The 72089-nt window shown below is 38.5% G+C and overlaps 1 protein-coding gene and 1 non-coding gene across 3 annotated transcripts in view; one reads left to right on the forward strand and one right to left on the reverse strand.

The window, feature by feature from the left end:
- Positions 1–8391, forward strand: part of GRB14 (growth factor receptor bound protein 14) — a 115414-nt gene extending 107023 nt beyond the window's left edge. For both annotated transcript variants that reach the window (XM_035007878.1, XM_035007879.1), the window contains 5 exons: positions 3924–4040; positions 4131–4203; positions 4351–4438; positions 6595–6688; positions 8158–8391. In XM_035007878.1, the coding sequence (XP_034863769.1) occupies positions 3924–4040; positions 4131–4203; positions 4351–4438; positions 6595–6688; positions 8158–8304 (519 nt within the window). In that variant the 3' untranslated portion in view covers positions 8305–8391. The remainder of the gene's footprint in view (positions 1–3923; positions 4041–4130; positions 4204–4350; positions 4439–6594; positions 6689–8157) is intronic.
- A 40442-nt stretch (positions 8392–48833) lies between these two features.
- Positions 48834–48962, reverse strand: LOC118012761. The gene has a single exon (XR_004679822.1). It is a non-coding gene; the product is annotated as a small nucleolar RNA SNORA25 (small nucleolar RNA).
- Between the last annotated feature and the right edge of the window lie 23127 nt (positions 48963–72089).

Genomic DNA, 72089 nt, shown 5'->3' on the forward strand with positions numbered 1-72089 from the left:
CATGTATATAAAGAATAATGGATTTTATTATCTTAATCCTTTTCTAAATCCTTCTAAATTTCTTTTAGAGTCTAAAGTTATTAGGATGAGCATGTTAATAGCAGCCATACGTTTGGAGGCAGTTGCCTAGTGTCCTCTTAATCATAGGGAAAAGATGTCATAAACAAAGTACTGTATAGTCTCATTGCTGTCGTTAGCATATAAGCTTGGTATTAGTCTTGCCACTTTCCACTGAAAGTGGCCCTATTGTTGATCACTATGTACATGGCAGTTTGGTTAGTGTGACTTTGCTTGTTCAGCACCATGGATAGGGAAAGACGCTTCTTGAGTGAATCTGGTTGGCAATTTAGGGATTTTGTAGGGGGCCTGTGTAGTAGGACCTGGCTGTCCTGTATGGCAGTTGTCAAGATCAAACAGAATGGCTCTGGAGAATTATATCGCCACTCTTCTTAACTTACATGAAGGAAACTGAGATATTTGGGGAGGTATTTATGTTTACTTTGATGTCTATACAGAGTCCCACCTTTCTCGGTTATCACAGAAGAACCAGTGACCTATATAATGGATGCCAGTGTTCCTCACCTGAGTCGGCTGGTTTTCTTCCAGACACTGTCTCCAGTGAGAATCCTAGAAAACTCAGTATACTTCAGTTATATATTTTTAAAGGAACAATATTCTTAATTTCTCCAGGGATACATTTTGAGAAGGGAAATAAGAAAAAGACATGTCTTCCACCACTATATACAGCACATCATGGCCACCCCTATCTGCCTTTGAAATGAGAATCATCAGCAGATATTTCAGGAAGCCAAATATGTGGTCCTTTTCAGCACAAAGGAGCATGTGTTAGTATGGCCTTTATTGGAGAGAGGGGATGGGGAAAACTAGTCTACTCAAGTCCTTATTACTCCTCACTCTTGACCCTGAGCTAGACGTTGAAAACTGCACTTTCTTCCTTGTACCTCCCCCTCTGTGGTACATAAAAGAACCTGGAAAGAGTCTATCTGTCACTGCTTTTACCATAAGCTGCCCATGTGACCTTGGTTTAGTCACTGGTATCCTGCAGTGTGAAACAAGGGGGACAGTTGCATAAGTTCGGGGATCGATTACATCTCTTATGTCTCTGACACCATATGAAGCAGAGAGAATGATATCAGGAACTCCTGTGCCCTCTTGCTAAGGACCGTGCTGCAGGTTTATCTACATCTTTCAAATGGGGTGACAGAGAGTGTTGGCTGCTCGTCGCCACCAACCTACACTACCTGAAAAACATTTCGTGTCCAAAGCTCGCTAGGAGTGACTGGATCTGATCTCAGAGTGTGGCCTGGAGAATCCAGGGTGCACCCAGGCCCCTTCTTTCTTGAAAAAAGAGGGATGTCATTAAAATCATGGACCCTTTTCCAGGGCTTGCCCTGTTCATTCCACCAGAAGAAAGAGCTAGAAAAAGGGACCAATATTTGAGAAATACACTGATTCTGAATGTTATCAACATTGCTTTCTTATGTGAAAGAAATTGAGCTGAAAATGACCTTTTGAGTTCAAGTCAGATTCCACTTCACTTCTATTTCTTTGTCCACCAAAGGTAAACTATTAATTTTTCATCCACCACCTGCTATTCAGTAGGAGCCATTTGCTATATTCCTGTGTTTTCCCTGGTGTAGTTAATGTAGCAAATGAAAATATTTATTTGTATTGTAGACTCCCTACTAATGTCAAGTAATTATGGAACATGGGACCTCGTTTTACGTTCTATCCTGTTGTGTAGTAGGCAAACAAAAACAACCAGTTATGTTAATTTTTCTTTCCTAACAGTATTTTTATGTTATCAGGACCTTGTGATTACGATGCCCATCTTGGCATGTGAAGTAGAGATCTTATAAGGACAAAGCTATCATTATGATTGAGATTAGTTACTCTGTGGTTTGGACAGGTGAAGGCTTTTCATTAGTGTCCACAAAGCAGCAGTGTTTCTGACTAGTCTCCAGCCCCGCACAGAAGATCACGTGGGGAGAAGGGCAAACGAAGGTGTGACAGTAGATAGAGATTACAAGGACAGCATCTTTCTGGAAAGAGCAGCTGTCTGTTACAAAGGCTCCTGTAACAAATGAAAGATTGCCTGCCGGATCTCTGGAAATACAGATGAACCCTAATAAGACTGTGGGCCACTACAGCAGGGTTTAAAGAGGAGATAGCAAATGCTAATGACATAGGATGTATGATGCAGTGATAAGTGAGCCCCCCAATTTTTTTGCGTGGACGAGGTGTTCTTTTAAGCATACATTTGACTAGTCTTTTAGACTAAGCTAGGAAGGTCTGAATCCATGTGGAGAGATATGAAATGGTCTTAAGCCACGAATCTCCAGAGGCACACCAGCTCTTCCTTTACCATTAGAACTCCATTCTTGGTTTCGCTCCTCTATTAATGAGTGGGGAGTAAGTGTTAAACATCGTCCATTGCTGGTTTTGAATGTTTTTTTCCTTTGGGGGAGTGTTACTTCTTTTTTTTTTTTTTTAAAGATTTTTTATTTATTGAGAGAGAATGAGAGAGAGCACATGAGAGGGGGGAGGGTCAGAGGGAGAAGCAGACTCCCTGTTGAGCAGGGAGCCTGATGTGGGACTCGATCCCGGGACTTCAGGATCATGACCTGAGCCGAAGGCAGTCGCTTAACCAACTGAGGCACCCAGGCGCCCGGGGAGTGTTACTTCTTACGAACTGACTGAGACTCTTGACTGGAGATTTGATAATTGTCTTTTTTTTTTTTTTTTAGGATGCATGACTGGGAATGGCACTCTTTTAAAAAGGTGGTTGCAAAGTAGAGCCCTAAACAATCAAAAAGTAAAACTGAAGTCCAGGTTTGGACATATTCCCCTTCAGAGAATATGAAGACAAAAAGTAATGCCAAAGGAAGACTGTATTATTTGTTTAAATTAGGTTTGCTTGGCAATGTCTTCCTTCTATATCAGTTCTTTTTTTTGTCGGTCAGATTTATTTTTGCAGCTCTCAGTTTTCCATGTGCATCCTCACCAGATGAAAATATATTCATATAAGTAAATCATAGAAATTTTAATATTATGGAATTAGTAGAGTCATTATTTCACTAAATTTTCTTTTCTTCTTTTAAAGATGTATTTATTTATTTGAGAGAGAGAGGATGCTTGCACGTGTGCATGGGCATGAGCTGGGGGAGGGGGGAGAATCCTCAGGCAGACTCCCCACTGAGTGTGGAGCCCATCATGGGGCCCCATCCCAGGACCCTGAGATCATGACCTGAGCCAAAATCAAGAGTCAGAGCTCAATGGACTGAGCCAGCCAGGCACCGCTAAATTTTATTTTCTAAGTAAGATGAACATTGATGTGATACAGTTTTAAAATACGTATTGTAGTTTGTTCCATTATAAAATATGAGTACTCTTTCTTTCTCAAGAAGTGATGTAAGTCAATCTAAGTTACAGCTTTTGTCTATTTTGAATCTTATAAAAGAGCTGCTTTGTCAGTAGATAGGGTTGACATTTAAATGATAATGGGTGAATCTCAAATCATAATAGAGATTAGTTCAGAAGTGGTGGGTCTTTTAGCCACAGGAAGAGTTACTCCTTTCTAAATTGATGTTTTCCCATTTTACCAGAGAATATGAAGAGATAGGGTTCTTTTAAGAGAAAGACATGCTAACTCTGAAAGCTTTTAATCTCTTTACTCAACCACTTAAATCAGTGACCTTAACAAATAATTGTGTAACTTATTTAACCAAAATATTTCATAGCACCCTTTTTATCTTAAATATGCACTTGTGACTTTTTAAATTTCCTGCCAGCCACCTTTGGAATCACATTCTAGAGTGGAAATGTATTGCCAGCAAAACATTAAGAGAGAACATTCAGAGATATTTTCATGGTAAAAAACATGTGTGTTTTTTTCCCCCCAGAGAAGTATATCAGAGAATTCTCTCGTAGCAATGGACTTCTCAGGACAGAAAAGCAGAGTTATAGAAAATCCCACGGAAGCTCTTTCAGTCGCTGTTGAAGAAGGACTCGCTTGGAGGGTACAAATAGCTTCACATTCTTCACAGTATTTATGATTTGAGTTTGTCTCACCCCAAAAGTTGAAATTTGTTTCCCCTTTCTTTGCACAGAAAAAAGGATGTTTACGCCTGGCCACCCACGGTAGCCCAACTGCCTCTTCCCAGAGCTCGGCCACAAACATGGGTATGTTTGCGCCTATTCACGGGGACTGCATGTCTGGATGGATGGGCACTTGGGTGAGGTGACTGGGTAGCTCTGGTAGAAAGTATATGTGATTAAATTGGGAGGATTTCAAACAAAGCTCTGTATTCCTCCATTTTATTTCTTCAGCCATCCACCGGTCCCAGCCATGGTTTCACCACAAAATTTCTAGAGATGAAGCTCAGCGATTGATTATTCAGCAAGGACTTGTGGATGGGTAAGTTTGATTTTGAATGGTCGGGATTTTGATTTCTCTTAGAATTGGTATTTACTTAATACACATAGTTTTTACTTCAGCCTATCGTAAAACAGAAGTGACTTTGTTCTAGAGGTTACCATCATATCCTAGCCATATCTATATAATGCCTGTTACATCGTGTGTGCTTAGCACTGGTGCATAAACGAACAGATAACTGAATAGGATGCTCTGCTGTTAACTAATGATTACTAATATTACCCATTCTGTGCCTACTAGTATCTCAGTTAACACTGAACTTGTTTTGAGGTGTCAACAACATATGATTCCAGAGTAAGGTTTGTGTCATGACATAATCTTACATGTTCTATATAGTTTTAAGTTTGATGCAGAGTGTATTCAGTTAAAACACTCTTTCTTTTATATTTTGACTGGTTGTTTTATTTTTTTTCTCTCTGTTTACGTTCCTATTTTCTCTAAATTTTCACAGCTTAAAATAGTGTAAATCTATGAAAAGAGTACTTCTCGAGTGTTTCTCATGTCATCTTTTAGTGGGGTACCACGGGAGATACAAGAGAAATGTGAATTGTATTACAAAATATTTACAATCTGAAGAGTTTTCTTTTTCTCAAATGACTCGGTAGTTCAAATACTTCCTGGAATACTGGCTAAATTCCCTTTTCAAATGCACTGCAAATCAAGGAGGTTGTATTGAGGTTTGGATGAGAAATAAAACCAGCATCAATTTAAACAAGTGGTGATGGGGTCTTTTATCTTCAAGGGTTGGCTTAAGATGATGACAAGATTTCAAGGTGATTTAATACTGACATTTGGATAAAAATGCATCTTCACATGGACGATTATTAATAGCAAGTCAGCATTTCACTAGACTCTAAATAAGAGATTTTAATATACTTCTCTATGTGGAGCACAGTCTCTTTAGATGTAAATTTCAACAATCAGCAGAATTACAATCTGATGAGACCAAGAAGAGAAATAAATCATGAAGAATCATTAAAATGTTTTAGAGGATTATAATTTCCCTATTTTCAGAGCCTAGTTTTTATAAGTTGAATGAAATAATTGCAAAAAGAAGGATAATATCTTTATTTTTAAAAATTTTTAATAAAAAATTGGGGTGGGGCTTGGTGCAGAATCCTTTGGAAAGATGCGATGATGCCAGGCAGTCCACTAGATGGTAGTGGTGATCCGCTTGGGAATGGAGAAAGAATTACAGCTTGCTTTATGAGTGAACCTCCCTTTTGTCCCATCTCCCAGTGATGTAATGTAGGAATCTCACACAGTACAAATGAAATGGATAATCTCATCCGACATCTGTGATGGCTCAAATTCCATGCCCAGGCACAGTGAGATTAGTATTGGAGTCACCAGAGGGGATTGTTTGCACAATCTGTTTGCCAACAATTAACACGAAGCTGGTTTTGCACTGTATTGCCAGTAAACGAGAATCCATGCCTGGCAGCGTTTTTCTCTTAGGCCATTAGGCCATGTCTTAGATTTTGCAAGCCTGACATTATAGAGGCTTTTCTGCTGCATTCTTCAAGATTAAAATATATGTTGTTTGGGTGTTTCTTTTACTTAAAGCATTGTACTCAAACATTTAATAGATGATTCCGGATTGATTTTTTAGAATATATTCATTTCTCACTTTCCGATGTATATGTAACATAGGAACCCGAGTCGGAAAATAAAGGGAGATCAGTGTTGAAGAGGGGTTTAAAATGATTTCGTTCTAAATAATTTTCTCTTTTCAGGGACTAACATAACCCAGAAGTTAAAGTAATAATATGCTAATGCCCCATTCTCTGCACACACGTGTTACATGTGAATACCCAATTCTCCAATGGTAAAAGAACATAACACTAATTATTGATGTCAGCACAGCACTATATTGCTTATTGTGAGTGAACAATCTGACAAACAGGTTGTGTATTTATCCTATTAAAGTGAAATTAGCATTGATGACAGTTTTCTAGTATAAGATTATGTTATACCATATTGTTTACCATGTTGGATAATCCCATCATTGAATACACAGTAAAGGAAAACTCTTGGCTACATTTATAAATATATCTCCTGGATTTGTTACATGCTATATTTTTATGAAATACATAAGTAAATATAGAAACATATTGAAATTCCTTCTCTCTCTTTAGAGTTTTCTTGGTACGGGATAGTCAGAGTAACCCCAAAACTTTCGTACTGTCAATGAGTCATGGACAAAAAATAAAGCATTTTCAAATTATACCAGTAAGTAATTTGTAATTTCACATTCGTATATTAGAGATGATCTTAATGCATAAGCTTTTGGAAACTTTGGTTTTCTTTGGATCTTTTATTAAATATAACTGGGGAGCTTGTGCTTTGACTAGACTTAAGTTTGGCAGAAATGGTTTTATGAGCCTGAATTAATATAAGAAATACAGGAATTGTAAAAATTAAATTTCCCTTTTTCCATGAAATATGATTTACCAATATTGTATAGACCCCATGCCACCTATTGTTAAAAGGCCACTAAAGATTCTTTCTGAATTCTACTGGAGGTTCTTTAAAAACCATTATTTTCAAACCCTTCCTCCTTTCTTATCTCAAACATGTTTTTTTGTTTTCTTTTTTTTAAAGATTTTATTTATTTGACAGAGAGAGATACAGCGAGAGAGGGAACACAAGCAGAGGGAGTGGGAGAGGGAGAAGCAGGCTTCCCGCCGAGGAGGGAGCCCGATGCGGGGCTCGATCCCAGGACCCTGGGACCATGACCTGAGCCGAAGGCAGACGCTTAACGACTGAGCCACCCAGGCGCCCTGTTTTTTTGTTTTCTTAGTTTTGTTTTTAATCATTATGGATAGATACCCAGGTGCTGCAGAACCGGAAAACATTTAAACTATTCTGAGCACTTTTCAAAAATTTCTGTAATTCTGTTTCTGGGTGGCACAACTTGGCTTTGGGATTTTTGTTGCTTCTGCTGATGCTCTGTGTGTGTGTGTGTGTGCACGTGTGTATGCATGTGATCTGTGTATCAGAACCAGGTAGTGTGGCATAGAGATTCCGTCTACTTTCAGGGAAGTTTTACATAAGATTGCTACCTTGCTAGTGTTTCCTTTTGAATGGCCTCTTTTTGGAATTATCCAAAGCCCATATGAAGTATCTTACCAACTCCACTGAGTATGTAAATAATGTCCCTGGATGAGTATGAGTTGTTTAATGTCACAAGACCTCACTGCCAGAAAAAAAAAAAGAAGAAGAAGCTGTCATCCCCTTAACATGTTTGATTGCTTCAGAATCAATTTACGGGTAGAAGTTATGTGAATATTTGTTTCTAATATACTAATTGAGGCTGTTAAATAGACAACTTTCAGATACGGAAATTAATTTCTGTGGGACCATTAAAATCTTTTGTTTACTTTTACACTGAATAGTGCAGATTTCTCACTGTTGATTCACAATAGTCATATTATTCTAACTACAGAACGTTGGGAGAATTTGAGGTATAGAAAGTAGAGCCCCCTGTGGATCCTAGGGTCAACTGATATTTCTTCTGTATACAAGTGAAGTTACAGAAAAAAAGTGAACACATCATAAGGTTTTTTTTTTTTTTTTTCACTATCTTTAGTTTCATCCACTTGTCCATTTTAGTGTATGAAGACACGGTATGTGATAGAGAATGATTGTCCTTGTGGGTTTTTGTCCTTCTTACCAGTTTGTTGTTTTCCTTCCAATAGGTGGAAGACGATGGTGAACTGTTCCACACCCTGGATGATGGCCACACGAGATTTACAGATCTAATCCAGCTGGTGGAGTTCTATCAACTCAATAAGGGCGTTCTTCCTTGCAAGTTGAAACATTATTGTGCTAGGATTGCTCTTTAGCCAAACCAGAAGTGACTTATTAAACTGTTGAAGAAAAAGGACTCACTACCAAAAAAAAAAAAAGAAAGAAAGAAAAGAAAAGAAAAAGAAAGACCATAAACAAGGGAGAAAACGTTGCCATGGTGAAAAGAATCTATTTCACCTACAAGTTACAAAAAATAGCTTGTGCATTGCAGATAAGCAAAGATTTGGATTGACATTACATTCATCATCTAAAATTCATTAGTTAAAATTAAACCTCAGAAAAAATGATTTGGTGTGTTCTTGTGTGATTTTACATAACTATAGTATTTTCGTTAAATATGCATATAAAACATCTTTCTGTCCTCATTTACTAGAGTAGCATTTGAATTCTCAAACACAAAATATGAAAAAAAACTTGAAGGTTCTGGATGAATTATTTGCAGACTGAATTTCAATTACACTACTTTTTTTGTAACTTAAGAAGAATGATAAAATCTCAAGCTCTCAATTGAAAAAGCTACCCACAACTTGTTAATAAAACTAAAAAGTATTTTGAATTATATATTTTCTGAGTTTATTGTAACCTTAAAATCAAATCATATTTCTAAGTATCAGCTTAAAATTATTTTGAAATATGTTGGGTTTTTTTCAGGATGAGTTTTATTAGGTTGTTAAATTATTAACTATACTCTAATATTTACACTGTTACCTATTAGTGGCACATTATTGATTGCATTTTATTTCATTCTTTTAAAGATTAACCGGAACCATCTTTTCAAAGAAAATGATCAAGATATAGAAGGGCTTTATATAATTTGCACATGGCTTCTTGTGGCCTGTAATCTATGACAGTTGTCACCTTAATATTTCGCATTTGCCCCCTGTTGTAACTTTCAGAAAGCTCTTTAGATCCTTTCACTACTCAATCATGAACCTGATCAAAATTGGTGAGATTAAAGATTCAACATTTATAAAGTTCCTAGTACGCAAATTTGTGCTATTCTCTTTGCCTAACCCCTTTTCAGTTTCTTACCTGGGCAACATCAATATGGAAACCAAAGGTTTTAAAAACTCAAAACACTCACCTCCCTTATCACCTCTCTGAGACCATCTGGGAAGTTTTTGTTGGGATTCTGTGACTCTTTTCTTCCCCCCTACTTTTTGTGGGATGGCTATTCACAGTTTAAGAAAAGAAAAACATCAAATTAAAATCATTTGAAATATGCCCATCTCTTCTAATTGATCCTCTAACAACACTGTGGGAAAGTTAGGAAGATTTTTTATTAAAACATTTCAAAAATGCATATTTTGGTTTTACATAAAGGTTATACAGTTTTGGCAACAAAGCATCTGAAAACATTCATGAAGTGCTACTAAACCAATCATTACTGAAGAAAATATTGGTGGAATATAAAAAAATACTCAGTTTACTTTCAGCCAAGGCAAACCTAATTCTTAAAACACTGAAACTTAGTACATGAACCGGATGTTATAAAATATCCATCTGGTGTCCACAAGGGCTCAGAAGACACACAGGACCTCCATCCACATGGGAGGGCGAGAGGTAAACACACTGGCCCTTTCAACCTTTCAGAATAGCCCTGAGTATTTCTGACTTATTTCCAATTTATAAAAATAGTTCGTGTTTTGAATTGAAATGCATTTTCTCATTGTGCACCCAGTTTAAACTGACACTTTCAGGAATGTCATATTTTAAATACTAGACTCGTAAATGGACCAATCTGTGCTTGTCTTTGTTATTTGTGTCTCTGACTTCATTCACAATCTAAATTTATTATTTTGGAGCCCAGATGTTGTATGTAATTGCTTACTTTAATCTTAAAGCATGAGTCAAGCAAAATTACTGAGGAAAGGTAGACATTATCCTTCACGATTCCTTCTGATAAATAGGATTTTGAATGTGTATGTTTGCGTGTACCCGTGTGTAAATCTGATATGAAATTAAACCTGAAAATATCAGACACATTCAGCATTAGTACAGTATTAAAATGGATTTCCAAGAAAAATGTGAATTATCTTTGGATTATTTTTCATTTGATTTAGCCAAGTTCTACTATCTTACACCATTTCGGATAAGGATTAAGACATATCAGCTCGTATTTTCTTCTGTTTTCTTTTCATATATTGGAATTAGTATGCTCCACTCTCCTAGAAGGAAACTCTGCAGACTGTCTGGTCTGTGTTGTTTTTAATTTCCTTATGTGGAAGAATTAAGTAATTATTTTGAAAACCTTCAGGAAACCCAGTCACACAAGATAAAATTTTTAGGAGTGTTTCAATTCAGAATAACTACTGTGTCACATGTGTAATGGTGTAATCTCTGACTGATCGGAGCCCATGAGATGGGGATTTTTGTGCTAACTTTGTCTTAGGGTGGTCAACATCAGTTAACCAGTGTCTCACGTGGTCTCTAGCTTCCCATCACCAGCAACGCCAACTCTTCGTGGGAGTTGTATTATGATAATGGTGTTAGACTGTTCCGTGGATTATGACTTCTCTGAAAAGGAAAGTTTGTCCTTGCTGGTGGTTACAGCTTGGTGCTTTAATCCCTGGCTGCTCTGTTTGGAAAGCTGTCTTCTCTCTTGCCAGGCATGGTTAAGCTTTCCTGTGCCTTCTATCTGTCTCGCAGCCCAGTGAAATTTCTGGACCCCCTTCACAGAATGTCTTTTAACGCATAAAATAAGTAGAATTGCGAAGCAAATTAATGATAGAAGCATAACTACAATGTTACCTGTACCCCAGCTGGAAACGCTGCTGTGCGGTGACCGGCCGTGTCTCCCGGCTCTGTAAGGCCTCCAGTCTTCTGTCTTGTGTCCTCTAGAGAACACAGTGGGTGATCCTCAGTCAGTGTTACCCACACGAGTGGGGCACAGGATAGTTTGCTTGAGGTGCAGGGTTCTTGTAACACCGAACATTCAGCCAGATGGTCATCCCTGCCTCTCGTGGGAAGGACCACCTCCTACCGGCCCTGGCTGCCACATTTTTGCTATCTGGGATGATGCTTGCAACCCAGGCACTTTCGCGTTGTCTCTAATTGCATACACCACAGGCCACAAATTATAGATGTGAACCAGAGAAGAGCCAGACTTTTGGGTGAGCACGTAACTGTCCTCACCCAGTTCATTGCAGAGATGCCCCAACTTGAGAAAGGTATCCAAGTGAATTTCTTTTTTTTTTTTTTTAAGATTTTATTTATTCATAAGAGACAGAGAGAGAGAGGCAGAGGGAGAAGCAGGCTCCCTGCTGAGCAGGGAGCCCAATGCAGGACTCGATCCCAGGACCCTGGGATCATGACCTGAGCCGAAGGCAGACGCTTAACCATCTGAGCCACCCAGGCACCCTCCAAGTGAATTTCTAACCAGCCTTTCTGTGGTTGGGAGGCCAGGTGGCGAACCCTTTGCTGTGTCAGTTTCCTCTGTAATTATAAAAAATTCACCACTTCTTAATTCAACCCCACCTAATACATGAGGTAATAGAAACTAGAGTTTAGATCATAGCCATGAAGTCCTACTTTTTGGATTTGAACTCCAGCCCAGTACATAGTAGCTACGTAGCCTTGGTCAAATCCACTTCTTCATTTCCGTAGAGGGGATCACCATTATCATTGCCATCACTTCTTACGTTATATCATTCATGTAAAGTGCATAGCTGTCTTATTCTGTCTAGAATCTTAATTGATCTATTTTTTATCACATGAGTGACTGTACATTTAGGTACTCCGCCTTCCTGGAATATTGTCCTTTCCACTCCTGGGTGTCTTCACTCTGCCACCACTCGTTTGTCCCTCCTGCCACGAATATTACTGTGCACAGTATATATCTTGACTCTGCCCTGGCTTTAGTCCTTGTGAGACTGCGCTACTGGAAGCAGCCATGGTTACAGTATTGGGGGGGATGCCCAGCCCATTCATAGGGACCTGTGGACAACTGTCCCCACCTGCACCAGAACTTATGGACTCCCGTGCTTTCCTCCACTTGGCTGATTGAAAACAGAAAGTGAGATTTGGGGGTTCTTACACTTTCCATCTCTTTCCCACCAAATAACAGGGATTGATAAGATGGGAAATAGAGAAGATTGAAAACCCTCTTTAGAGACCCTGCCCGGACAATGCAGGAAATGGGCTAATGCACAGCTGAGCAGAGGAGGATGAAAAGACTCCTAGGTGATTGGTGCATCCCTGAGAAATTAATAAAGTTTCACTGAATGAATGTGTCCCTACTTGTACACCCGTGGATTCTGCAGCCCTCAGCAGCTCTTGTCATGTTAGCCATCTGATTAGGAGCTGAAAACGGTGTTCTTACCTTGTGTGCTCGTCAAGTTCATTTCAGCATGTATTGAGTGCCTATTACATGAAAGGCACTTTTGAGATGCAAAATTGAATAGACTATAGGTATACAAGTATCAGTCGTAGAAGCCAGGCTGGGTAAGTGTTATACTGTTAGTACAATGGGAGAGAGACACTAGTTAAACTCGCTGAAAAATGGGATGGGTGCGGTGGGGCCTGGGGCTTGTAGGAGTTAACATTTGCAAACCTGTGAGCAAGAACTGTGCGGGACCAGCAAAGGGGGAATGGCAACGCCAGGCAGCTTGACAAGGGCACAGACTGAATTTAAGAGTTTTTTTTCAAGATTTTAAGTAATTTCTACACCCAGTGTGGGGCTTGAACTCACAACCCTGAGATCAAGAGTCACCTGCTCTACCAACTGAACCCAACTGGGTACTCCTGAATTTAAAAGTTTTTTAGCTGGGGTACCCAGGTGGCTCAGTTGGTTAAGCGGCTGCCTTCATATCAAGTCATGATCTCAGGGTCCTGGTATTGAGCCCTGTGTAGGGCTCCCAGCTCAGTGCTCTCCTCCCCTGCCCCTCTCCCCACTCACACACACACACTCTCTCTCTCTCTCATAAATAAAAAATTTAAAAATCTTTTTTAAAAAAGTTACAATTTCAACAGATGTCATTGGAATTCTTAGAGAAAGACTTATTTTATTTGGATCATCTTTTTATAGGAAGGTGAGGCCTAAAGACTCCATGCTGAAAGAAATAGGTAAGTGCCAAGAACTCCATTTGGCATAGGAAGTTCAGAATTTAGGCATGAAAGCTGGGAGAGGAGGCAGTGAGAGAATGAATCAAGGGACTAACGAGACAGTGGGAGGCTGGAAGCTGAGGAGAAAAACAGCCATTGAAAATTCCAGAGACCAGGTGGTAAAAAGACACCCAAGAACGTAAATACTGAGTACATATTTTTTAGGATTTTGCTCTGTGTTTCTACAGTTTTACCACTTTCATCTTCCCAAACCTGACGTGAAGTTTCCGTACATAAACATGTTTTGGAAGAGTGCTGTGGAAAGTCCAAAGGAAGGACCGTGCTCCACACCAGGGTTCAGGTGGCATGTGAAGGTGGGCTACCACTAAAATCTCAGCAGAAACAGGAAAGTCAAACGATAGGACCACATGATGGAAACTTTGAGTTGGGCATTGGCCTTTTGAGTGGATGTAGTTTGTTTTGCAAAAACCAAAAGGCAGGCTGCCCTCAGCCAACAAATAATTTGCACTTTTTATCATCTTTTTTTTTAAGTCACCTTTTGGTTGCTTTAGCATGAACCCTAACTCTCTGGCCTCATCCTTCTTGCATGTCACCATTTCTTCACTTGCTATTACTCAAAATCACTGACCTCCCTCTACCTCACTGAAACAGTAAGGCCACTTAAAAGGGAACTTTTCAGGCCTTTCTTACTTGCTCTTTCACCAACATTGGTGCTGTTAACCACTCTCTCCTCGAATCACTCCCTTCTTTTGGTTTCCACGTGAACACAATCCTTATATTCTTCCTATCCTTCTGGGTACCTCTTTTTGGTCTTCTTTACAACTCATTTTCCTTTTTGTTCACCCCTTAAATGTTGCTATGCTTAGCTAGGTCCTAGGCTTAATTTCCCTCCATTCTTATTTTACCCCATCCCTGTAGGCTCTTTCCTTTAATGTCATGGCTTCACATACTGTCTTAGTGGTTTTAAAACCTGTGCCTCCTTTCTGAACTTTAGATCCATATATTCAGTTACTCCTTCAACATCTCCATTTATATATCTTATAGTTACATCAAATTCCACATTTCCATGGATCTCTTTATCTTCCCCTCTAAGACCTGGTCCCTACTAGAACTTCACTGTTCAGTAAACATGGCACCACCATTCAATTTTCCAAAACAGTAACCTGGAAGGGGTTGAGAGACTGTCACCTTCTACATCCAAAGAACACGAAGTGTTGTAAATGTCACTTGGATCTATGTGCTTCTCTCGACTCCCAGTGCCATTACACAAATTGAGGCCACTTTCTGTCCTAGACTACCACAACAGGCTCTTGAATTGCCTTTCTTTCCCTGATCTTTCTCCACACCTATTCTCCTTCCCCGAGTTCCTTCTACACTCTACAGTCAGGGTTATCTCTCAAAATTACTGGTCATAACACTCTACTACTTAAAAGCTTCAATGGCTTCCTCTTGCCCTTGGATAAAGCATCCAAACATGGCTATCAGGCTTTTTTTTTTTTTTTTGCCTTTGCATTTCTAGCATAATCTTTGGCCACACTGCCTTGCATCCTGTTTTCCAACCAGTCTATCCCCTGGAATAAACTCTATTTTGAAATGTTCTCTTTAGCGTTGGGCTTTTGTAAATCGTGTTCCCTTTATCTTGGACAAGTTCTTGTATCCTTCTCTCCAATTCAGATAACCATTTTCCCCTTTTAGAGCTCATGTAACAATACCACTTTCTTTAGGACAGTTTTCTTGACTATGGATTAGGTTAGATTACCCAACAGTATATTCCTTCAACTTTTCTGTTAAAATACTCATCAGTCTCTGTTGAATTATTCATTTTTTTCCCTATCAAGTGTAAGTTCCTGGCAAGAAAGGACTCTCTTGCTTTTGGTTGTAGCCTCAGAACTTAGCAAAGTGTCTAAGACTAATATTAAGTGCTCAGCAGAGATTTGTTGAATGAATCAGTACAATGATGAAGGGGAATTGAATGTGATGTCAATTTTGGAACTCTTAAATCCAGAGTTGCTGTGACACATTGTGAGGAAATGATTCTGGGCCTTTGGAGATATATATATATAATCTAACTTTGTCTGGAAGTATAAACCTACAAGAATAGCAGGAACACTTAGGAAATGGTGAGGTGTTAGTTACTACAACAGATATTAAAACAAAGTGATTAAAATAATTTTTAAATAGATGGATGTGATCATTGTGTAATTGAGCTAATTCATTTTGTTTTTGTTGTTGAGAAGAAGAAAGCTGCTACTTTTCCTATTATTAGTTCAGGAAGCAGAGACCAGCATTGTGAGTATACACGTTTGAGCCTACTCTTACACACTCTATCCTACACTTCTGGGGGAAAAAAAGGTGCTAACATTTTGACTATTGAAAGATAGTAAAGCTAGATTATCCAAAGAGGAGAAAAGGAATTTCTACCTTGCAAGAAGTAGAAATGGCCTAACCAAAGGAGAGAGAGATATAGGGTAGCCTAAACTGAGAAAGGGATGATTGGAGTTTTCCTCAAGGAGCAGAGATGTGTGTTCCTCTTACGGCTCTATGGATGGGTGGGTGAGTGGAGGATGCCTCGGACACTAGACTCTTAAGTATTTTATCTCTGACAGCAGAGACGAGGGTTTCTATGGCAGAACCTGTATTTGGAAATAGAATTCCCGGAGCCCCAAGAGGCCTTCTGATGGCAGAAGATCCATTTGACAGCAACATTTTTAACTAAAGGATCAAATGGCACTAATCACCAGAGAAAGATCAAGACATGGCCCTCATTGCTTGGAACCATGCCGTGGGTTTCTATAAAGATGAAGTTTGTTGCACTCAAATATCATTGAGAAACTCCGTATTTCTTTAAAATGAAAAAAGGAGAGAGAAGCCAGAAAAAGAATCAAGAATATGCATGGAATTAGAAATTAATGAAGGAACAGTTGATTTTTTTAGGTTTAATGGGACAACTAGCATTTTATAGCTCTCTACTTCACTCTTTATGCCATAATAAATTTTAGATAGTTCAAAAACCTAAACATAAAATATGAAATCATAAAGAACTGGAAAAATTATGAGGGAATATTTTTGTAAAATTATGGTCGTATTTAATCATATTAATGCCAGAAATAAAAGAAGCACTGACATATACAAAATTAAAATCTATATAAAAGAAAAGGATACCACCATAAATAAGGCTTAGTACCAAAAAAAAATTGGGTAAAACATTGATAACATTGTTAACAAGAAATAAGATTATTATTTCTAGTATATAAAATGTCTTTATATATCAATAAACAAGATATGCATTCCAATGGGAAAAAAGCAAAGAAATGAACAGGTAATTTAAAAAATCGATAGCCAACAAACATATAAAAAGACGTTCAGCCTCATTAGCATTCAGCAACTAAAATTTAAATTTTGATCAGTTATTTCTTTTCCTAATATATTGGTATCAAATACTGTCAAGGATGTGGGGAGGAACATTAAACATCCCTACCATGTTACTCAAGTGCTCCATACTTTTGGTAGAAGAGTTAGGCAATATGTATACACTTCTGCATTAAAAAATTGTGATCTAATTTTAGGTGTACAGCATAATGATTTGCTATATATATATATTTTTTGTGAAATAATTCCCATGATAAACTTAGTTAACATTCATCACCACACATGTTGCACTTTTTTTTCTTGCGATGAGAACTTTTAAGATCTACCCTTAGTATTAACTACAGGCATCATACTGTACATTACATTCTCAGGACTTATATATATTTTATAACTGAAAGTTTGTACCTTTTGGGTCATCTCTACCCATGTCACCCATCCCTCACCCCCCACCTCTGGCAACCACCAGTTTGTTATCTGTATCTATGAGTTCAGGTTTTTGGTTTTTGTTTTTTTTCTAGATTCTACATGTAAGTGAGATCATACAGTATTTGTTTTTCTCTGTCTGACTTATTTTGTTTAGCATAATGCCCTCAAGGTTCACACATGTTACCACAAATGTCAGGACTTCTTTCTTGTTTATGGATGAATAATACTTGGCAAAATTTATATAAAATAGAAAATGTGAATTCTCCTTTATCTAGAAACTCTATTTCTAGAAACTTATTCTGAGGAGAAAATTTGTCATGTAATACATCAACATGTACTCATCAATTCATTTGTTCCTCTGTTCACTTATTCATTCATGCAACAGATACTTTGCTAGCGCCCCCTATATGCTTGATTATGAACTTATGTTCATGAAAGAAACAGTCACTGATCATGTGGAGCTTATGTTCTGGTGGAGAATACAGACAAAAACCAAGAAAGCCAATTTAAAAAATGGTTCCAAGTTATTTGTAAGGAACTATTCACAAGAACAAGAGAATGGGTAATGTGCATTAGATAAGATGACAGAGAAGACCTCTCTAGGGAAGTGTCATTTAAGGAGAGACAAACAATTAAAAAGTAGCCACTTGAGAATCCTGTGGATGAAGAGCTTTCCAAGCAGTGAAAAGAACACGTGTGAAAGCCTGAGGCAAAATATAACACAACGTGTTTGAGGAACACAATGCTTGAACATGGTGGGTAAGGGCAGAGTAGAACAGATAGCAGAGGGATAGGTACCATTTCGACCATACAGGCCCTTTTAAGCCAAGGAAAGGGATTTGGATTTTATTCTAAGGGTATGTGGCTAATGGATTGGAAGTGGAAAAGAGTAACCCCTGTTTACTGAAGTGTCATTTATATTGTGAAAAATTGTAAACAAGAAATACCTAGGGGATTGGTCGTAATCATCATAATGAATGATCACATATGTGTATTCATTGATATGGAAAAAAACCTCCACAATTTTTGAGAAAAAGCATGTGTGTATGTGTGTGTTTGTGTATGTGTGTGTTTGTGTATGTGTGTGTTTGTGTATGTGTGTGCACATGGACACATGCTAGAAGGATGTTCACAAAATGATAATAGTTGACCCTGCTATGCCTATAATATAAAAATAGGGAGATTTTTAGGTGGCTTTATGTTTGGCTTTATTTTTTTTCTTTATAATTTGTAATGAGTGGGTATACTTTTTATAATAACAAAACTAAATCTCTTCGCACTTTAGAGAAAAAAAAGGTTTATCTGCATGGGGGAAGTTATTTAAGTCATTTTATACTCTCTACTTTTTAAAGTTTGCCCACTTCAATGGTTTGTCACTTCTTAATGTGAACTGGCATTCTTGTCTAGTAGGATACACATGTGGATCATGGGGTGTCTGTACAATCTAGTGTTTGAATCTGAGCATGTTCCTCGTCTGCCAGAACATGTGGGTTTATTATTTCCCATTAATTCTCAATGAACGACGAACATACATCTTGGCAGATGCCTGCCATTCCCTTAAGGAAAGAAGAGAAATTTACATTCAGGCTCTCTCACCAGGCTGTGGTCTTTGTAACTCAGAGGTATTTTGAGTTTTTGAGAATTTTCATTAAAAGAGACCTATTTTTATCTTCCAAGTCTAGGCTAGCTTTCAGCTTTTATCCTGAAGGACAAGTAAAGATCACAAAATGGCTTCGGCATCAAACAGCCAGTCCTCTTCCAGAAGCATTATCCCAGACACACATGAATCCCACTTTGGTCCTTGGGAGTCTGCAGGTTGTTTGAGCATGTTTTCTGAAAGGACATTACTTTTTCGTTGTTGTTGCAGTACATTCTAACATCGTGACATTTTACTACAGTAAAGAGAAATAACTTACTTGGATTTGCGAGCTCCCTGGTTAATTATCAGTTTTTTCCCCAAAGGGAAAACAATAGTCCTCCCCTCCTTTAAGTTCTAGATCCTGTCTCTCCTGCTCTTATCAGTTTATAACCCCATCTCTATAATATCTTTTCCTTGGTTTTCATAGAAAATAGCTTAGCCTTAGCCTTTCTTGCCCTTATGTCTCTTACCTTCTTGGTTCTTCTCAAAACTGTTCTTTACTCTAGGTCACAATTATTAACTTAAAGTTATTAAATCATAGGTTTCAAGGGAATACCCAAACTCTTTGTGCACTAACTTAATTCTTAAAATCATCCACAAAGCTTCTGGTTGATTGAAGGCTTAGTTGTGGGATTTAGGGGGATGATGATGAAAATAATGATGATGATTGATTAAATATCACTGGACTGCTGAAAGCACACCTGACTCCTCCCTGCACAACCATGATTTCCCCAGAACCTATGGGTATGCGTACCTAAACTTCAAAGAAATCACATAAGTAACATGTCTTCATTAAAGAAAAATTAGACAAAAGTTGGGGGGGGGAGAAAAATCACCTGTGATTTTACTACCACGAATTCAATAATTCTAACACATTGATATGCAGAGTGAGAATAATTTATGTATTGCCTTTGAGTGTTTCACACTAGTTATCTTCCACCCATTTAATCTCATTTTTTCCTGGGCATCTGACTTTTATTTATATGTAGTCATAAATTATTTATGTCTTACATGCACTGCCTGAAGATTTGAAGAAATTAAGAAAATAATTTTTTTAATGATTTGATGATTGCATTTGGAAAGTAACATAATGCAAAACAATTATTTAAAGAATTTGTTCCACTGATAAAGTTGAACCTCTTCTCCATGTTGCCCCCAATAGGATGTCTAAAATCGTTCATATTCTGCATTCTGTATGGAATTCCATCAATTCCATGGAGCATCGAGAGAATACGAGATTCTATCTCTTAGTGCAGTGTTCCTCCAAGTGTGGTTTGTGAACAAACTGCACTAGAAACTTCTCAAAGATTCTGAGGTAGCTCTGCAATGGAGCCCAGAAATCTGCATCTGTAATAAACAATCCACATGATTCTGATGCTTATTAAACATGAGAACCACTGTCTTAGTGCACTTGACCATTCTGACCAATGCTAGTCTTTGTCAAATGTTCCACTGTTTTCAAAATTTCAGCAGCAAGGCAATTTACCACGTTCTCTTTAGTATAAAATGACAATATTGATATTTACTCATCATATGACCAGTGGAGATATTTTCTCCTCTCACTATGTTTCAGTTTGTCTTCTTTCAAACTCATAGTGGGAAGGAGCTCCATCGGTCACTCTAACTCAGAATATACAGCATGATTCTCATGGATTATTGAATTTCAAGCTTTTAAAAATCAGAAACATGATGCACTAAATGTAATGGATATATAGGCTAATCCAAATAACATAACATTTAATGCTAACATTAAAGAAAGACATAATTATGTAAAACCCGCTGATTTTTTTTTTTTTTCTAATCTTGTACTAAAAATCCAAAGACTCTGGACAATGTCAAAGGACAGCCAGTGGATGTCACCAGTGTGCCATGGATTTGCAGAACCAAGTCTGGTGTTTGCTGTTACCTCTAAGAAATAACTGCAGCTGGTGGTCTTATACCTTCGTAACATCCAATATTTTTTCCTTTCCTTATAAATTATTAACTGATTCTGTACCAATTAGTTCTACCAGTTGGTAGGTTTGTTATCAAGTTAAGCTTCAAGACAAGAACCTGGACTCAAATGATTAAAAATTTAGAGGCAGTTGATTAAATATGCAGATAGTCTGTGAAGCTACTTCTTGAAACCATTATATTGTCTTTTAATACTAATGATTTGTATAATTAATAAAAAAACAAGCTTGAAAGCATTAAAGAAAGAAGTGAGACATTAAAGGGAATCGGGTTAAATGCCAAGAAGTGAGAATATAATTTGATCAGGACACATTTACCCTATAAGTTAGTTCTAGCTCTTTTGTTTTTCTAATAAGTTTCCCTTTTTAGCAAAGACTATGTATAGACTTATACAATTGTTTTGGAAATTATGTGTTGGATGAGTAAGTGGTCTGAGGGCTAATTAAATACATTTTGCAAATTGTATACTTTTTCTTCCAATTAAAAATCTTAATTACTTCTGTGAATTTTCCAATTTGAAGGTTTGTTGTGAAGTGTAAGCAGTGAAGCGTAGATGTCCAGATCAAATTGGGACTGCTGTTGAGATCCCCTGGCTTATAATAAAGCACTTTTTAGTTAATTATAAAATTATGAAATTGCCCTAGCAACTCTGACCCCTAAATTCATGTTTTCAAAATGCATTTTTCTGCAGATCATGGATCTTTCTTGGATATGAGCACAAATTTGGAGTCAGTCCGGGTCTTTCCATTGTGTGCTAGCAGAAAAGACATTTAAACTCTGCATACTTACTGTTTTCTTAGCTATGTCATAGGGCAAATCAAACAATACCAGGAATAACTATGATTTGGTGGGCTCTGCTAAGTGTCAGGCAATCTCATAGGCTCTTTTCGTGGTTTGCCTCATTTAAGGTTGAAAAAAACCTAGGTGGGAAGTTATGCTACTCTGATGTCACAGAAGAGAAAGCAGAAAAGTAAAGTCCTGGAGCAGGCTCTTTTCGTGGTTTGCCTCATTTAAGGTTGAAAAAAACCTAGGTGGGAAGTTATGCTATTCTGATGTCACAGAAGAGAAAGCAGAAAAGTAAAGTCCTGGAGCTGGCTTTCAAACCACAGAGGGTCTGACTCAGGCCTAAGAGCTTTTGCAATAGGGCTCTTTTCAGCAGATGTTGCTGTCGCCATGCTTTCTAAGGCCTGGGGTTGCCCAGGTATTGCACTAACTATGTTCCCATCGGTTGACTGAAGTGTGAGGGCCACCGATGCTGAAGGACGATGTGGCTAACCCTAACCCTAACCCTTTGAAGTACCCCCGTAGCATTGAATCTAGTTACTTGCCTTTTGGAGACTATGAAGTCAGAGCCATGCAGAGCATTCGTGTTTATTGTTTCACTTTGGTGCATTAACATAAAAGCCCGGAAACTGAAGAAGAGATTTTCAGTCTTAAGTTAGAGATGGAAAAATCATGGTGAATACAAACAGTAGTCTCAAGCCCATTTCAAGAGTCTGCATTTAACTCTGGGATTGATCAGTCCTTGTGGTAGCCCTGGACACTGCCTGTACGTGGCTGATTACCAGTCCTCCCTCTGCTGGAGACAGTTTTCTGAAGATTACTTATGTCACTCCAGTTTTCGCTTGGTTATGTGCTCCCACATCATCCTAAACTCAGCGTGACACTATTATGGATAAACACTGGAGGGGAATAAAATAGCAATTGTAAAATGATTCAAAATAGGTTAAATGATTTAGAAACTGAGGTTCTGGATTTGTAGACGTATTTGGATTTGTAGACGTATGGATGTATGGATGGGTAAGTATGTTGGTGATATAATTTGTGTTCTGTTTCTTCATACTTCAGGGTTCTTTTGCTTGTTTGTTTTTGTCCAGGATTCTGATAAAACTATTTCACTTTGCAGTTGCCTTTGTGGGTTGCTTTTCCCTTGCTATTTAATGGTTATATCTATCGATCTCTATCACTATCTCTCTGTCTCTCCCTTTTTCATACCAGACTATAAGTCCTTTGTGGAGAGGATCCTTGTCATGGATGTTTCAGTTGGGAGGGACCTTTGTGAGGCAGTACATACACAGGGGGACGGGGATGGGGAATGAAAAGACCACACGTTTTTGGCACAGAAAGACAGAAGTTTCAAGTCCACTTAACAGCTCTCTGGCTTTGGAACAAATAACTTCTCTGTACTTCACTTTCCTTTTATAAAAGGAATTACCAAAATGATTGAGATAAATATGTAAATCATAGGACCTGGCACAAAATAGCTCAACGAATACTATTTTTTTTCTATTCTTTCTTTTTCTTTTTTCTTTTTTTTTGAGAGAGAGAGAGAGAGGCAGGAAAGAGAGAGAGAATCTTGAGTAGGCTACACACCCAGTGCAGAGCCGGACACGGGGCTCGATCTCACAACCCTGAGATCCTGACCTGAGCCAAAATCAAGAGTCAAACGTTTAACCGACTGAGCCACCCAGGGGCCCCTCAATGAATACTACTTAAAAAAAGACAATTTCTAAAATTCTTTTCTTTCCCCTTTCTCTATGTGAACATAATAATCATTCAATAAGGTTTGGCTGAAAGGATGCATGGCTGCTACTGTTTGAATCACCTTGAAGCCCATTTCTTGATGATTGTTTCATTCCTTAGCATAATCTCCTAATGCACTACCTTCCAGATTGTTTTAAAGGTGGACTTGTTGTTGTCAAAACCTCTCTGGGTTCTACTTTGGCTGATCATTGTCTGTTTGGGGCAGGCTCTCATGACCTCTTTTTCATATCTATTCCCCTAGAAGTAGACTTTTATTCTCACCCAAGGCCTCCTTCACTTATTCACGATCTTGCTGTACTCCAAAGCACAACTTGAAATACGCCATTTTATGAACGCTTCCAAGAGAAAAACATTCGATTCTCACAGCACGCAGTTCTCTCAGAATTTTACATTTCTGAGGATACGTTGAAGTGGGCTTTGTAAAATTAGCATGCATTTGAAACAAACTATGCAGTCCTCATGAGTAGGGAATGTATTTCATATATTACTTCCTATCATCTTGACACTACCTAGTAAGGTATGTATTCAAGTATTAGCTGATTTGAGTAAGAGATACATTTCCAACCAAACCATATCAGAAGGAAAGAATATAAAATAATCTTTCAGGATTTTAGAAAAAAGAATTTCTATCTCCATCTTCACCAGTACCTCTGTATTTTTTGTATGTAAGGAAATTTCCAAAGGTTTTTTTTTTCCCCCCCCTTTGGCCATAACTGTTTTTTTCTACCTTTGACTCACCTACTTAACATTTACTGATCACCTCCCATGTTTTAGATACTTTTCTAGGTGTTCAGGAAATGAAACATAAAAAAAGACAAGGTCCTTGACCTCAAAGAACACATGAAAAGTGAGAAGGACAAATCAGTAACAAAAAGTATAACGATATGGTTGGTGCAGAGACAGAACTCAGAGGTATTGTGGGAGCACCCCAGGGCAAATTCAACCTGCTTTTGGCTGTCACTCTTTTCAGAATAGAATATTCTTTTTTTTTTTTTTTTTAAGATTTTTATTTATTTATTTAACAGAGAGAGAGATAGCGAGAGCAGGAACACAAGCAGGAGGAGTGGGAGAGGGAGAAGCAGGCTCCCCGCCGAGCAAGGAGCCCGATGTGGGACTCGATCCCAGGACCCTGGGATCATGACCTGAGCCAAAGGCAGACGCTTAACGACTGAGCCACCCAGGCGCCCCTGGAATAGAATATTCTTATCCCACAGCTTGCCCATGAAGATTTTTAATGGCCCCACACTCTTTCTGTTTTTGCCATACCTCTCTTTCTTGTTGCATTGAACACTTTCCTATTCCATGTTGGAAATTACACGTATTGCCTAAGTTTGGGTGGGCGTGTATGTGTACACATATGTATTTCATTCGCAGGCCTTCTTCATTCTGTGCATAAAATTACTCTCTAGGTTTCCTTTTATAGCAATATTGATAATATATAATATATTCCTATGGCATCTGCTTATTATCTTTCATAGTCACCAAGAATTTGGGCAAGATCTATTCTGACTGTCGACATCTATAAAGACAACATCATAATATTTTTCTATATAATTTGACACTTTTCAAAGCATTTTTTTTTATGGACATGTGAGCCTTGGGAGTAATGTGCTCCAGGAAAAATGTGCCATGTTCATAGCAGAGTACAACGGACAGAATATTCGGCAAATGCCACACGTGGCAATTCTTTCCATTCCAAGGCAGTCCAAAATGTTTAAGTAATTCTTGTCATGTCAGAGAGTGCAAATGTTCTTCAGGTATGGTTGGTTGATTTTATAAATGAGTTTTTCCACTTTCCAAAGTTACGTCAACAGACATTTCACTAAATTATATTTAAAGATTTGACAAGACAGGTCCTGTAGAAAACACGTTAGCTCTCGTCACACTATGATTGGTCTAAGTGTGGTAGAGCCTGAAAGGGTGGGCTTAATCAGCATGAACATTTGCAGAAAGTAATGAAATTTAATAATAAATAATTCCAAGAGGACTCGTTAAGCTGGAACATTATTATCAAACTGAATATACATGTTGACAGCTATGCCAATAAATTTGAGAGCTGTGAACATTTACTACGTAAAATAATGAAGGTCCTTTAAAAGGCTCTGCTGCTCATATTCTAGGAAAAGGATTATTCGCTGACTTTGTTTTCTTTCTTTGTCAAAAAGGGAAAAATGAAGGGAAAAAAAACTTTTGGGTTTGCTGTCAGAGACATGACTGCAAAGAAATGCAGTAGGTCTAAAGGAACTGTAAGAAAAAAAAAATTCCTAGAGAAGTTTATCATATTATCTCTGCATCAAAATTAAAACTACAGATCTAGCTGACCATAGCAATTTCCTTGAGCTTTTACATCTTATCAAATTGAGATAGTGCTTTTGGATTTGGGTTATGAATAGGAATATAAGAAGATTACTTAATCCCTAGATCTTGATTCTGAATGCAGAATTGAACACAAACTCATTATAGTTGCTGCATTGAACTTAATAATATTATGAGCCAATAATTAAATACTATGGTTGAGGAAGATTATGTTATTTTTGCAACTACCAATAGTTTTTACAAAAGATAAAGGAAGCAGACAAGCTCTGTTAGATTTGTTTAGAATTTCTTGTTACAGAACATGGATACATTTTGCCATTAAATTGCCTTGGACGTAAAATTATCTAGTATGCAACTTCCATAGAGAACTGCCAGCATAGATGATTACAATTTAATGATGGCCAGAAGAGAATCAAATATATTATAGGAGCTATAGTATAATAAATAAATTTGGTAAAGAGACTCATCCTCATGAGATTAATTTTAGGTGTAATTGCACACACCTCTAGCATCAATTGAAGATAACAAAATCCCCTTAGAAGATTTTTAAAAATCTGCACAAAGTGTTTCTGGAACGTCAACAAATGTTCATTTTCTTGTACTGGATCCAATCAACAGAAGTAAAAGAATGAGAACGAATTACTCTTCTTTGATTATTGTGTTTTCTCACAAAGATATTAAATCATAGAAGACCTAGCACCTATGTGTCAATTGTGGTCACCAGCAAAATAAAAGATGTCTGGCTTGAATTGTCTTGAAAAGCAAAGAAGTCCTGAATGTGCATGTCCTGTGTTTCTGATTCAGGGCATCTTGCACATACGACACTGAAGTCTACACTAAAAGCATTAGGCTAAAACTTTTCCTCCCAATTTCTGTATGTCAACCAAATATTTGAATCTATTAAGAGATACTTTTAGGTAGGGCTTGGGAAATCTGCTCCTCTGTACTTCTCACCCCTCTTTCCAACCTTGCATTGACTGTCCTTTCTGGATGACCTCTCTAGCTCCCAGCCTTGATCATGGCCCACAACTTGGAACCTATTACCAGCGGTCACCAATATTCAATTTCCTCCCCCTCCAGGCACATGAAAGACAAACGCCTGGGGTTCCTTGACCCTGTAACTTTTTCTGGCCAAAAGATGGGGTGATGATGAAAAGCTTGTGTGCCTTTCTCGTTTGCTGTTGACCCACCAATGGTACCGAAAAGGTTATATCTTCCAGACAGTTCAGCTAAGAAATGGTGAAGTCTCTATCGCCGGAGTTCCTGGGTGAAAAAGAACCCTCCACCAATCTGCTTTGCCTGTGTAACATGAGAAAGAAACCCTTGTATGTTAAACCAATTAGACTTTTGAAATTGTTTTGGAGTTGTTCTCTACTAAGCCAAACGTAGCCCAAACAAATTAATAAATGCTCTGACACAGGGTATTTCTCATTCCCATTCTTCCTATCAAAACTTTCTCCATCTTAGCTGGCTGTCCCATTAGATTAGAAAGGTGTTAAAAAAAATACCATGTGTATGAAAATATTAATATCTACAGCTACCCCTTGATGGTAGGAAAGAAGGCAATGAGAGGACAAGGACAAGGGTGATCAGAAGTAACAACATTCTTACCCAAGGAAATAACTTGGTAGTGTATCAGAGCTCCGTGGCTGCCTGGAGGGAGTGAGAGCCCTCTTGATTTCTCCTTGCAGTTAATAAAACTCTTCGTGCTTCCAGATCACTAAATCTTCCACTAATTTATGTCTGCGTAAGCTCAGGACTCAGTTGCTTCTTAAATGTAGACATTTTAAGTTGTTTAAAGTAAAATTTATTCCAATATTAATGTGAAAAATAACAATAACTTAAGTTCGGGAAGATAAACTTGGTGTTAAATGAGATATGACATTAACTCTTTGAGTGTGTAAGAAGCCAAAATATTACCTGGCCCTCCTCACAGTTTTATTTTTCCATGGCAGACAACACCCCCTTCCCAAATTAATAAATAATATTTTGTCATGCTAGCCTCATACTATTTTTTAAAGAAATAAAACATTATAGTTCCTTCCTTTTTCCCCCAAAAGTAGTTACATTCACAAATTTTATGTGTATTTTTTATACTTTTATTACATATGTAACCATAAACAAGATATGCTATTTTCTGCTTATGTGTTTGAAAAAATTACATAATGCTATCAACCTATACATATTGTTCAATAACTTGCCTTTTTTGAAAAAAACCCAAACACTATATTTTGAGGTCTTCCATGTTGATCGATCTATCATCTGTCTATTATCCATCTATCTATGTATCTATGTATGTATCTATCTATCATCTATCAGTCATCTATCTATCTCTCTATCATCATCATCTATCTATCATTTATACCTCATTTTATCTGTGTGTGTGTATTTCATTTTTGCTGCTTCTTAGGTTTATACCAAAGTTCATCCATTTCTTTATATGTTATTTTTTGGGTTGTTTCAAAGTTTGCACTATTACAGTTAATGCTGTAAAAATACTTTAAGTTGTATTTCCTTATGAAAGCTTTGCTTGTGTTGCTTACATTGTTGTTAGATATATACCAAAGAATTGAATTGCAGGATTTTAAATTATGTACATTTTCTTTATTCCAAGGTACTGCCAAAATGCTTTCATAATTGATCCTAATGATTTATACCCCTACCAGCAATTAATGAGTCCTCACCAGCACTAAGTGTTACAGACTTAATTTTTGTTTTAGCCACTCTGATTGATGTGAAGTAGTATTTTAATAACATTAATACATGTAAATATCTTTCCACAGGATTGTGTTAACTGACAATTCAAATTTTCTCTTTTAGTGTTTGTTCACATATTTAGCTCATTTTACTATTTGGTTGTGTTTTTATCACATGTGAGAGTTACTTTATTATTTTTTTTAACTTTTCTTGATTCTAATGCCTTGTATTTCTAATGTCTTCTCCCAGTGTGTGGTTTGTCTATATCCTTTGTTTATGGTATCCTTAGTGCACAGAGATATCAATTTTGATATGGCAAAATTAATTCATCTATTCTTTCATAACTCCTGATTGTTCAACATCTGAAGGCCAGAAATATTCCTATTTTTTATATGTAAGTTTTAATTCTCTTGGAATTTATATCTGTGTATATTGTTCAGTTAAGAGTGTGATTTTTATTTTTATTATTATTGTTTCATAAGTGAAACTGATGCCCAGATGTCATTTCAAGAATAGTCTGTTCTTTGATGATGTGTTTTCAATGCCTATTTTACCTTTTAACAAGTTCACCTATATGCACACTTCTGTTTCTGAGATTCTTACTCAGTTCCATTGATCAATCCGCCCTTTTCTACACTATAATCACATTGTATGAATTACCATGGCTTTATATAAAAATCTTTATTTCTAGTGGAGCAGGACCTCTTTGTTCTTTGCTTTTTCTCCCCACCAAACACGTCCGGCTAGTTTTAGAACTTTATTTCCTTTTATGGATTTAAAAATCTGTTTGTCAAAGTGTATGAAAAATCCTACTGTGCTTTTGATTGGAATTGCATTGAATTTATAGATGCCCGTGGCATTTTGACTGTGTCTACATAATACTAATATATGAAAATAACGAACTGGTACCCACCCTAGCCTCTAATGCTGAGCCACAAATAGCATGTATACATCACTTCCGAATCTAATGGGACTCTCAAGAGACGTGAACCTGTTTTGGAGGTACTTTAGAAAGAAGAGCAGGTGGTGTTTAAAAATGGAAAAGAATTTGGAGAGGATTCAATTTTAAAAACAGAAATAGGGAATGAGCAAAAAAATGTAACCATGGCAGGGAATGAAATGACATCTTATCAGCTCTGTGGATGGGGCGACGGGGATACTGGGAGGAAATCACATGAGAATGCTAGTTGCAGTGTTTGACTCCTCAATGTCCTGAAATTGGAAACTTTTCGAGTATGTTTCAAAGTGCTAACCCTTTCCGGCAAATAACAAATAAATTAGTTTCAAAAACCACTGCCAAGTTCGAACTCCAGAATATGCCAGTTTAAATGGTCTGTGCCAATGCATTCTTATACACCCCACTTCCCTCTGCCAGCTTCTCTGATGATTGGATACTGATGGATGGCAATGCTCTATTCCACTGCAGCACTTTATAAATAACATAATGCTGTGATCTACAGCACAATGGCAATTCCTATTTTTGCAGCTATTGGACTGCCTGGAAACAAATGATTTCCCTAATAGCAGGCCTTTGGATGGATACTGGGCTCTGGATCCACCTCTAAAAAATGTGTCAAGAAGGTATTAAAACAAGATGTATATGTTTTTATGAATGCGAACATTTCAGGCACAAAGCATATTTACTCTTTAAATACACTTCTGCTACCATAAGTGAAAAAAATTAATTAAATAAAATAAATTGATACCAGGGGAAATGTCAAGCACACTGCACATATTTGTTAGATAAATATTAGTGTGTGGCATTAACTAATGGTAATATTTTATGTCCCTAGTGTTTCTCTTTATTATTATTTCTGAAGAGTATTTATATATGTTTTCACGGACTTGTTTAAAAAAAAGTTTCTATGACAGGATTGATAATATCTAGGTGAGAAGTTTAACTTAATCCAAAATTCGACCGAAATACACAAATTACCAAAATTTCAAGATTGCCTATTTACAAGGATATGGGCACCACTAAACTTGATGACATTAAATGTAAATCAGGAATTTACATCAGCTGATAAGGAATCTGTTATAATAATGTCAGGTGGTCAGCTAGGATAAAAAGACTGAAGAATAAATTCCACAAGAACTTTAAACTGGATATTGTAAGAATTGTAGACTTTGGTAATTAATTATTACAGCTACAAAGGGTTACATTTTCATTTCGTCAAATTCTTCCATTTTATTGATGAGAATCAAGTACAAGTTCTTCTCTAATTCAAATATTACACACAAGATCATGTTAATGTCATGGTGCGTGCCCACTTCTCCTGTCGTGTGATGATACCTCCTTTCTGACCCACAGAAGCCCTAACTCCAACCTATAGAGGCCTCAGAATGCTTTGACTCTGCCACGTTGTCTTGCTTACAGGCTTTTGCAAGTGTTCTTTCAGTTGAACATGCTATGTCTTCCACCACCTAATCCACAGTGATAATCTCCTACATTTTCTTTGATAAAAATAAGAATTAGCAACATTTATTGCATGTTTATTAAAAGTCAGACACTGTTCTAAGCCCAAGGCATCACTTTACTCATTAAACCCTCCTATCGGTCTGATAAAGTATGTAATATTATCATCCCCATTTGACAGATGGGAAAACTGAGACTCTGAAGTCTTAAGTAACTTGAACAAGAGCACAAAATCAGATTAGTAGATTAAAAGTCAAGCAATGTATTTCCAGGGCATGGTATTATAATCTCCATGTTACATAGCACCACAGATTTAGGTCATACTTCACTTACTCTTGAACCTCTACTTTGACCCAAGAACTCTCTTCTCTGAATTCCCACAGGACCATACATATAGCACCTTCCAAGGTGAGTACTAATAGATCTCATTTTGGCTCTCCTACTGTGAGCTTCTTAATGGCACTAAATAGCATTACATAGGATTGAGAGTTTGGACCTGGAATTGAAATCCAGATCTGTCACTTACTCAAAATGTGAACTTGGCAGATTATTTACCTATTGGAACTCAGCCTTTCTCATCTATAAAATGGGAATAATAGTAGTTGCTTCTTCATAATGATACATTAGAAGGATAAAGTACGTTAAGCACATAGTTGCTCAATATAGATTAGCTGTTGTAATAATTATTTGTATCTTCTAAGTTTATTATCGTCATAGTGGTAAATGCATATTTGTTGCATAAATAGGGTTACGAGGGTACAGACGAACCAGACTGTATTCTGAACTTACCAACTAGTGACACACTTGTTTCGTGCACTCTGGAGCTTAACCTTCAATATAGAGAAGTATCCCCTCTTTAGCTACGATATCTTCAGTTCAGGGTCTACTTTGGTAATTCATTTGACATCTTATCTTCATTGATGTATCAAGTCAGGCTACCTAGGATATTATTTAGGGCACAGAGAAGAGATACGTTTTTTAATGCACTGGTGTTTTCTGAGCTGAAGGAAGGATGGACAGTGAGAGAACTGAGTCCTTTAAATAGGTCCCTGAAGCAGGGGGAAGGAGCTATTGTAGAGTGGTGATCTGAGCCACTGAGTTGCTGCATGACCTTCAAGGTATTATTCTACTTTTGCCCTAGAAAAAAGGAAAACAAAACTACAAAACTCTTGGTTCCCTTCATCCATCACCCCTAGTGTGTCTGTGTGTGTGTGTGTCTGTGTGTGCAGAGATATGGCCCACGCATCATCTTTGTCAATACTGTTTGGGAGGGCTGGCTTAGCACTACAGTGGGAGGTAGGAGTCATAGTTCTGAAGTTTCTGCCTTTAAAAATATGACCTTTAGTTATAAAACTGGAACCTATATAAACAAACAAACATGCAAGCAAGCAAGCCAAAAAGGAATGACCTCCTCTCAACAGAATGAAGTTGCTCACGAGGAAACCTATTCCAGATCCAGTGTCAAAGCACAAGGACTCCCCAGTATTCCCAGTATCAGTGTCCCGGTGTACTTCAAAGGTATGATGAGTATGATGGTGAGATCAGATACCAGGACAAGTGAGGCATGCCCAGTGGAAATTTCTGAGAGTACTAGGTGAGGTCCCGTTAGTTAGGGAAAGATTTTGTCAGCTAATGTTAGCATGTGAAGGAGAGACACTTAGAAATGTACACGACTGATCTCTCTTCCGCATATCAATCAGAATAATCTTTTAAAATGAGAACACAGCTGATCGTGCTGCTCTTTGAACCCCTCCCACAGCCTTCCATGGTCCACTGCATGGTGGAAATTATTGCTATGACCTACAAGGTCCTCCATGATCCAGACCCTGCTTCTCTTTGCACTGTCTTCCACTCCTCTTCTAAGTATGTTCCCAGACCCAGGGGCCTCTTTCAGTTCCTCAATGCTTGCAGAGTTTTCCCACATCAGGGCTGGAGTGCATGCTGTTCTCTCTGCCCAGAACAATCTTCCTCCGGATGTATGCAGGAATGCTTTCTTCTCATCTTGAACTCATCCTTTTAAATGACTTCTCAGAGAGGACTTCCTCACCATCTTCTCTGAGAAACTGAACTCCAAGAGGGACCTTAATCTACCTCATGTGTCACCGGGGAGCCAGCACTTAGCTGACTGTCTAGAACCCAGTGTCCGGGTAGATCTTCAGTAGCACTTGCTGAATGAAGAATGAGTGAGCGAATGAAGCAACCGTTCTGCTCTAGCCTCATAGAGATCTGTTAGATCACTTAGTCACAGATTGGAGCCCCAGACCAAGAACTTCATATGTTTATCAGGGTCTGTCAACTTTAGACTCACTTTTTTCTCCTTGCTAGGGCGGAATGGCGAGTGTTGGAAGTCGATTTAGAGAAGGGCTCCAGGTGGCAGTGTCTCTGAATTCTGGTGAAGGTGGGGACTAATTGAATGTTTAAGGTGTATTTGTATATCTGGGGGATATAAATTTGAGCTAGATGTGATCTCTTTCCTGTCACATTTTACAATTTAGGGTATAGGAGCGGTCCTTTAATAGATACGTCTGGCATGTAGACACATTAGCACGGTGTGTCATTGCACTACGATGTGCTAGATGCTATGCAGAAATATAGGTAATACTTGGCCTTTTAAAATGGCACTTTGAAGGCAGCGATTCTATTGTCTTTCCGATTTAACCTGTTCTGTATAAACAGCGGGCCTTATGTAACTTTGCATCTACATGCCATTGCAAAAATCTAGAATAGGGCTGGTAAATCCACCTGACTGCTATTCACTTAGTGATTAAGTCGGGAAGTGTTTTGATCTCCTACAAAGAACCAGGCACTGTGCCTAGTGCGCTGGCCCAGGGATATTGCTTTGAATAAGAAAGACAAACTCCCTTCTCTCACAAAGCCCTCACATTCACGCGAGAAAGACAGATATTAAATAAGAACTACGATGTCAGATTTTGAAAGGCATAATGATGGAAGGACAGAGATGACATGTAGAGCCACCGGGGGTTGGGGCTGGGTGACTTCAGGTCGGCTGATGAGGAGAGGCTTCCCTAGGCATATGCCATTTGACCTGAGGCCAGAGGACTGCCCATGAACTGCCCGTGGGGAGCTACGGGAAGAGCCTTCCATTCAGAGAGGGGCAAGAGTAGGGCTCCAGGTGGGGCAGAGCTGTGTGTGTGAGACTACGGGAAGCCGGTGTGGCTGGGCCCAGGGAGGATGAGAGTGAGGGAAGGCCACAAGGACAGCTCAGGTAGGGTCTTACAGGCCGTGCGAAAGAATTTGAATTTTATTCAAAGAAAGAGCAAGGGGAGTCATTGAAGTGTTGTTAAGGGCAGGATTGACAGGCTCTGATTTATATTTTTTAAAGGGTTATTGCTGTAAAAAGAAGAGATTGTCTAAAGGGAGCATGAGTAAAATAAAGGACTTAATGGTCTTTGAGATCACTATTAGACATGTATTTCCAGTTATGATAACACAACTCAACCCAGCAAAAGTATGTTGCCTAGCCTCCACGTGCCAAGCACTGTGCAGAAATAAAAAGTTAGTGTTGCTGGATTCCTTCAACAATATTACCGGGTTTTTCTATAGGGACACAACTGCCATAGTTTTCAAAATTGATTTCTTCATTCATTTTCAATTTCCTTTTCTTGATTAGCTAAATCGAAAGCAAATGTTTGGGGTCCTTTTAACCCGCTCACCTCAAACCCTTGTTCTCCTTTTGAACAGATCTGTAATTTCCCAAAGTAGTGCGTGGCTGTGGCATAAAGTACTTATCCCAAAGAAGCAGGTTCTGCTGGGGGTTCATGCTTGAGTCCATTTTTCTTATCTTTCTTAAATGGCCGAAGTTAACTGATTTGAAAGGGCCTCATTTTAAATTACATTCATTCAGTGAAAACAGAAATTAACACTTAGAGACATCTATATGCTAATGATTGTAGCTCAGGGAATTCACTTCTAACCTTTTCAAAAGGCTCTGGTAAAGAGCCATTTCACTTGAAAGCAACTTAGTAAAACTGGTAGATTAATTAAATACCATAAAATTTCTTTAAAAATCTTTATTTCATTTATCATTTATGCCATTATTTTTTCTTTTTTATGTGGGCTACCTAGGCCCACCAGATCGTGCCTTCTAGGACATATTATTTAGCAGATTATTTTCCATGAATAATGCAAAATCCAGAGCAGTAATGTAAGGCCATGAGTTTGAAAGAGAGGAAAAGAACAAAAGACAAACAAAGGAAATCTGTTTATCAAGGCCACCCCTAACTCATGTTGCAGCTTTGTGCAACTTTTTTTTTTAAAGTTCCTTTTCCTCTGTCAGTGAAGCCTTGGGTGAGGACACAAGACCAGGCTCGGTGAATGAAGTCAGGGTGCAAATCCCCACTTACCTCTTCAGCCACATGACCTTGTACAGTGAACAAACTGCACAGCTGTACATGAAATCCTTTAGTGGTGCTAGGTCTTCTGTCTCTATCTTACTTGTCTATATTTCCTTATCTCTACTTATCTTCATCCATCATTTCATGTATCTTTAAATTCTGTCATTAGAGACAAGCAATCTCTTCCCCAGTCTACCCCTTCCCTGAAGTGTCAACTCTGCTAAGGATTTGGGAGTAAGATGTATTTTGTTGAACTCTATGAAGAAGAGGTCATGAACTTGAGCAAGGTAACCCCTTAAAGGGATAGGTTAATTAAGTCAAAATAACTCGTTGTTATTTTCACACCCAACATATTCCTCCTATCTTCTGAATAAGTAGCAACTTTTTAGGGCATGGGGTTTTACAGTCAGATTTGCTTCTGAATCCTGGTTCCACCTAACATTTACTGTTTGTATGACTTGGAGCATGTTATGTAACTGTTCGGGCCCCAGTTTCCTCCTCTGTGAAAAGGGTACAATAACACTTTCTGGGAGGATTAAATGAGAAAATGCATGTGAAATGCTTGGTAAGATGCAAGTGGAGGGTAGTACTTGAAGTGGTGGGGATAAATTGAAGAAAGAGACAATTGGAAATATTGCGGCCTTCAAAGCTATGCTTCCCAAATTAAGCTGAAATAAGGGACCTCAGATACCTAAACTGGCGATATTGCATGACCCTTATGCGAAAGATTCTTTAGCCATGCTCCGTTCACACTTTACTTCTTGACCCATGTGTTCAAAAGTGGCCCTCTATAACTATTAAAGGGAATCATATCAATGAATTTGTCCATGGTATATTTATTTTTATTACCCCTCCATTTTCTAACAACTGTAAAAATAGATACATTCTGGCATTTATTTGCACTCAAAACCTTCACCACAATCAAAATAATAAGCATATCCATCACCCCCACAAGTTCCTCCCATTACCCTCCCATCCTCTACCCTCACCAAACTTCCTCCCCATCCCCAAACAACCACGATCTGCTGTTTGCCACTATATATTAATTTGCATTTTCTAGAATTTTATATAAATGGAATCATACAATATGTACTCTTTCTTTTTTGGTGTTGTTTTGACCTGGCTTCTTCCACTCACCATAATTATTTTAAGTCTTATTTTCAAGGTAAGCATTTTGACCCCAATAAAGACATTTTTTTTTCTCCCTGAATAGCATCCATACGATTGTATGTATCAATAATTTATTCTTTTTTCTTGCTGAGTAAGTATTCACTTTTATAGATATAACACAATTTTTTTTAATCCCTTCACTTGTTGATGAACACTTGGATTGTTTCCACTTTGCACTATTACAAAGACATTTGTTATGAACGTGAAAATATAAGTCTTTGAATGAACATATGCTTTCATTTCTCTTGGGGAAATATCTGGGAGTGAAATGGCTAGATCATATGGTAAATATATGTTCATCTTTTAAAGCCAAATTGTTTTCCTAAGTGGTTGTGCCATTTTATATCATTTTTATAGGTATATGAGAGTTCTAGTTGCTCTATTTTTACCAGCACTGGGTATGGTCAATTTTTTTTTATTTCAGCCCTTTAAAGAGTGATATAATGGTATGTCATTCTGATTTCAGATTCTTTACTATCATGTGCATCTTGGACATCCTTATAATCTCTTTGCTGAAGTGGCTATTTAAATATTTTACTCCCCTTTTTATATCAAATTATTTTCTTGTTATTGAATCTTGAGAGTTATTTACATATTTTGGAAACAAATCCTGTATCAGAAATGTGATTTGCAAATATTTCCTTCTTGTCTGTGGCTGTCTTTTCATTCTCTTTATGGTGTCTTAAAGGGAAGTTCCTAATTTTAAGAAAGTCCAATTTATCAATTTTATATTTTACAGATCTTTGCCTAATTCAGGTTTACAAATTGTTCCCTATGCTTCCTTCTAGAACTTTTACAGTTTTAGGTTCTACACTTAGGTCTATGATCCCTTTTGAGTAAAAATTTTATGTGGTGAGAGATTCAGATCAATGTTCATCTTTTTGGATATGAACATTCAGTTGGCCCAGTATCATTTGTTGAAAACACTATTGTTTTCTGCACTGAACTGCCTTTATGCCTTTGTCAAAAATCAATTGATCATATATGCATGGATCTATTTCTGGACTCTCCATTCTGGTCCACTGATCTGTTCATCTATTTTTTTAGGCCATGGTATATTTTGTAACATTTTAATCTCTAAGCAGTCTGCTGCACACCATTCCATCAGTCTCCCCTTCTTCCAGGTAGTTCAACTGGACAACTCAGTTTACTTTTCTTTATTGAAATTTAGCCAAAATGAATTTAGCCCGTGATCTAAAATGGGTCTAAATCCTCTCTCTACTCTTTGCTAGTTTTGTTTCCCAGTTTTCATTTTTATTTGGTTTGTGGTTTTTTAGGGGTGTGTGTGAGGAAAATACCTTGACAAACTGTTTTCTATTGCATACAAACCTATAGAAATTAGCATCAATCATCTAACTGCTTATGATGGGGTGGGGAGTGGCAGTGGAAAAATTAAAGAAAGAACCCAAAACAAACACCAACCACTCTCTAAAGGATTCCTGCTAATGACTGTGTCCATTTCTAAATTATATCTAATTTTTCTCTGTGCGCTATTGTATACAGAGGGAAAATGTTCACTTTTTTTTTTTTTTTCTGCTTCAGACCTGCCATTAGGGGTTCTCGAAAGCAGAGGCAGGCCAGAAATCCCAGGGCCAGATCCAGTTAAGCCTGCTTGAGAACAGGGCTTTCTCAGGTAAGATTCCACTTGCAAGTCCCAGCTGTCAAACTGTGACGAACCGAGCCTTAGAAGAGGGAAGAGCCAAGCCTCAGGGAGGAGTGAGGAGGGCATGTCTGTTGCACACTGTGAGGCAGGGAAGGTGGTTATCAGCCCTTTCAGAGGTCCAAGCTGATTGGCGAGCTCCTTGTTGATGCTAATGAAGCTATTTTTACCCTGATAGCTATATTATTCCCAGCAATTGTCATGGTTACACGGACAAAAGGAGAAGGCGAATGGTAAACTTTCTGAATAAAGGAGACAACATGAAACTGGAATCATTTAATCATTTATTCTAACAACAAAAACAGGTCCTTTCTAGGATAAGTTAATGAACTCTATTTTACCCCTGAGACTATAATCCCCCACTAACATCAGTCTCCTCATCTGTTAAAATGAAGGGGTGGGACTGGATGATCTCTGAGGTCCCTGCCAGCACTGGAAATTCTATGATTCTATGATTATTTCATCTGTTTGTTTCTCAGCGACTGGAGGTTTTGCATTCACTATATGCAGAAACAAAGGGGACTTTTCAATTGGGAAGTTTGAAATTTTATTTGTATCACAAGCTGGATTTCAAAAGACAAATAGAGTTTGAACGAAAGGAATTGATCTCTAATCTATTTTGGACCACATATAGTAACCTGCCCATTCGATGACACATTGTGGGGGGTTGGCAGGAAAGCAGTAAAAAAAATCCTGCTGGCCCTGTGCAATTTCAAATTCATGATAAGTTCGTTCTTCTCTCAAGGAGAATAACCCGATATCTGTGCGAACTCCGATCCTCTTTCAAAATGGTTCTCAAACACAATTTGGCAGAATGCATCAAGGTAAATGTGGTAGATGTGTTCTCACTTACCACTTGTCAGAGCTGGGCCTGATCAAGCCAGGATACTCATCTCCTGCCTTGAGCAGACCCTAAGGAGACATTAAAAGAATGCATCAGGATTCTCTCAGACAGGAATCCATAGGCAGATCACTAAGGTTGTTATATATTTGGGCCAAAAATAGGACTTTATTTAACTCTATAGCTTTTTCATAGCATAGAATTTACAGAGAATGATCATAATGCTGAAATCAGCTTCCTGAAAGTGTTAGCTCATTAATCCCCAATCTTCATTCAGAAAATCACCCAAATTTCTTCTAGTCCACATTCTAGGAGGAAAAAGACCCCAAACTTGACGGTTTAGGTATACAGTGTCAGTCTTGGCATAGAGAAACTTCAGTAGCTTGGTTCTCAAGGAACTTACTGTCTACTCTGAGAGAGAAGATCCGGTTAGCTGTGAACAACAACCAGTGCCCTTGGTGGAGGGCATGGGATAGGATAGGAAATGTTCATTTGTCAGGTGCTTACTGTGTACCAGGTACTAGGCGAAATTCTCACTGTAAGATCCTATTATTTCTGTTCTATGGATTAAAATACTGAGTCTCAAGGAATTAAAAAAAAAAAGATACTATGGTTGCATATCTAGTAAACTTCCAATCAGAGGTTTGAATCCTGGTTCATCTAACACAAGGCCTGGCTTATTTTCTCAGCACCACGGACAGAAAATAGGTTTCATCTCACCAGCTGATGTTGAGTAATTGATGAAGCTAATTGGAGTGTTGATTGAGAAAGTTTCTGAAAGGACATCTGGGATCAGAGGGAAGAAGTGCCTTGGTTTATTTGTGATGCAGCGTGGATTCTCGAAATTTCCCATATTTGCCCTAGCACCCGCTGGGACGCACCTCAATTAATGGAGGAATGCAAAGAAAAGAAAACTCGGCTGAGTGTGCATGTTCAGGGAAAGTTTCTTAGAAATCTGGGAGACCAGCCCGCCTTGATAGACGGTAGAATTTGGACAAGTGGACAGGGAGCAAACCAGTACTCCAAAAAGAGTTTGAGATGTGAAGCAACAAGAGAGATGATCTTTTAGGCAAAGAAAGGGTAATTTTTCTGAGACTGAGACACTTGCCTTCACACCTGTGTTAACCACGGGGCAATGGGACACAAGCAGATTGTTTAAACTGGTTCAAAGCCTTTTCGTATTTACCCTGCTTGAACAATTTCTCTGTGTTTCATTAGCTGCCGATAAGTTACCTCTTTGTTTCTGTGTTTGGTTTTATGGATTCTATCGCTGGACTGATGAGAGCCCAGGGAAGCCATGTAATGACAGGGGGAAGCGCTGGCTGGAGGAAAGAAAAGACGCTCGGAAGCCGTGGGGCGCCCAGGCTGCATCTGGGCACAATGCCAGCTCTTCTGTAGCCGAAGAGCTTGCCATGGTAACAGCTGACAATGGCTACAATTCACCTGTAATAAAGACAAGCACTACGACCACTCAGCACACTAATCAATGATTTAATAATTGTGTCAATGAAACAGATCATGTGGTGGGCTCTGGGGGATTCAAGTCCCCTCTGCTGTTACATGCTGCCTTTGAGCATGGTCTGGTCTTCCACAAAAGACTTACACATTTCCTGCCAGTACTTTTAAGACTCTTCTGGTTACAACTTTTATACCAAAATATATTGGAACATCGTATACTCCTTAGACAGGTGTTTATTGACATTTATGGAAGTGTCAGGAAATTCCACTGAGCGAACGGAGCCTTTACCCACCCCGTCTATCTAGGTTTGTAGAATCCGTCCCTGGTGGCGATACTGTGCCCTTGGGGTCGTAGAACATCTTCTCCTCAAACAAGCTGCTGCTTCACAGGGTGCGTCACGCTTTGGTCTGACTGAGGGGGTCCTGCCAGAAAGAGGATACGTTAGGTCCTACTGCATTTCGGATTTTCTCTTTTTCTCTGTGATCCTGTGAGTCGTTTTGAACCCAGATGAGACGTGTTATCCAATCATAAGTCAGGTTTCCTACCGAGGATCTGGATGACCTTTTCCACCCTACTTAACGGTAGTCAAGTCAACAGAGGCCATAAAATGTCAGGACCCCAATTCTCTGCTTGTTCTGGATCGCGCAGTGGGCTGCGCTCGTGGGATGGCTGGTGGTCACCGCCCCTCGCATGCGCACATTGCTGCCAGCTCCCCATCCTGGGGTTTTCAGAATGGTTTTCCACCTTATCTTCTTCATCGCACACAAAATGATTTAATCGACTATCATCTGAGCTCTCACATGTCAGTTAGACCTAGTAGGTTTTAGGAAACTGAGCATTAATGGTACTGAGTCAGTTAGAATTAGGGCTTCCCTGGTGGCGAACCTATCATGACATTGACTTTTATGAGGGAAAAAAAAAAGGGAGACCTATGCCTTTGTGTAAGCGGCTCTTAAAACTTGTTGGTGGGTAAGCAATATCTCAGATACGGCCTCAGATAGGTTTAAACAAAATCGGGACCTTCCCCCCACCAGCAAGGTAAACAGGCTTAACATTTTTTAAAGAATCTGCTCTGGGTCCCCTTCTAAAAGCCAGGTTCCAGTTATTTGTTAAGTGTGCCAAACTCCTGCAGAGCTGGGATCAGACTGCCTGGCCCCAATTGTTGGTGATTCCCTTTATAATCTGAGCATTTTTTTTGTCTGTTATTTTGAACTGTGGACCCTAGTGCCCATTCGGAGGCCAACAGAAAAGTCCCACTCAACATTCTGATACGTATAATGGCCCCAGGCAAGTTTTCCATATCTAGAAATACATTTGTGTTGTATTATTTTAAAAACACCCCTCTACTGTCACTCTCCCTATCCCTGGTTTATCCTGAGCGCCATTAATTAAGGGCCTAATCTGTGAGAATATTGTGGCCCTTCTAAGAGTATATGAATTTTAATGGGTTTGCTTAAGGCCCGAAAAGGACTGAGTCGATAATGGTGGGATTTCAGACAGTATGACAAGCATTGAGGGGTATACTTTTGGCCAGAGGCCCTGCCTGACTCCATTCAAATTTCACAAAATACACAGTTGTCGCTCCATAAACAAATGAACAATATCCTTTTCTTCCCTTTTCCCCTTCATAATTTTGACATAAGCTATGCAGGGGAAAGCAGGTAGTATCCATTATGTATGGGGGCCAATTTTATTAAGGATCTAGGAAATCCCTCCCTTGGTGGCATATTTAGAAAGTACTATTGGCATCCCGTCCCTCTGTGTTACCAGTGAGTGACATGTCAATGTCTTGATGCCTGATCTTAATTATTCACTCTCTGCCATTCCCAGAGCCCTGACATGGCTTTCGTCTGTGCTGACACATGGAATATAGCAAAGAGCATTAGTGGAGTCCAAATATGACTATGAGAACAGAGAAGAGAAATTATATATGTGTATATATAGAACTATAATATACACACACATATATACACATATACACCTGTATATGTACATATAAATACATATATATGTGTATATTTATAGATAGATATAGATGTATCAATAGCTATATATAGACATAAAGGCTGAGCCACAAAACCAATTTAGTGGCATCCAGCATGTATGATGAGAGCACCGTCTCATTCATACATGTAAGAAACCACAGCAACTCTTCTTTCCTGACCATTCCCCGAAGAGCACACGTAATTCAAATGTTATCTATTAATATTTATGCAATATTTCCTATTATATAATTTGTAGAGCATTCTTTTGAGGTTAAAATGAGAAAATAGATATGAAAACCTCTTGAAGATCATAAATTGTAAACTGAAAAATGTATTTCATCATAATTATGACTATGTTTATTTTCACGTTAACCATTTGGTTTCAAGTTTTGGATTACAACTTCCTGGGTGGCACAGCTGATATTAGCTGATTTTCACTGTGAGTGCCAGACATAGCATGACCATCAAGAAGGTACAAACACAGCAAAGCAGAAGGAGCAATGAACGCCAAGGAGATTGAGTTTTATTCCCAGCTTGCTGGTAACAAATCTTATGCCTCGGGCAAATCATTTAACCTCACCAAGTCTTGCATCCTTATCTTTAAAATGAAGGGGCGGCTCAGCCAATATCCTATCCAGATTCAATTTTCAGCGATCCTTGGGTAACCTTTTTTTTAAACACAAACAAACAAACAAACAACATAGGAGGGTGCCTGGGTGGCTCTGTTGTTAAACGTCTGTCTTCAGCTCAGGTCATGATCCCGGGGTCCTGGGATCGAGCCTCGCATCAGGCTCCCTGCTCCTTGGGGAGTCTGCTTCTCCCTCTCCCACACCCCCTGCTTGTGTTCCCTCTCTCGATATCTCTCTCTCTCTGTGTCAAATAAATAAATAAAATCTTTAAACAACAACCACCACAACGGAAACTTCTCATCAGGGACAGTTACAAAATCTTTCCTTCCACCGCAGTAATTAGCTTTGGTCCAGGTCCCATAACATGTTAGGTTGTAAGAATTTGGCAAAACTGCAATATTTTCCAGAAATTGTTGAAATGCCAAGAGGCTTTTATCAGCTGTATTGTTGCCAGGACATTATAATGTGTGAGATGAACCAGTTAAAAAAAAAAAAAGATAACACAAACAAAAACAAAGGCGTGGGGGAAATCTTTTGCTGCTCTTTGAATTTTTGTTGTCAGTCTGATTTGTGTGACTACAAAGAAGTAGTCAATGAAAAAATTTTTTTCTTTTATTTTTTTCCTTCCTTCAAGGGCCCTGTTCCATATAGAAAAACAGGGTCAATAGAACCAATGTTCGTAGCTAATTCGGATGGTATGGGCCATTTCAGTTGGTTGTCAATAATCTTCTGGGAACCCTTCTTAGGCACTCTCATCTTTTGTAGAAGGTAAAGGGATGAGATAGAAAGAGATTGCAGTAAGAAACACATCTTCAGTGGTCTGCTGGCAGAAAGCCATAGCATTCCTCCGTTACGTGCCCATATTCTGCACCCAAACTATGCCCATGTTTGATTTTCCCCTGATATGGTGAAATTCTGTGAACAGTTTGCAGCCTTTGTAATTTCTCCATTTTAATTTTAACTGCCTTGATAAATTAACTGGATTAAACTAGTTGTAGGAAAAACAGATGTGAACATCTGTTAAGGTCTTAATAGTACAGTGGTATTTGAACAGCAATCTGAAGCAAGAGAAAGAGCAAGCTCCTGTTCACATCTATGTTGGTGAAAAGCAATCCAGGCTGAGGGAGGAGTAAGTGCAAAGACCTCGGGACATTTCTTGAGGCGAGAGAGTGCCTGGTTGGAGAAAGAGCAAGAATGCCAAAATGCCTGGTGGCAGTGAGGGAGTGGAGGGTAGTGGATGATATGAAAGGTGAGGACTGTAGGACTTGGTAAGCCATCGTCACGAGCTTGGGACTCACTGGAGGATGTGGGCAGAGGAAGGACTTGAACCAAGTGATGTCAAACAGAGTATCTCTGGCAGTCAACAGCGCTGTTAGGAAGCAATTCGAATAATCTAGGTGATGGGTGAGTGTACCTTGGAACAGGTGGAGATGGTGAATAATAGTCTGGGTCTATTCTGACAGAAGAGCTGATATATTCTGTTGATGGATAAAATAAGGAGCATGAGGGAAAAGGAGAGGTCCAGGATGACTCATAGGTGAAAGCCTGAGAAACTGAAACTATAGAATTGCTGTCAACCAAGATGAAAGGATCAGGAATTTGTTTGTGGACCAGAGTTTTTGACGCCCATGTGAGAAAGAAATTTTGGTAGACGCTTAATCAGTACACTTGTATTGGGTAGCTATTTTCATTCATATTGAAATTCAAGCAAGAAGTTTAGGAAATGGAAAAAAAATCCAGGTTTAGCCCATTCTCTTGGTTTCATCTATTCAATTTATCTATTTACTTAGTTGATATGTACTATAATCTCTTACGCATTAAAAGTTAGGTACTAAGTGCTGTGAGAGATAGAATATGTTTAAATGAGAATTATACTTTCAGCATGCATATCACCTAATGGAATTTGGAAGTATGTGTCATTGGCACGAGTAAGGTGCCATGGTATTTGGGTATACCAAAGTGATTATGAGGGGTTCACGCGTGAGACAGCCTTAAAACTGGGTTAGCCCTTTACATTCCAGATGGGAAGTCTTTATATCATCAATGCCAGAAAGACTATGGAAGGGGAGGAATTTTCTTATTTGACTTTGTGAACTTACTGCAGGTAATCTGGAAGAACAATCTTGACCAGGCTTTCTTAAGAAGTTTTGAGAATTAAGCTCTAAGGTTCATTGTATGTAGTTAATTTACTTATCTCACATGCATCTAGAATGAAACTAGCTATGTACCATCGGTGGGAGAATTGAAAAAATTGTTCCGTGGTGGAAAAGGCTGATCTAGTCTGTATGGGTCCTAAATTCAAAGTTAGAGTTAATGAGTAAAGTATATCTCAGCTTCTGGTCAAACTTTCATATCTAACCCAGAAGGCAAGTAAGATGAGTGGTACACACCTGATGTCTGCTGAGCTCAACATCAGGTATGAGGCCATAGAGGTAAGTGAAAATGGCAAAAGAAAGAAAAGAAATTGCTCTTATTCTTGAGGCTCATATAATCTAATTGGGAAGACAAACACAAGGACAAGTACATGAGAACAGTTTTACAGCACAGTATAAATATTGACCAGTGATATCATAGTCTTTGAGTGTGGACAAAGGATAGGGTGGTAATTTGTGTCGAGGAATCATCAAGGTTGGCTGGGTTGAAGCAGAGAGGACATCCTTGAGGGTCCGAATCTTAAGAAAATATTGGCAAGTCATTGATTAGTCAATTAAAAAACCTGACATTTGAGCATGGATTTTATGAGCTAAGCAACTGAGCCTTTATAGGAACGCTGATATTCAGATGGCTTTCCATGATTTTCAGAATAAATCTTCGTGTACAAAAATCTTTGCTTCACTCATATAGGTGCTTCTCGAGCCTGCTGGATTTTCCTCTCCCAAAGACTGACATCTGTCTAATACTTGAGTTGTGAAAAACGTCCCCTTTGATAGACTCTTCTGTTGACAGTTACAAAATTTCCTTGCGGCGATCACTGAGGGCTGCCTTCTCAAAATGAGCACTCTAATATGATGAAAAGGTGGAAGGCAATGCAGGCTCCCATAAAAAGGCAAATTCCTTAGCCCCAGTGTGTGGATAACTGCGTGATAGAGTTTCCTCTCTTCGGATGTAGGACTTGGTCAGGGATTTTGAGGTACCACTGTTTGGACTCAGCAGGGTGCATAATCCTCGGAGCGTTCCATGCCAGTCTAGAAACATCCTAACACAGTGACGACAGCAGGAAATCACAGTGTATTTTCCCAGTACCCCTTGGTGGAGTGTGTTGCCAAAACCAACACTTTGTAATGGTAACATCTTGAGGCGCGATGCAGGAGGGCAGGTGCTGTTGCAGGTGGAGGAGGCAAGGTTGTTAGGCTTTCTGAAGGCACGCCGGGGCCCGCGACACGTCGGGGCCCGCGGCACCCCGCGCTACCTGCACAGAGCACATTGAAACATCACGTACGTGATGCAGAGCATTTAATGAGTCGGGACTGAAAACTTTAATTAGCTTGTAGGGCTTTTTATTATTTTATTTTTTGTTCATTATATTTTCTGCTCAGTCTCTGTGGATGTTCTGCATTTTCATCATCAAATGACTGGCTGGCTATTTTTGTCAAACAAGAAGCCTGAAACCATCAAGTCTGAGTGTGGAGACGGTCTGCCCGCTCTGTCAACAGGATGAAAGTGAGTCTCGGGCTTTTTTAATTACAAGGATAACATGTTCGCTCATCTAATAATGAAGATGGTTAGCAATTTTAAATTTTAATAATCAATTACTGAAAGTAATTCTCCATTAAACCACAAGAGAGCCATTAAATCTCAAAAGATGGAACATGCTGTAACAGTAGCAAATTTTCTATTTTTAAATATCATTAGGGAATATCTGATTGTTTCATTTCTCTGCATTTCTTTTACCTTTTTCCTCATGCAGACCATCTCATTTTCCACAGGAAGACAGCACATGATCTTATAAATAATAAAAGAAAACCCTTGCAAGACTTGATCCAGGGGTGTGAAATATGTGCTAAGAATGTAATTTATTTCAGTCTGGGATATTTTGACTGAATAATAAGGAAGGTGACTAATTAATATTATACTATGCTGTGGGCAAGGCAGCAGAGTGGGCTAACCCATGCTTCCTTCACCTCTGGAGACCTGCATTCAAGCCTTGGAGGAGTCACAGCTGCAGAGCACGGTCTGGGGCCCGGGAGGGGAAGGGGTCAGATGTCTTTTCCGGGCTGCGGAGACCCCTGTCCATATTCTAAAACCACCCTGAACATCAGCCTCTGCTCTGAGGAGACAAGGGAAAAGACAAATGATTGCTACTTGGCTGTGACAATTTGGCCGACTTACATGTCAGGGGGAGAGAGCTCTGTGACAGCCTCAGCTCTCCAAGCTCTAGCCCGCTTTAGCCAGCGTGCTTGCATCCCCCACTTAAACACTTGGAAATAGATGGAGTAAAAGAAAAGGTAGGTGTGTGTGTGGGGGTGTGTGTTCAGGTAAGATATTAGATAGGGGTGGGGGCACAATAACAAGATGGCCAAAAATAGTGATTAGTTCGAATCAAATTGGCCTAGGTCTCCATTAGCAGCAGCTGACTCTGTTTCTTGCAGTATCCAAAGCTCGAAGAGCGGAAAGGTACCGCGCTTTACTTCTAAGGCATTCGACAAACTTTCAGACAATGGGGCGGCCGCTTAGAATCTAACCAGGGGGCACTACACTCTGCACCGCCGCCCCCCCCAAACTCCACGTGGTCTGTGGGAGGCAAGGAAGTGGGCTGACTAGAGCACCAGAAGCCACACGGCCGGAGATGAGCTTCTCACCATCTAGATTGTTTCTCTGATGCGAGCCGGGCCTGTGTTTTCGAACTGCGCTGGCCTTTCCGAGGTGCTGGCAGTCCTGGGCTCCCCCGGGAAGGGATAAAGCAGAAACGCTGCCAAGCCACGCAGGCTGGGGGTGAGGAAGGGGGATTTCATAGCCCGGATAATTAAGATGCAGCTCCTGTGTACTTGTTCACTGGAAATTTCAAGTGTCTGGATATAAGAGGGTTCCTGTTTCTCTCTCACTCTGCTACTTGGACTTTAATCCTCGTTAGAACATGAGCAGGGAGAAGTTAGTTTGGTGGGTAGAGTGGAATGTTGGACCTCCACCTCAGGAGTTTCCCCAGGTGACGTTCAGAACTGGCCCCTGCATGCGGAGGGCAAGGAAAGAAGGAAGGAGACAGGCCACCCCAGGCGGTAGGTGGCAGTTTTCATAAGTGAGGGCACTTCCATATGAGGCTTGTCTTGGGCTGTGCAAAAATGAGATCTCTGTACCCGCCTTGCAGAATCGTACAGCCACGCACCCAGTCCAGACGGTCTCAATAACACGTTACTCTCAGGGCTGTGTCCTTGTAGCGGGTCCTAGTGTGGGAATGGTGGGTATAACACACATCCCAAGGGTAGCCAGTGGGGGGCAGGGGGCGGTTTAAGGAGTCTCTGCTCTGATTGCCAGGATCCAGTTCAAAAGTCAGCGGGGGGTCATGTCCTCTCAGTGACCTCCTCCAGCAGGGGAATGTGATCCACACTGGACAATTTTTGTCTCTGCTAGCACATCTGAGAAGTGACTCAGAGAGAAGAAAAAGAAACTGTTAAACATGTTTGGGTTCTGATGTGAATCCCAATTATCTAGCTATGATGACGAATCCATATTCTACCTATCTACTATTGGTATGTGTAATGGGGTGTGAGAGTGATAATATATTTTTTTAAGATTTTATTTATTTGAGAGAGCCAGAGAGAGAGAGAGTGAGAGAGAGCGAGCACTCTCGGGGGGAAAGGCAGAGAGAGAGAGAAAGAAGCAGGCTTCCCACTGAGCAGGGAGCCCGATGCGGGGCTCAGTCCCAGGACCCTGGGATCATGACCTGAGCCGAAGGCAGACACTTAAACCACTGAGCCACCCAGGAGCCCCTAGAGTGATAATATTTCATTCAGCTTTGAAACATCTTTTTACTTTCCCAGATCACCAATCATGGGTTATTATGAGTGGACTATTATGAACTATTATGATTATTAGGAGTGGCTACATCTTATATTTCCTCAGAAAAACTTAGCACTCTTGAGTGACTCTAGTATCCTATGGACAACTTCAATCTTCGGTCATAGAGTTAAGAGCTCCTGGTTTCACAGCCCCAAAAGCCCTCTTTGAAATGATTTATATATGTTTAAACTGGGGCAGAAAGACCCCTCACCTCTTCATGACATAGGCAGATTTTGAGAACCAGAAATTCTTTTGGCAGTCACAAGTGTAAATGTGGTGGAATGAAATCCACTCTAGGGGGTAGTTCTGCTTGGTATCTTAGTACATTCTTACATGTTCTTCCGGATCTCATTTTCTGCAGAAACAAATCTGGTCCTTTAAAAGGGCACAGAATAGGAAGCATTACAGCTCCTGATACTGTGGTTTAGTGAAGCTGCTATTTGGGGGGCATGTGTATTACTTCTGCAATGGGTGTAAAAATACAATGACCCGGGGCGTGGAGAATCTAGCTGCATGCTGCCTGCTAGCTTTGTGTGGGCTGCTTTAGATTGGTCCCAGGGGCGCATGCAGGTAAGCGAGCAACATGCATTGGGTCTTCAGCAATTCGGTTTGGAGGTCGGGCTGCAGATTCCCTCCCCTAGGAATCTTTACTATTTCAGAGTGGGAGAGAGTCAACTCTTTGTGGCTTCCCTAAGGAATGTCTGATAGTCCACAGACAGTTGGCGGGAAAGGGCAATGCCAAATCCTGCTTACCTCCCCAGTGGTGTTTGGGTTGTTCTGTGGAAGGAGAAGTCATCCACGGCATCATTGAAGGCAGGATTCTCTCCACAGAGAAGATGGCAAAGTCAGCAGAGGGTCACTCCTGGGAATTCTGCTTGCTGAGAAGCAGAGAACAGAGTAAGGGCAAAGCCTAAGGGAGGCTAATCTAACACCCAGTGGAGAGAGAGGCAATCAGGCCACCTTGCCAGAAGGCTCAGGGCTAGAATCATAGAAAGTTTGAGGAAACATTTAGGAAAACTCTAGATGTGGGCTCCCAGATTACAGATAAGAATTGGAATGACTGGTGAAGATCAAAGAGGTGGAGAGCAGCCTTACTTACACCAAAACCAAGGACCTCGGATTCAAAGCACTAGGTTTGCTGCTCTGTGAGATTGTGTACAATGAGGCAAATGATTTTCCAACGAACGACAATGCAGCAAAAGTGCGATGTGATGGTGAGGGTGTGGGCTTTGGTGTCAGATAGTGCTGGGTTTGGGTCCCACTTCGGCCACTTATTGGCTCTGTGACTTTTGGCAATTGATTTAACCTCTTTAAGACTCCTTTTTCTCATCTGTCAAAGGGAGGTAGAAGTAGGGCAGGGTTCCTCAACATTGACATGCGGGACTGGATAATTCTTTGTTGTGGGGGCTGTCCCGCACCGAAGGCTGTTTAGCAGGATTCCTGGCCTCTACCCACTAGATGCTAATATCACAACCCCTCCCCTTCAAGCACTGACAACCCAAACCGACTCCAGACATTGCAAAATGTCCCATGGGATCAAAATAGTTCTAGTTAAGAACCACCGCAGTGGTGCAATACTGGGAATAATGAAGTTCTAGGTAAAGCACTTGGCATTGGTATCTGGCATGTAAGAATGCTCAATAGATATTAGGTATGATTTTTACCCATTGATACAAATGTGGGCAGTATTTTTATTAGATACTAAATAATACCATTATTAAGGGATACTATTTACTCTCTCAGACCATGTGTGAGTATTAGTCCAGAGTTTCAACTGGCCTTACTGCTGTTGTTTTGAACGAGGGAAAGCAGGTTTAAAAAAAAGGCCTTTTTTTTCTGTGTTCACATTCTTAGTTCACGTACACTATGCAGATACACTCGCGGCTCACCTGGTAGAGGCTTTGCAAAACTGTAGCTGCATGATTAATTGATTAAACATTGCAGTGTTCATCGCATATTCTGAGGGAACAATTACAAGTTCCCCAATGTAATACACATCTCGATGTTGAGTAGCTGCCCACGATATTCTTATTTGGAAAGACGTTCGTGACAGTTATATGGAGGTTTCTATTAAAAATGTGTTTATATTGCTTCTGAACCATGGAATATTCACTTGTTTTGTTGACATAATCTAAAGAAGAAGGATGATATTCATTTCATACTATCTTATTTGGCTATTATTTGATAGCAGGTACAACAATATAACCAGTCCAAATGAAATTCTAGCTTCTTCTTGAATTCAGTGATTAAAATCAAACCATACAGCATGATCCACTGAGTCTTGGTTTCACGTCCAACTCCCACCATTTTCTCAGCAAAAGCAAACTTCAGTCGGCTAATAAGAATAGGCATGACTGGGCGCCTGGGTGGCTCAGTCGTTAAGCGTCTGCCTTCGGCTCAGGTCATGATCCCAGGGTCCTGGGATCGAGCCCCACATCAGGCTCCCTGCTCCGCGGGAAGCCTGCTTCTCCCTCTCCGACTCCCTCTGCTTGTGTTCCCTCTTTTGCTGTGTCTCTCTCTGTCAAATAAATAAATAAAATCTTAAAAAAAAAAAAAGAATAGACATGACTAACCAAGGTAATTTCTTCCTGCATTAATCTTATACTCTTCAAAAGTCATCAAGGTTTTATTTCTTTGGCTCCAGATTGAATTGTTGAATTTTGCAGAAGGCATTACACGTTACACAAGGGAGATTAAATTGAAACTAAAGACACAATTGCCATTAAGACATTAAAGAGGGGTGGAGGAAAATCTAAAGAATATATATGTATATATGTATTGTTTTAAGAAAATTTGGAGCTAAGAATGACCACCTTTCAACTTGCATTGAAAATATTTGAGTTTGATTTTCTCATTTAATTTGTTTAGAGTGAAACTCATAGAGTGACTTACGGAATAGTGATTTGACAGATACTTTAGGCAAACACTTTGGACAAAGACTATCTTAGCATTAGATTTTTGTAAACTATAGGAAACAAACTGAGGGCTGCTGGAGGGGAGGGGGTGCAGGGATGGGATGATTGGGTGATGGGCATTAAGGAAGGCATGTGATGTGATGAGCACTAGGTGTTATATGCAACTGATAAATTATTGAACACTATACCTGAAACTAATGATGTACTATATGTAGGCTAATTGAATTGAAATAAAATTTAAAAAAAGAAAACACGCACGCATGTGAAGGACCAAATCAAAACAAAGTTGTTTTTATTTTCATTTAAATCTGTGTTGCATGATCTTTGAGGCCATCTGTCAAACACTCTCCCTCAACTGTCCGGCTCTTGTTTCTACTACAACTTTATCAGCCTCAACTATACATTCTCATGCTTTCCTATGTTTTCTCTTTGGCTATCCATCTTCATCCCTTCTTTGATGTTCTGGGTCAAAACCCATCCTTTCAATTTTCTGTTCTAGTTATAGCTGGGTACACTGATTGTGCCTTTATTCCACATCTCCTCATTACTTACGTGAATGATTTTTACTATATTATTTTGCACTGGTTTGTATATTGCTTAACAATTTTGTGCTGGTTACCTGTGTTTCATATCTTTCCAAGTAGATTGTTATATCATGGAAAGCATAGACTGTCTTTGACTTTTATTGTTCTCAAACTACCACCAAGGTGTTTTGAATGTATAACAAGTATGTGTTGGATGAATTAATGAATACTGTACTGAGCAATTTAAAAGTGAGTTTTTATGGAGGGCCTTTTATTTAAATGCTTAACATTATATGATGAATCTATTTAATAACCAATAACAACATCAAAAATACCACTTAGTCACAATGATGTACCGGTTTAATCTGGTCTAATTCTCATTTTACAGATGGAAAAACTGAATGGATAAATGACTCGAATGGTATAAACTCAAGGATCAGGCCAGAGGATATTCCCACCCACAGCCCCCAGTTTTCACCTCTGAGTGCCATTAGTTAAATATTGCCAATGGAAAGAGACACTGATCTAAAATAAATATAATGGGGGGCTCCTGGAGGGCTCAGTTGGTTAAGTGTCCAACTCTTGATTTCAATTCAGGTCATGATCTCAGAGTCCTGGGATGGAGCCCCTTGTCGAGTTCTGCACTCAGAGGGGAGTTTGCTTGAGAATTTCTCTCCCTCTCCCGATGCCCCTCCCTCCACTCTTCAGCATGCTCTCTTTCTCTCAAATAAATAAATGAATCTTAAAAAAAGTAAATATAATGGTGTCAGGTCACCTTGCCCTTTGCTAATGAGCAATATATAGCATGCTGGAGCTAAGCTCATGCTTGAGAAGCATACAGGTTGTAGATCAAGGGCTGGCTTTGCCACTCCTTAGCCCAAAGAACTCAGTTGAGTAACTTAAACTCCCAAGCTTGTTTATTCATCTGTAAAATGGGACTAATAGTTGTATTTACTTCAAAGTACCTAACACATCTGATATAGTTTGTGTGGCACATAAAAAGCTATTAGTGATTGTTACCTATAATTATTAATACTTTTGGGCTATATAGTTTAAAAAGAATTTCCAATTATATTCATTTAATGTACTTTATAGATTTACATATGGATATTAATCCATATATTTTATAGTATACTTTTAGAAATGTATATCTTTCTATTCTACTTTGTCAATATCTCCAGGAAAATTTCTCCTAATTATAGTTTTCTTTAAATTGCCTTGAGAAAAAAATTCTTCTGGGTTTTCAGTTTAGATAATTTTGATGTTATAGGTACTTTTGTTTTCATTTTTAGGAGAACTCTTATGATCTTCATTTTAAAAATAGCTGTTAACATTCTTAAATTACTTAATAGTTTTAGTCATATATCTCCTTGAAGAACTACATTTTTCTTTCAAAAAGTGAAATGATATAAAATAATTCTGAGATAAATTGCTTATTTTAGTTTAATGTAGCACAATATTTTATAGCTACCTTTTTAAAAGATTTTATTTATTTATTTGACAGAGAGAGACACAATGAGAGAGGGAACGCAAGCAGGGGGAGTGGGAGAAGGAGAAGCAGGCTCCCACTGAGCAGGGAGCCCGATGTGGGGCTCGATCCCAGGACCCTGAGATCGTGACCTGAGCCGAAGGCGCACGCTTAACGCCTGAGCCACCCAGGTGTCCCATATAGCTACTTTTTTTAAAACCGTAGGTTGAATATAAAATTCACATGAGAACAAAACTACATTTCTTTTATTAATTTCATATCTTATCTGTTTTAATTTCAACCCACACCCCTTTTCTCAGATGATTGGAAAAAAATAACTTTCTGGAAAATGTGTTACCTACTATTAATTTTTTAAAGCATTTGCTATTATCTAAATTCAAACTAGCACAAATGTCTTTTCTTGGTCACAAGCGGATTTGAAGTATGGCTGTGCCAGGGCAAACTCCAAGTACCTGCTCTACATAAATTGATCTCCCAAAGGAAAATGCATTATGCTTATAATTGAAGTTATCATTTCTAATACCACCATTAATGCTGATTGAATCTTGAATTTGTGTTGGGATCATTTATTTGAAGACACTATAGCTCTTAAAAATTCATGTCAAGTACACCCTATAAAAGTTAATCTACAGTCTTGGAGCTATTTCTTAGGCTTTGGTAACCTGGAGAAGGTCAGATTATGAATCTAAGCAAAAATAAGAGCCTATTATTTTTAATGGATTGAGAGCGATATCTATTTTACAGAAAGATAGGGATTGGTAAGTTAGATTAAGGTTTTAGTTTTTAAATATAAAGATTGGTGGATCTGTTCACAATATCATTCTTTTTAAAATTCATTTTATTTTGTTAAAATTAGAATTTTTATTTTAAAGCCATCTCTTCTACTGTACATACGGTGAGTTCTGGGAATAAGTAAACTCCTCCAACCAGTCCATTTCTTTGTCTCTCTCTTCCTGTTTTGCTCACCCCTTTTCCTAGATAGGTGGGTGCACCATCACTATCTACCCAGTTGCTATATTTAGAAACTTTGGGGGAGAGCCGCTCTTGATGCCTCTTTTTCTCCCCTTTTGCCATATCCAATCAATCTTAGAATGCTGTATATATCTTCTCAAAAATAGCTACAGAAGATAAGGAAAGCATTGACATCTTTTTAGTCTCCCTCTCATTGCTTTAGTACAAGTAACAGCTGCCTAACCATTAGGCTGAACCAGATGAAATTGGCACTTTTGTCAGACCAAAAAACCCCTCATATATTCATAATTCACGATTTTCAACTTAAATAGTTTTCCTTTATTTTTTTTCTAACTCATTGGTTTCCACTGCAGTAGAGATATCTTTCAGAAACACAAATCTGATCATTTATCGCACTTGTTAATCCCCTTGAATGGTTTTCCATTGTCCCCATGATAATGCCCAAATTCTTTTCCATGACCTACAATGTCCTGCATGAGCCAGTCTCTACTGATTTCTTTAGCGTCATTTTTTGCAACTTTCCACCCCTTGCAATTTTCCTCATCTTATCTCTGGTCTTGTGTACATACCAGTTCTTTTACATGGTCTGTCTTCACGGCCTCTTTAGTTGGCTGAATCCTATTCATTGTTTCTATTTCAAAGTATCTACCAGGTTCTCTAACCCCGGATCTGCCTTAGAAGCTTTCTGAGGTGTTTTTATAGCACTCACCACACTGTACTTAATTTCATATTTGCTTTTTCATCTCCTTTCCACAACAGCTCCCCATGAAGGAGAAGGCCGTATCTTCCAGCTGATACCTGGGCTTCTAGTACTAATGCATTGCAAGCATTCAGTACATTCTTGGGGGATGCCTGAGTTAAGCATCTGCCTTCAGCTCAGGTCACAATCCCAGGGGCCTGGGATTGAGTCCCTCATCAGGCTCCTTACTCAGCGGGGAGCCTGCTTCTCCCTCTGCCTTCTGCTCCCCCCTGTTCGTGCTCTCTCTCTCTGATAAATAAATAAATAAATAAATAAATAAATAAATAAATAAATAAATAAATAAACCATTCTTGGGCAAGTTACTTATTCTCTCAAGTTAGCCTCAGTTTGCATGTATCAAAGATGAGGGTGACTTCATAGGAAGTAGTGGTGAGGACTGCATGATGACACTTGTGTAAGAGGACTTTTGGACAGGCTGTTCTTATTTTATTGTATTTCCCTTCCCTGTTTACTTCCTTAGGATTTGTTTGTTTCCTTTCATTTGGGAGCTTTTTTTTTTCTCGCTGGTAAAGGAGAGATTTGGTGCAAGATGTACGGAGGACAGAGGAAGACAGGAAACGAGATGGAGTCACATTTCCAATCCTCCTGCCAGCTCACATCCCTGGGACTGGGTTTAGGCAACTATATAGAGAGAAGCCGAAGTGGTGGGACTGGAGTCCGGGCTATATTGTTTTTAGGTAACAAAGTGGGCACAGAGTTTGGAAGGAGACCCTTTCACCCTCTTGCAGGGGACCCATGGGATCCTCAGGGGATCGGGACCTTAAGTTTGCCAAGCTCAGGTTATAGGGATTTATTGTGAGATGACACCTGGCAGTAAGGGAGGCAGCATTTATCTCCTGGGGATAGAGAACAGTAAATGTAACACACCAGCCTTTGCAGAGGCTAGAGCTAGATTCAAGAATCTCTAAGGAACCTTTGTTCTGTGGATCTTCACTTTTGTGTTCTTCTACTACTGGCACTCCCAAGCCATTCCCAGGGTTGTTTTTGTTTTTGTTTTCTCTTCTCCCTTCTCCCCTTGTAGCTAGCTGTTTTACTTATCCTCTACTCTGTGTGTCCTTTTGTCAAAGCTTTTATCTATTCAAAACATCTATTCATAGCTGAAATTATCTTTATTATACCTTGGATGATGAGACTACCTAGGAAACCAGCTCATTATTTGACTTCAAACTTAATTTCTGATCCAGGGCCTCTGCAAACATTACTGTGTTTACTCATTTATTCATTCGGTTAATTTGTTCCACAGATATTCAGTGAGCATCTCCCGCATTTTAGGCACTCTTTTTGGTACTCGTGATAATGCCTCGACACTATACACATAAATGTCCCTGCCCTCAAGAGACTTCTATTCTAGCAACACTCAAACGATTACAATTTAGTATTGGAAATGGAAAAGAGACTGAGGCTGGGGCAGATTTCCAGCAGTTACCGGGGAGATACTACATTGCAAGTGATCAGGGAAGTAAGGGGTAAGGACATGGAAGTCTTGTTTTCAGGGATCCTTGAGGCAGCTCCATGCTTTCATTCTGTCCTTTCAGTACTCAGAGCCTTCTCTTTTGTCTTACCTCTAAGTACATGATACATATCTTGTACCTTTTCTCCCGTCAGACTGCCCCCTCCTGTGTCCCACTGTCATGTAGAACCCTGTGTTCCCTAGGCCATGGGCAGTTTATCTACGAAGTTAACGTAAGGGCTGGAGAGTGCTCATGAATTACTGTGTATCCTGTTCAGGTATTGTGTTGGAATTTCAGCAGGGAGTTCCTATCATCTTCACCCCCCTACAAACCACCTCAAGATAATTCCAAACATGTTTCCCCCCAGGCTAATGGGGAAGCCACTGACTGACAGGCAAACTTTTAATTGCGTCCCAAATCTCACCATCTAAGTGGCCAGTTGGTAAATACTCTCTTAAAACCCCCAAAGGGAAATAAGTCAGAATCATTTCTGTTTTTACGCCAACTGTTGCACCTGTCCTTTCTTCTTTGAAAAAAGAAAACAAAGTGAATCTAAAATATTATGGGATTATTTCCACATGATGCTCATTAAAAACTTATATAGGTCTGTCTTGTGTTTGACATTATGAAGAAGGAATCTCAGGTAAGATCTTTAAACCGGATGGGATCAGTGAACAGCTGTTTAAGTACAGAGATGCAACCCAACTGCAGCACTACATTATTTATGGCTGGTACTGTCATTCCTCTTGGCATTATTTTGCCAAAAATATCAGTGCATGTATTGCCTTGGACCCCAGGATTCACCGCACTGAGAGTTATTGGCTGCTTTGAGCGCAGAGTCGCTTTCCGAAGCGATAGCAGCCTTAGATCTTAGTGTTTCCCAGCTGTCATTCTCCTGTCATACCCTCTCTAAAAGGGTTTGGGGTTCTCCTTTCATTACATATGCATAGCTTCCATTAGTGTTAATCACATGCTCCGTTTTAGAGCTGTTTTGGCCCCTCTGGTTAAATGGGCGTTTAAGCAGTTTTTAATGCATTATATGTACTTATTTTTTAAACGACTATTATATGCCCAATTGACTGGCATGAATACAAAGTCCATCAGGTGAATACAGATTTATAATTGTTTTTAAAGCATGTGTTATTTAGTTGACCAACCGTGACAGCCCTTTTGGAGTCATTCCAGCTAAGAGGGGAAATACATGTATATGTCAATACCAAATAAACCTTCATGAAATCTTTCAGTATGGTTCCCTCAGTTGAGCTTAAACTTCTCTGGCTAGTCATTTTCCTCTCAGTTTCTCTCTCTCTTCACAGACAAATGCTCAACATATTGTTCACTATTTTTAGCTTGCATCACCATCATCGGTGAACTAGAGGAAAGCCACACAAAGCCCCATTCAATTCAAATAAAGTCAACATATTCAACAAGATATGTAGTGTCTGCATGACATTAGGCCTTGATACTGAAAAAGACAAGATATGCTCAGTTCTCAAGTCACATATAGCTGACCTACATAAATAGTAGTATTTAATAAATTATTTCATTTTACAAATTATCCAATCTGTCTAAAAATTACTATAACTAGCCAATTGAAAAGAAATTAAATATATTCCTTGTTCTCTTCTCAGACATACAATTAAACACGACTCTGCTCTTCTGTCCTAGCATTCGGTGAGTTTCATATCTTTTCTTCCTTGCCTGGGTTACTAAGATTATTCCAGAATTGTTTTCCAAACCTTTAATAAATTTTTTATTTTTGCAGTGTCTTCACTTTTTACTATAATAGTCAATTGACTGTATAATAGGACACTGGAACTTATTTTTATTAGCGCTTGAAACTTAAAACAGATACATCGTACAATTTTAGGCAATGTTTTCAGACCCTATGCCAAATGAAAGATGGCTGTTCGAGACCATAACGTAAACTATGTACTATGGTAGGTAGAATTGAAATCCATGTTAGCTGTGGGAAGAAAAGGTATTGCTTATTACCTTTGTAATAAGTGCAGCATATAGAACTCCCATTGCTTATTACCTATGTGTTAAGTGCAGCACATAGAAGTCCCATTTCTGACAATGAAATTTAAGAGTTTTAAAATTTCAAAAGTACTTAGGGAGAACCTGCCACTCTTTGTAGTTCAAAAATGAATGCATGAGAAAGACTGCATTCATTGAAGGAACGGGAGAGTAATCCTTTCTGTAGTGTCTGTACGTGAAGACTGTTCTTGGAGGGAGGGCTGTAGCCTCAGTTTGCAGAAACTGGCCATGTTTGCGATTCTCCCCAGACTAGAGGTTGGTCTGAGACTTGCTAATAGAGTCACTCCAGGTAGCAAGACTCAGCTCAGGTATGTGTGGCTAGCGGCTGCTGCTGTCCAGTGGTTTTTTTTTTTTTTTTTTTATTTGTGAGAGAGAGAGAGCACATGAGAGGGGGAGGGTCAGAGGGAGAAGCAGACTCCCTGCCGAGCAGGGAGCCCGATGCGGGACTCGATCCAGGGACTCCAGGATCATGACCTGAGCCGAAGGCAGTCGCTTAACCAACTGAGCCACCCAGGCGCCCTGTCCAGTGGTTTTTAAGGGGGCCATTTGTTGGTGGTTCATTAGAATACCCTCGGGTGTTCTTGGGTGGCTGTCACAGAGGCCTGGCTGTGGTTCAGAAACAAGACAGCCATGGGTGGAATGTGGTCTCTTCAGTTGAGACAAAAGCATAAACTCACCTTCATGAAATGTGTCCTTGGAGAATTATAATGAAGCGAGGTGAGTTTACATACTAAAAAATCCATGTTGAAATTCTCAGTAATGGATTTTCAGCCCAGCAACCATATTTATATATCTGTATTACTTAATTATAAGATTGATACTGTTCCATGTCTGATAGCAGAGGTTGTTTAACTTAATATTATCACATATTTTGTACCATTCATTTTCTTTTGGGTTTGATCCTCCTATTTAGCTTTCTTAGTCAAGCCTGTCCATCCTTCCTTTTTTTTCCTTTTCTTTCTTTCTTTCTTTTTTTTTTTCCTATTCTCTAATTCCACAAATACTCATTGCAAATTTGCTACATGAATTGGCTTTGAGTGAAACAGGGTTCAAATCTTCTAGGATGGTGTTCATTGGGATTCTCTGGTGACTTGGATTTTTTTGTTTGTTTGTTTGATGTGGATATTTCTATACTGGTCAACCATTTGCAGTAGCAAGGCTCTTTCTTAAATTGAAGAAAAACATTTCCCTGCAAGGATCAAAATGTTTCTATTAAAAATTATTTAAAAAGTTCCCCAATGCCTTTTTGCATATTTTGGTTAAAAATATACATTTTCAGGCGCCTGGGTGGCTCAGTTGGTTAAGCGACTGCCTTCGGCTCAGGTCATGGTCCTGGAGTCCCTGGATCGAGTTCCTGGATCGAGTCCCGCATCGGGGTCCCTGCTCGGCAGGGAGTCTGCTTCTCCCTCTGACCCTCCCCCCTCTCATGTGCTCTCTCTCATTCTCTTTCTCTCAAATAAATAAATAAAATCTAAAATATATATATATATATATATATACATTTTCATGGGGCGCCTGGGTGGCTCAGTCATTAAGCGTCCGCCTTTGGCTCAGGTCATCATCTCAGGGTCCTGGGATCGAGCCCCGCATCGGGCTCCCTGCTCCGCGGGGAGCCTGCTTCTCCCCCTCCCACGCCCCCTGCTTGTGTTCCCTCTCTCGCTGTCTCTCTCTCTATCAAATAAATAAATAAAATCTTAAAAAAATATATATATATATACATTTTCAAGAATATAAAACATGTAGTTGATAAATTCCATACAATAAAAGTATTATATATAAAAGTAACAGCCTGACATCAAGTTGGGGTGGTATTATCATTATCATTGTAATACCTAACTAACCAAAAATATAATTTACAAAAGAATAAAATAAAACTTCACATGATATTGTAAAAAGATTGTAAAAAATATCTGCTTTGCATTTCCTAGCCACGTTTAAAAAAAAGGCCTTTTAAAATTGTTCATAATTTAGGGGAAATAACTCTAGGGAAGAGAAATCTTTGTTGCTCCCATCGTTGGCATATTTTCTTCACTATTTTATGTGCAACCAACTTTCATTTCTATGTCCTTGTTCCAAAGCACAAAGTCCTTTGTGAATGGGCCACATTCCCTCACACATACAGGTCCGCGCACATGATCACATGAATTAACTGACCTGGATCGTCAATTGTTACACTTGAAGAACTCTATAAACTTGAGCAGAGAAGTCAGTAGTTCTGTGACATTGACCAGAGAAATTGGCATTTTCTTTTTGTTGTTGTTGTTTGTTTGCTTGTATTTTAAAATTATTTTTATCCCCTGGTTATTTCCCACTTGAAAGCAATATTATTGAAATGTTTTATTAAAAAAGATGACTTCTGCATTTAGTCATCTCTCAAAATGCCCAAGCATTTCCTTAGTTGGAATAAACTCTAGATTTTACTGAATTCTTATTCGTAAGGCTATAAAGTGATAGCCCAAGTGGAAATAGTTAAGTAAAAAAGCACCAACATCAAGGCACTGCTGCTATTGTATTTCAGAAGAAGAGTGAGATGAAATTGTGATTTTTTTGTTTATTGATATTAATACTTTGAGCTTCTCTTCCCTCTGTTATGCAGATGGTGGCTTCAGTGAGAGCTTTCCTGGCAATAGAACAGAACAAAACAAATAAAACCTAACCAACAAAAGTATATTTTGCAAAAGAACAAAATAAAACTTTGCATGATATATGACTGTAAAAAAAAACATTTCCATTGCATTTTCTCACCACTTTTGTTTTAAAGCCAGGTGTTAAACTGTGCATAGTTCCATGTTGTTTTTTTGAACGCATCTATCTTTTGAATATCTTACTCTATTCTTAAACATTTCTAAATGTTTGTTAAAATATTAAAAGCCCACTGGAGCGAATTCCAACAAGAAGAAATTAGTTTGGTGTGGCAGATACGTCCTCAAAAAGTCATTTCTCTGAGAAATAAGAAAACACATTCAGGTTTTCAGAGAAGAGAAATAGCAGATGAATTTTAAGGAGTTGAAGTATGCTTTCTCTCTGTCTCTTTCAAAACCCCTGAAATCGACTCTGCGCCTGAGCTGATTTCATGTTAGAAAGCTGTCCTAAATACACACTGACAGAGGGACTGTGTGAATGGACGCAGAGCTGTCTGCTCGCACACACGGGCCACCATGCACACTCGCAAGTTCGGAACTGTTCCTTAAACTTATTTTTGAAATACAGTCTAGCTAAGATGAATGCAGACTCATGTGCCTATATACATGTGTGTCTCGAGGCTGTACCTGATATTTAGGTGAACGTGTATTAGAAAATTATAGCATCACTGTGAGCATCTTTATGGGTTAAATAAACATCCTGGTGCATATTCTGATTGATACAGGAAAAAAATAGTATAAAAAGAGAGTAGAAGCACTTTAACTTGGTACGGTCGGTTTGAACGGTGCTTTCTCAGTTTCCTTGCATGGTACAACATAGCACTGAGAAGACTCTACAGTGATATAAAGAACTAGAATTCCTATATGTCTTTATTGAACGTGACACAATATAATCAAAGAATGCACATAATTAAGCACTCGAGCTCAAAGCATCTTTGAAGCAGGAATTCTGCTGATTTTTTATTTTATGTGATTGCTTACAGATTAGTTCTCTGTTTGCTCCTAAAGAATATACTTAAACACTCAATCAATGAATAACCTACAGCAGTTTGTTGTAGATTCAATAACGGGGAATGGTGCATTGTACCAGGATGGTCAGATATACCCATAGGGAGTGTCAGTGGTCAAAATGCTTCCATTGCCAGAAGGTAGTCTGAAAATGGTCTGGAAATTCAATACAGCATTGACCCTACATTGTATACATGATCCACAGTCAGTTTCTCAAGCATACTTGAAGTTTTAAAAAGAACCAATAAAAAAAAAAAAAGCTGGAATTTAAAAAAACTATTTTAAATGAGTTTTTTTTTTGTGAAATAGTTGATTTTAAATGTATTAGTTCAAATGAGCTAAGTAGGAAATCTAATCATTTTCATTTTAGACTAAATGTGTTTAAAATTATTCTATTTAAAAATCATTTAATAAAATATTTTAAAAATTTAAAAATAACCTAAAATTTTAAAGTCATGTACTAGTATGCCTATTGCGTGAGTCTTGTTAAATGCTCTTCTATTTCATCCTTCTAAAATTTCCTGAGCGTCATACCACAAACAGCCATATGTAAACACACACCTTGTGATGTCTGTCTGATTTCTTTATGAAATCATTTTTTTCTTTATTTTATCAGTGGATTAAGAACAAGTGGCAAGATTTCTAAGTAAACAGACTAGAGTCTTTTACCAAATATACTGATGTGTTTGCTTTTTCCTACATTCTGAGAATTGCCAGTATACGTTCATTAAAACACATACCAACTTTTCATTCTCTAATTATTAGATGCTTTCATCTGTGTAGTTATCCCAAATTGCGTCAAGATGGCACCTTTGTTATTCTGAAATCAGAATAAGATTAGGAATTAGGATTCCTACCAATAGAAAAACATAACTTATTTTGGCATATACTTACTTTGGGAATATAGAAATTTCTTGTCTTTCTCACTGAGTTCCTTCTCAGAGTGTTAATAAATTGAGAATGTACATTCTCGTGTTCACATACATCCTAGCACTCATTTTGTAAGGTTTTAGACTTCTCATTTTCAAAATTAGAATAGCTATATTTGTATTTTAAGAACTGCAAGTATACTTAGTGTATAATGGTAAATATTACATATATGTAAATAATGTCTGTGTACACATAAACGTATGCATAAACACATACTTTCAGTATTCCATTTGGGGTTAGTAAATGTATAACTAAGACATCAATCCCATGTACCGTAGAAGCTGGTACTAAAATCTTAGTGTGACATTTATGGCTATTTGGTCAGATGGCATGAACAATCATAGACTCATCCTGCGATGTTGCTGAGAATAAAATTCTTTAACGAAATTTAAACGGCATCTTATTGATTTTTGTCATGCAGATTCTGTATGTCAGATTTCAATCGTGCTTTGATGATGGGAACAATAATTCAAATGTTCATTTTTTTTCCACATTGACAGGTTTACTTTTTTCAGCCTATAAGCTACTTATGGCTCATCAATAGTAAAAATTCTGTTTAAGAATATGCTATTTCTTAAATGACAGTTGAAGAAATAGTATTATAATACAAGCTGATTATTGCACACACTGAAATAAGAGTTAACTTTAATGATTCGTTGGTTTTTCTATTTAACTTCCTTCTGTTTTAAGATAAAGACTATACTAGTGTATAAAATGATTTACCCGATCTTAATCTGTTTATGAAAGATGTGATGTTGGTGGTAAAAATACACAGAGTTCCTGGAATTGGGCTGGGCACATAGTTCGATGTGTCACAAATGCTAACTCTCTGCATTCTGTTCTGTATTCCACCTTCATCACAAGAATTCTAATGCTTTGTGCCTTTTTGTGAGAGAAGACTATATTTTCTAATTTGGGCAAATCAGCTGGGAAATTACAGTGTACCTTGAAAATAACACAGGCTATAGAACAACATTTGCATAAGGACTGAGCTCAAGAGGGTTAAGAACTGAAAGTACCAAAAGAATTTCACTCTCACACCGACTCATGATCATAATCTACTAGTAATGATCCGGAAGCTGGTTTTCTAGTTGAAGACTATAGGCTGCGAGAGGACAGGGCTGTGCATTCCGTCCCTTCGCTGTTGTTTGTTCAGTTCCAGGCATTCAGTAGGTGCTCAGGAAATATTGTTTACGCAAAAAGCAACAGTTTTTCTTTATTTCCATCTTTATAAAGGCATGTATATTAATTAAAATTGATTTCATGATATTATGATGTTTAAAAAATAATCAGGACATCCTGTTGCGACCCTGGCTCATTCTTCCAATTACTATTTTTCCTAAGATTGAAGCTAAAGCAGTTCCATCCGGGTCATAATTCAGCCTCCTTATACTGAGGGATCTCTAATTTTCCTTTCTGATTTTCTACTCACCCTGCTAAATGGTATTATACCTAGCACAATAATCCAACCTCAACTGAGGGATTTATAAGAGCTTAATGATCTTCGTTTACAGGTCATCATTTTTTAAGTGGCTCTTTTTTGTACACTCAGACCTTTACCATTATGTTTGTAGGTGGGACCTTCAAAACAGCTTTTCTCATACCTAGAAATCAGTGCATGCTGTACTTTCACCGATGCAAATATTTCCTAAGGAGAGAGAGGAAGAAAATAATCTTTCACCTGTTTTTTTTCCCCTCTTCTGAAACCTAAAAGCATTTTGTTTTCTAGAGCTCTATGAAAGTTCAGCACATAAAAGGTTAGGAGCCTGACTTTTTTCTGTCGTGTATATCTTTGAAAAATTGGTTTATGAAGAGTCATACATCATGTAGCCAGACATATGGGAATAGTTAAAGATTAAGGTAAATAGACAAATTGAACTGCTTTAAATCATTTTCCTGGTTTTGGTTTTATGAAAGAGCTTATGAACAAAAGCTGACATTAAGCAATCACAATAGGCTCTTCTATATGTTTTAGACAGTGGTAAAGACTTTAGTGTCAGAGAGGGTTGCATCACTGATGGTTACATCAATTTGATTGGTGTCCAGATTTCAAAAATGTTACCTTGTCAAACCATAACCTTTTCCAAGTTTTTCATTTGTCATTGTTTTGTAGATTATATCATTTATTTTACATTACCTGTATCAGAAAGCATGGATCATGGATTATAAGATTTTTTTTATTATATATTGGTTGTTTTTGTTTTTTAAATAAAATTAATACTGTAGGCATTTGTGTTCAAAAGGGACTAATCAAATATTTTGGAAGGAAGTTTGATTTCATGTAACAAACATTACTGTAACTCTGCCTAAGGAGACCTTTGATTCCTTTTTACTAAAAAAGAAAAAAAAAGATATTTTCAGAACCATTAGGATAACATTTCTAATAAAATTGAATAAATATACTGAACTTTTCCAGGGTCTCTAATACACTAATATCCTGTGGCGAGAACCTGGCTGTTGGACTTTAAGGTAGGTCCCAGGAATTTGCCCAGTGGCATGGTGACAAGCCCCTACTCTTATGAAAAGTATTATGGGATCTTTAATGTCCACACAGGAGAGTAAGGATTTAAGATTTTGTGGTCTCATTTGAAAGACCCCTACATAGTAAACTGCATGGAACTCAATTTATCTACCTCAGAAAGGAGAGAAGTCTTTGTAGCCCCTGTACCTATAAATCTAAGAAATGCTGTGAATATATGCCTTCATATTCATGCAGCACCAATCCCCTTCTTAAAAAATAATAAAAATAACGGGGTCTATGATCATCAGATTGATATAGATAAAAATCTATTAACTTTTCATCATTATCACAGCTCTCGTATCAAAGTGCAGACATTCGTGGGGCTAGCTCACCTCCCCTGGTAGCTGTGCAAAGAGATAGATGAAGATCTTTTACATACTTTGTCGGTTTGCCTTTTATAGTCTATGTGCTCCATTTAGGACCTGCTGATGGTAAAATGTCATTTAAGAAGACTACAAATATGTGCACAGGTATGTGAGCCCAGTTTATAAGACATCCTGCTAACAAGGTTTCTCATATTCTGAGTAATGTGAATGATAGGAAACAGAGTAACTTCTAGAAAATGTTGACCAAGTTTATTGCAGAGCTTGATGTGACTCTATGTGATAACACATTTGTTTTGTGCCCAGCCGGGAGACTGATATGTATTAGGTACGGCATAAATGTTAGTTTTTTTTTCTTTTGAAATATTCTAATTGTCACTAGAAATATGTATAAGAAATAATCTTGTCAAGTTTGCTGAAGTACCACAGTATGGAAACGTATAGACTGTTTCTTGATAATAGATTTGGATATAAATGAGAAAAACGCCATCATGCATATTCTGATAAAATTTTAGCACGTTTGTGTTTGGTAATCTTTCTGGGATTGAGTGCTTCTAGCAATTTTGTCCTCAGTGTCTCCTTATCATATCTCCACGCACACACATATATACACATGCACAGTTTTGATTCACTTAAAAAATGAGATATTCGTGTGTTGGTTTTTTCAGGTCAGGTTAGCTAAGTGACTTGTTTATAAGAATACAGTTTATGCCTGCATAAAATATTTAGTATAAATTCAGGAATTCTAATTCCTTCTCTATACATTTAGCTTATCAACCCAGAAAGATATATCCATTATTTAAAATTGAATACACACGTCTTCCCTGTATCTGCTCTTTATGATCATGAAATTCTATTTCAAAATAGAAACCCCTGTTTTGCAGATATTCTTTCATCTTCCCAGCAGTCCAGTGTACTCTTAACCATAAAGGGATTTATTTGCGAAGTGAAGGGAGCTAAAGCTAAGAGAAAACAAAGTGGTTATCTAATCATCAATAAGATCTTTATTGCTCACTTTTAAAATGAGTTATTTTTTTTAAGCAAATCAGATTCATTAAAAATTTGGGTTCGTAGAAATTGAAAGATTTTTTTCTTCCCACTGTTACTGGAAACAACGTAAGTTCAATATTTCATTGAACATTCCTGACATTGAGTGTGAAACAACCTTTCTCTTTAAGGTGTTGTCATTAGTTAAGTCAGTTATCCCAGCAATTTACACAATTAAAACCTATCCCGAAATATCCATAAAACTTGACAATGTATCACTGAAGCAATACTCTAATAAAGTTAATGCACTATTATAACTTAAAAAAATCTTAGATCATTTTAAATTTCTCCGGTCACAGGATTATATTAAAACATTTTTAAGTTTAGGGGCACATTTAGGTCACTTGTGATGATGGATATACTTTTTAAAGTTTCTTAATATTGGCTATAAAGCAAGTGTCCATGAGCTTGAACTGCAAGGGAACGGTTTTTCCGCTTTCCACAAGGTGCTTCAAAGCTATGGGCACTAGAGGGAGCTGTTGTAACTGATACTAACAATAAGACACCTGCACTTGTTCTTTCAATCAATACTATCAGGATCCAAAAAGGTTTCTAATGAAATACTCTATCGTTATTAGTTTTTAACATTGGGCTCCGTGAATGTCATCAGCACAACTTGCAAATCAAATCACAAAAGCATAATTAAAGCAAAAAGCTCCCTAACTTGACAATTACTTGTTGTTGTTGAAAGGAAATCAAGATTCTCCTCTCCCACCCTTTGCAATACTCTCCCAGTCTTTCTTCAGGATGTATAGGTTGGTGATACATTTTTATAAATGGCAAGGAAAACGGGCTTGTCAGGCAATTAACATTTTCTCTGGACTTCAAATGCGCATAGCCACAAAAGGTTGTTTCTTAAAACAAATGCGTCAAGAGCCTGCAGGTCCAACTTTTCTCCTGGCGCTTGTGGGAAATTGTGGCCATGCAAGGATGCCTGCACATGAGGCTACACCGTCTTTATGTCAGAAGACGTTGCTTTATATGAAAATGGAAGAATCATCTCCCCTCCCGCCCGCCCTCCCCGGAGTGATTTACAAAGGCGTCATCGGTAGTTGCCTTTCGTAGACCTTCCCTGCAGGCATGATCAGACTCAAGCAGGCAGCTATTTCTCTTTAATTTTCCACAGCAAGCCAGTAATGCTTATGATTATTGTGAAGTCAGGAAAAGTTTAGTTTCATCAAGTGACATGTAGTGATACAATTAGTTACTTAAGCACTTCCCATAAAATGTTCCACCATGGAACCTAGCTTGTCAGATGCAGCTACATATTAGCATCTCCTATTAAACACAAGAGTAAAGCTGCCTGGTGGAAAGCACAGCCGACAGCTCTCAACATGAGCTGAATGATCACTCTCAATTGTAATCGATTCTGTAAGTACTGAACACAAACCCCCAGGCAATTGAAGAAAATAGGATGATGAAGGACTGCAAACTAATATGTTACACATCTTCATTGATTAGACATTGATTAACCATTATTTTCCTGAATGACAAACAGCTAGTGGTAAAGTAACTGAGGCTTGTGATTTATTTACATCTTAGGCAGAGATGACTTCTTTATTCAGCTGATTGTGAGCTAATGCTAAACCTGGAGACAGCAATAGTTTAAGAATCCAGGGTGCTGTTTTCTTTCTTTTTTAAAAAATCCTCTCGGGCAGTCTTAGATTTCTGGCACGTTTCTATTAGAAACAAATTGAGCTAGACTTAAAAATGGTCAGCTGAATTCCAAAATACAGACCTTGTAGCCATGGTATAACTACATTTAAAGGGAAGATCATTTTATAGACTTGGTATTTACAAGCATATTGATCAGTGTTTATTGAACTTTTAATTTAATTCTCTCTTTTCTTCAGTGCCTTATTGGCAATTATACACAGTTTTAGAATGAGCCGACTGAGAGTGTGTAAGTGCCTGTGGCTTATTTTTCTTCTGTGAAGCACACTGCTTTACACCTATGTGAATCTATTGAGATAATGATACATAATACACGTAGGGAGGCAAATATTTCACAGTTTAAATAATTTTTGGTTCACATAAAACTGGGCTATTATAGACAACCTTGGATTTATGTAGCAAAATCTTGTGGCAGTGCAGTAAAATTTCTTAAGTCTATTTCAATAGATCTCGAACAATATGCTCAATGGAAAAAATTTGCTCTTGAACTTTCAGACAATCTCTTTTCCATTACGATGAAGAAAGAAAGGAGAGCAAGGTATACATTGGAATGAATTGCATTAGCACTAAGTTAAAACCAAATTGCAATGAGACCAGTATTTTTTTCCCCCCTCTGCTTTCTAGAGCACTCCTGTGCATTTTGAAGATTTGTGGAAAACATTATTTATAAGCAGAAATAATTAAGATGTTCTGGCCTTCTTCATCATAATGGTCATGATAAAGACTTTTGATGTTCAAGAAAGCATAATTTGCTTCTCCATTGGAATTTGATTGTAAATTAACACTAATTAATGTTCACTTAAGTGTTACAGATGTGTGATATATCTAGTTAGTCACCAAAGGGGTAACAGTAGAAAATTTGTTCTGTGAAAGTATATGAATTTAGAGTAATGATTAGAATGTCATTTTAAAAAATGAGAGAAATTCATTACCATTTCCAGTGTTACGAGTCAATTTTAGCGGGTATGTATCTTAGGAAAGAAGAAATTAGTAAACCACACGCTTCAGTTAATCAATGTAGAGATGCATTCAACACCACCCTTATTAGTTATTAAATTATTAGACATGTGATTGTGAAATTTCACTGTCTTTTGCCCTTTAATGTAATTCTAACTTTAGGTTGATAAATCAAATCTCTTCTTTATGGACATAACCATCTTTATCATAATAAATACATGAATGTGCTTTTCCTCAGGCAACTTTTGGTAACCCCAGCTAAGACACTGGGCCTTTGTGTGCAGCTACATCCACTCAAGTCTTTTAGTTGAAGATTTGTTGCCCAGTTTCAGGGTTTTAATACTGGGGCAGAGAGAAAAATCTGTGAAGTTTATTTCTATATTTTTAATTGTAACAATTGGAAATCCAGTCGATTTGTTAAAGCAATCTAGCTGTCCTCTGGGGAAAGAGACTCGCTAAGCTTTAATACAGGAAGACTATCTGGTCGGGAGGACATGCGGTGCTCAAACTTTTGCAAAGGGAACCAAAGCTGAGCTTTGACTCTCCAGTTTGTCCTCAGTTTAGAGTACACCGGTGGACCCACGCTAATTATAAATGACCTCTTTGGTAGTATTTTCGACGGTTAGATTCGCCCTTGGCTTGATACAGCGCTCAGAACATGGGGAAGGGAAAGTGTTGATTGGCTAGTGGAGCATGAAGCCAGAACCATTGGAAAACCCTCCAGCAGCCATATCCCAGAGGGAGCTCAGCACCCCAGAAAGAAGTCTAAGAGCGTGTCGTTTCCCGGCCCATCTGCGGGCAGGGGAGAGCGCCACGGCATGGGTCTGCAAGCGAAGGCAAGAATCAGAAAGCTGGCGTTTTCCAGAAGCAATAATGATGTGGTGCGAGCAGGCAACACCCTCTCGGAGAACCCGAAGGCGCCCCCTTTGGCGTTGGCGGTCTTCTCTTGTGCGTGTGCGGTGTGCGCGTCTGTGTGTATACACACCCGTAAGGCAGACGCTTGTGCGGAGCTGCGCGTGCTTCAGTTTTTTCAAGCATATTTAATATCTTTAAAATTTTAAATGAAAATGTAGCTGTCAATTTTAAACTAATTTGGATGGACAGCAATAAAATGCAAACCTCACTTCAAATTAGAATTTTCAGTGAGGATTTCTAATGGAAAGTAATTGCTGACAATAGGAAATGACAAATTACTAATTACTTAGTTCAATTAGACTTTTGTGCCTTTGGTCCTAAGTGGCAAGCATACAGCAAATCTTGCACTTTTATAACAATTAATGGCACTAAAACTATTTAAAGTGCCAACAGATGTGAGTAAGAAGACATGAATTGAAACTTACTTAATTTACATACTGTCCCTATTTTACATCAAGTAAATGGTGTTTAATTTTTATGCTACGATTAAATATTACCAGGACAGTGCAATTTTCACAGACCTTCATAGGGAAAAATATCAGTGCTCAAAAGCTGGTCAGTGTTAATGCTTCCTTTTCTCTTATCACAGCAGTATTTCTCTTTAAAAGATTCTGAGAGTATGAATTTCTATCTACACTGTATTCGTGGCTATACATCAGTGTTAATTAAATGGCAGCATCCCTGCTTTTTGCTTTTCTTCTCTTTATTTCTCCTCTCTTCTGTTCATCTTTAGTTCCCTAATGATCTACTTGGAATCCGTATATTTTTGCTCTCCTTCTTTCCCCCAAGCCTCATTCAGGTGTGGTTTTGTGAGAGGGTTTAGTATAGAAGTTCAGTTCCATCACCTGCCTCTGTACTGTTGACTTCTGGCTGTAGCTTGCAGGGAACTTAATTTGGTATTCCTGGTACCATCATTTTTCATCATTTTAATTTTGCAAATATAGGATTTTCTTAATGTTTTCAGTTATGATCAGAAATTTTTTTCTCGATAGGTCAGCAGCTCAGTAGACCTATTGCAGATGCATGTGGAGTAAGAACGGCAGGCAAGCGATCCAATTACATTTGTAATGATCAATTTCCTTACAAGACTTTACATATATTTATTCTGTTCTCGGTGCATGCAAATCAGTATTTA

The sequence above is a fragment of the Mirounga leonina genome, unplaced genomic scaffold, assembly GCF_011800145.1.
Source record: "Mirounga leonina isolate KUSES-001 unplaced genomic scaffold, KU_Mleo_1.0 Mir_151, whole genome shotgun sequence".
NCBI lineage: Eukaryota > Metazoa > Chordata > Mammalia > Carnivora > Phocidae > Mirounga > Mirounga leonina.